The 72,089-nt window shown below is 38.1% G+C and overlaps 1 pseudogene; it reads left to right on the forward strand.

Moving 5' to 3' along the window:
* The first annotated feature begins 11,866 nt into the window (after positions 1 to 11,866).
* Positions 11,867 to 42,088, forward strand: LOC103665119 (annotated as a pseudogene).
* Positions 42,089 to 72,089: the final 30,001 nt, after the last annotated feature.

Below are 72,089 nucleotides of genomic sequence, written 5' to 3' on the forward strand. Positions count from 1 at the left end.
ATGGCTTCACCCTCTTGCTACTTTAGGCCTAAGGTTGGTCAAAGCTTGTTAACGGCCCTGGGATTCTGACAATTCCTGGGGTTCTAGTGGTTTTTCTATACCCTGACCTTTTAAACAAGTCCTTTATGATACTTTATTACCTCTTTGAGTGTGATGAATAAGGTGACGAAGTCTGCCGTTAATGTTTTACTCGTTTTTCCTAGCATGTTCTGCTGTAATGCTTAAGAGTGTTTGTATTATACTAATTGAAGTATAGATATTTATATTGGCTATATTTTTTTGTGAATTTTACTCTTTTGTAGTCAAAAGCGATTTTTCTATCTTTTTCAGGCTTTTTGGTCACAGTTTAAACCTGTTTGATATTAAGATCATGACCTTTTGTTTTCTTTAAGATTTCTTAGAGTTTTTCTAGAGGGTTTTTGTCAATTTTAAAATTTTCAATATTTTTGCGTTACTTTTATACGTGTGTGTAAGTGTGTGGTGGTGGCTTCTCTATATCATAGATTTAATGGGGTGGGATTTTGCTTTGTGATCATTTGATCACATCTGAAAGTCATTTTTTTTATGAGGTGAGTTTAACCAATTTAAATTTATTGAGACGATATACATTTATGGGCTTAATATTTATCTTTATATAACCCCTTATGTAGTTTTCTGTCCTACTGTCCTTTTTTAAAAGATTGATTGATTTATTTATTTTTATAGAGAAAGAGCCCAGGAGCAGGGGCAGAGGGAGAGGAGAGAGAGAAACTCAAGCAGAATCCCCGATGAGCAGGGAGCCCGACATGGGGCTCGATCCCATGACCATAAGACCATGACCTGAGCTGAAACTAAGGGCCCCAACATTCAACTGACTGTGTCACCCAGGTGCCCCTCTGTGCTATTTTAAAAAACGTGTTAATAATTCAGATATTTAAGAAAAATTGGATCTTCTTTTTTTTTTAATGATTTTTTATTATATTATGTTAGTCACCATACAGTATATCCCCAGTTTCTGATGTAAGGCTCGATGATTCATTAGTTGTGTATAACACCCAGTGCACCATGCAATACGTGCCCTCCTTACTACCCATCACTGGTCTATCCCATTCCCCCACCCCCATCCCCTCTGAGGCCCTCAGTTTGTTTCTCATAGTCCATAGTCTCTCATGTTTCATTCCCCCTTTTGATTACCCCCCTTTCTTTATCCCTTTCTTCCCCTACCGATCTTCCTAGTTTTTATGTTCCATAGATGAGAGAAATCATATGATAGTTGTCTTTCTCTGCTTGACTTATTTCACTTAGCATTATCTCCTCCAGTGCCGTCCATGTTGCAGCAAATGTTGAGAACTCGTTCTTTCTGAGAGCTGAGTAATATTCCATTGTATATATGGACCACAACTTCTTAATCCAGTCATCTGTTGAAGGGCATCTCGGCTCCTTCCACGATTTAGCTATTGTGGACAATGCTGCTATGAACATTGGGGTGCATATGGCCCTTCTCTTCACTACGTCTGTATCTTTGGGATCTTTCTTCTTTTTATCTTTATATTAGCCTCCAAGTATTAGTCTATTAAATGTTCACTATGGGCATTTCTCCACATCTGCAAATCTGTCTACTTTTATTTTCTTGATTAGTATCTATTTTTATATTTTAAACAAGCTTTTTACTTGGATAAGCTTTTTACTTTTGTCATTGATAAGATTCTGTCTCCCAACTACTTACCTTTTTCTTTTTTCAACTTGTGTTATTTGTGTAATTTCAATATTCTCACACACATAGCTTTGGTTTTTGCCCCCTCACCTCATTCTCAGATTTGTTTGAGTCATAGATCTGCAGTTAATGACAGACATTGGACATGGCCAATGCTTTTGCTGTAGTCCTAGTGTTACCTCAATTGACTCTGCTCTTGAAGTAGAATCCTTAAGTTCACAGTAGACAATCTTTCCTGAGTTCTTGTATGTTAAAAACCATTTGTTGGAGCCTGATTCTCCCTCTTCCCCCTGCTCATGCACTCTTTCACCATCTCTCTCTCTCTCTCTCAAATAAATAATAAAATAAAAAACAAAAAAATACCCATTTGTCTCTTGATGTTATAATTGATTGACATTTGATCTAGATATAAAATCTGTAGGTTATTTTTAATCTTTAAGGGATTTGTAGATGTGGCCCCACTGTCTTCTCGTATTGATAGTAGCTATGGAGAACTCGTGGCCCACCTTACTTGCTTCTTTGTTTCCCCCTTTTATAAGTCAATTGCTTATTTCTCATGATGCTGTAAGGATTTTTTTCCATAGTTTAAGTCTAGTGTCTTTACTATGATGTTTCTTGAACTTGATCATTCTGATGATTCCCTGAAACAGACTTTATTTTTTAATAAGTAGAAATAATTATTTTTTAATTAAATGACAGTTTTCTTGAATTACATATTTCAATATTTGATTTTTTACAATTTTTTTTTGTATCTTATTTTTCTTTTAAGGACTGTGAATTTGTGTAGGTTGAATCTCCAGGTACTGCCTTTTTTCCTTATAAGTTCTTTTTTTATTTCTATTTTATTTTGCTTATATCTTTCATCTCTGTGTCCTATGGATGTTATTCCATTTTGTGTTCCTTTCTATTTCACCTACATTTCTGTGATTTTTAAAACTCTATTTACTGAGCTATTTTGACTCCTGATATCCTATCCTCTACTATTGCCCCATGCTTTCCTTAACACATTATTATTATTTTATTATTTGTTTCAAAGCAGAGTTGGACATAGTATCTTTCTTCACTGATGGTGAAATGTTTGATTTACACTTTTATTTACATTTGGCCACTATTTTTTTGGTAGTTTTCTTTTTCCTATTTTCCTTATCATATCATTCTGTCTGTCTTGTGCTTGTTTCTCTTTATTACCTTTACTGAAGGAAGTGAATTTATTCCGTGTCAGATATTTTCAATGGGCTCTTGTGACAGTTGAGAGTTGAGAGCCTTTTTCTGGTAGAGTTGGAACTTTTCATAAGGCCTTGGTTTTTGTGTGTGAGTCTCTATGATAGACCGTTCGCCCAGCTAATAGAGACAGGCAACTGTGTTTTTTGTATTGTTAAGTGATCTCTTTTCTTCTGTACCAAATTAGTTTATAAGATCATGACTTGTTTGTGTGATTCTTGGTTTGGTATAATCACCTCTGTTTTCTGATTCTCCCACACCAGCCACCACAGAAAACAAGACTATATCCTTTATCTAACTAGCCTATTCCAAATCCTAGTTATTACCTAATATATATGTATATATATAACTACCTAATATATATAATAGTTATTACATATATATAATAATACTAGTTATTATCTATTAAATTAATAAATGGGTAAATTCACTTTCCTGAAAGAGTTTAAAACCAGTCTTGTGCTACATTGCATATAAAGAGGAGTAAATGAAACATATAAAAGATGAAATGGAACGATACCTGTAATAGGATGTTAGAGAAGTAAGGCTCTCTCTATTATCCCCCACTCAGAAGAGGAGAAATGAGACTACATTGAAGCCCTCGAATAAAGCAAAAAGAAAACAAACCACCAACCTGTCACTGTTTCTTAGTAAGTCATTCTCTGCTGCTTGTATAGTTATGCTATAAAACATCAATATCATATGACATTTTCAGGTTAATATTTTATAATTAGTGCTCATTTAGACTTAGCAATACATTTTATTGATTTCTTTGCTCACTGCTGTTGCTTAAATTCTATTTTTTCCCTCTAGGATTCATCTATTTTACTTGTTGGAATGTATGCTCTAATAATTCTCTCAGACTTGAATTATGGATACTAAAATTTCCATGTCCTAAAAAAAATCTGAAAATGTCTTTATTTTGCCCTAAAAAATTAATAATAGTGTTCGACATAATTTTCTCTAAGAATCTTGTGGAAAATGGATTTCATGCACCCAGTGTTATGATGAGACTCTGAGGTCAAGCTACATGGCTTTGTTTGAAATCCCATTTATATTCTTTCTTTCTCTTAAGACACCTTAGCATTCTGTTTATCTTTGGAGTTTTAGAATTCCACAATATTTTTATGTGCAGTCTTTTCTTGTTTTTGTTTTGGTCACACAACATTTGATGGACTCCTTCAATCTAGTAACTCAGTCTCTCTTCAGTCCTGCTAAATTTAAAAATTTTTTTCTTTGCCTATTTCCCCTCCATTTTCCTTTGATCTTTTTCTAGAACAGTATCGAACATATGTCCAAAAGTCTTTGCATGTACTTTCATGTGTTGATCCTTTATACTCCATCAGAGTAAGGAAAACTCAATTCCACCTTGCTGGGGGAAAAAAATGCTTTTTTGCATGTGAATAGTCCACCATTCAACTTTTATTTTCACATTTTTTTCTTCTTTTTCTTCAAGGATTAAATTTTGTGTCCAAGTTTTCAAATTGATTTAAAAAAATAATCATAATATCCTCTTGTGTTTCTCAGAGGATATGTATAATATCCCCTTTACTATCTTGTTTGTTTTATGCACTATTTCTGTGAAGATGTATTCTTCCATTTGCTGTGTTTTCTGCCTTTCTTTCATGATGTGGCTCTCCCCAGGCTATGTTCAGTTGTTTATTTATCTTGGTCTTAGGATCTGCTGTTACCTTCTTGGTAATGCTGTGTCTATTTGCATGGACTCTGTGAGCTATGGGCCAGGTCATGCCACTGCAGTTTATACTGATGTCTGGGTAGAGTTACAGTGCAGGAAAGAAGGGTAGTCTAGGTGTGGGGTTATCCTATTCACGTAGAACTTCAGTGGTTGTTCAACCACTACCTCACTTTCTGCCCTAGGAGCTCACATTTATTATGGTTGCCTGGGCCCAGGCACCACTGTTGTTCACTGCGTGGCCAAAGGTTTGAGGGTGAGGAGAGATGCAGAAGTTCTGAACTGTGCTACCCTACCAAATTCCTTTGTAATTGTTTTAGTCCCAATCTGATCCTGACACCACATTTTTAGAGCTACTTTGATTTTTTGGTAGCAGTCTGTAGTACGGCTCAGGTTGCTTTCCATATTTTAGATATTATTTGGGTTTTTCATCCAGTGGAGATGGCCCCCCAGTGGATTTGTTTTCTAATGACACTATTGAATTGGTGAAGGAAAGGGAGGCTGTGTTGTTGGTGCCATCTGCCCTCTTGAATTTGCAAGGTAGAGATTACATCTAACACTCTACATACTGATATGGAGACATCTCTAAAGCTTTCTTGTTGGTATCACCTGTTGATAGAATGACTCCTTCTAATTGTCAGTTGAGGACAACCATCAACCCCGAGAGGTTGATGTTTCAACCCTACAACCTAAAGTGGCTGCTTGGCTACAAATGTTGCTATTTATTGCTGAATTCACTTGGGAGACAATTGGAACATCCAGGAGGCATGCCCACCTAGAACAATAATCTTCCTTCTTATTTAAATCCTCAACTACTAATATAAATCTTTTTTTGAATGATCGTGTTACAAGTAATAAGTAAATAATATAAAATGTGCCTTAAAGCCCCTGTCCTTTAGAGCTCATCTCCTTCAATAAGCTTTCTCTAACCCATCAGCCAATTTTAACTCCTACAGTCTCCTGGAAGAGTTTCAAAGTCAAGTTTTCAAGTCAAGAGTTTCAAAGTTTGTAGGGGAATGAAAGGTCATCATGTTTTTGATTGAGACTTTCTAGCTGGCAAGCTACTTGGAAGTTTTGCTTCTTAAATATGACATTGGCACAGGAGAGTAAAGATTTTGTTAGGAATATTGGCAAAACAGCATTCAGTGGGGAAAATGTTTGCGTTTACTATCTCCAGAAACAGGAACACCAAACCCCACTTGTTGCATCCATTTGTCTGTCTTTACCCCATCAGTCCTGCTAATGTCTTACCTAACCTATTTCTTCACTATATGCCATGACTCTTGGGAACCTATTTCTCTGTTCTGTCATTCTTACTGCTATAAACTTTTCTTATTATCTGGTCCAAGCTGCTTCTTTCTTAGCTCCAGGCCCTTGCACCTACTCCTGCCATCATCTGAGACTGAATAATTTCAACCCTTCATTTATAATGCTACCTCGAAGGTATTTGCAGTCTGTGATCATGTCCCTCCTGAGCCTTCCGTTTCCACATCTCCAGCTTTCCCCAGACTCTCTTGCTAGTTTGTGGAGATTTGTTTTCATTCTTTGTATATTTCTCTAGGTTTCTTACTTCCTTCCAAAGAAAGTCAAATATTGCCGATGTTCCAGGTGCTGTGACATGCAGGAGGGGAGACATGCGACTATTATCCCTCCTCTCTGTGTGTGTCCTCTTTAGAGTAGAGCCTCAGAACTGATAATGGTGCCTCACATAAAAATAAGCATAATCCCAGTCAACTAACCCTGTTAATAAATCAGAGAAACCCGCCATTCACCGGCTGCTTCCACTGCTCCCAGGGTCTCCGAGATATAATAGGGCATAATTCACTCCTCACAAACACTTAATACCACATTTCCGCCATTTACAATCTGATAATATTCAAATACTATTGCTGTATTATGCAGCTCACAATTGCAGATGCGATTCCATAACAGCCTCACACTTTGGCATGCATTATGTAAGTTGGTATAAAATTGCCTGTCTTAAAACTCTTCTTCAATTGCAACCCAATATCATCGTTTCACACACAGAGCTTCGGGAACATTAAAAATTTAGCTTCTTCCCTATTTAGCAGGTTCTGCAAAAGGGAGTAAAACAGACAAACAGATGTTCCCTCTTCTGAGTCCCCAGGAGGTCTGAGGCAGAGTAGAGAGGCCCTGAAATGCACACAACAGCAATGACACTGAAGATACATTTATTCAGATTTTAAAAAAGAGAGAGAGTGGGAAATAGACAAACCTTTTACTGTCTCCTCTGGAAAAGTAGGAATACTCTACATTACAGTAGTGAATGCTGTTCAAATCTAGAGGGATCTTCCAGGTTATCGCCTTATGAGACTGAACTTGCCGATCTTACAATTAGGAACCAATTCCCCACATGGTTTCCTGAAAGGGGACGTGATGTGTGCATTTTGTTATTACTAATCGTAGATATCAGTAGCTCAGAGACTAGAGTGTCAAAAAACATGCCGCCTCTTCTCACAATCTGCCCTGATGCCAGACCCTTTAACAGGAACGGAATTTTTCCGTTCCAGAACTCAGACTGTGTGGCTGAATGTGAACACGCCCTCAGGGAAGGTGGTGTGGGGATTCTGAGTCATCTGAAGTGGCGACAGACAAATGGAAAATATTTTTTAATCGCAAGTTTTGATGGAGGAGGATAGAAACCAAGGCTCCCGCTCTAAAGTTAAGAAGGTGAGAAAGGCAGGTATAGAAGGCATAAAATAGCATGGAGTAAAGGGAAGATAATTTTTTAATAAGATACTGTCCTAGCAAGAAGGCTGTATAAGGAAGGAATCAGAACTTGAAATTGCTAGCCCTGGCTTGTTCTCCAAGGAGATACAGGATTCTGGCCCAGTCACCTAAACTGTTGGCCCTCAGATTTTTTTTACTGCTAAGCTAGGGTTTGGACTGCAGGCTTGCCTAGCCCTGACACGCTAGGATGAATTTGCTGATGAGCAGACCAGAATATATTACAAACTTTAATGTCTTCAGGCTTAGATCAATGAGAACTTAAAAAGGAAAATTGTGAAGGTAACATAGGGAGATAACACATATAGACAGATGGTTTGCCAATTAGTCATTAAGATTTTTTTTTCTTTTTTCTCCCCTCTTGCTTTGCTGTCCTCTGCCTTTGAAGATGACTGTGCTAATGCCGCCGACTCTCCATGTGTGGGTGTGGCTGAGAAGATGAAAGAGACGACAGGCCACATTTCCTTGCCTTCGTAGACTTGGTAAGGAGGATCTGTCTTCTCTGCTCCCACTTTGATTTATGCTTCTGGTTATTCGGAGACCAGTTAATCCTCAGTGACAGCAGCTGACCACTACCACAAAACTTCAGAGAAATAAGCCCAGCTACCATTTCTGGGAGGAGGGATTTCTCTGACAGTTGGGGAATGATTACCTTTGTGGGACTGCATCTGCAAGAGAGACAGGAGGAGAAGCCTGCTGCTGCATTCTGATGGCTTCTCTGAAGACCAAGTAAGGGCAGGGGAGTTGAACACTTTGAAGTGAAATCAAACCCAAAACACAACAGACCAAAAAAACCAAAAAAAAACCAACAAAACAAAACAAACTCGAGTGGGGTGATTTATTTTTTGAAAAGTTTGTCCGATTTCCCTGAAATTATTTAGTTGTACTGTCTACAATTTTTTTTTAAGCTCTGTGACCAACATGTGGCTTGAACTCATAACCCTGAGATCAAAAGTGAGCCAGCCAGGTGCCCCTATAAATATTTTTATAATTGGGTATTTTTTCCCATTTCTGGTCCTTGGTTTGTGTGTGTGTGTGTGTGTGTGTGTGTGTGTGTGTGTGTGTATACTTGATTTACTGCTTAGTGAGATTTGAATATCCAAAGTAAAGTGGTTCAAATCCTTCCACTTTAATCTGTGATTTAGTCACATAACAAATATGATAAATTACTGTCAGAATACTTGACTTAATATGCACGTGTTTTATAGTAGAAAGAGCCCTCGACGGCATGAGGAGCCCCGTATTCTAGCCTGGACTCTTCCCCTGACTAGTTGTGATCTACAAGAGAATCACATTGTCCTGGGGATCTTGGGTCTCTGATCTGTAAAATAAGGGGGGATGATATATTTGGCCCCTGAGAGTCTCCTCAGTATTAGGGTTTGGCTTTGTACCATTAACAGACAGGTTAGCTAAGTAAAAATGCCAGAGGAAAAGAGAAAGCAAAGAAATTTGACAAGATATGGATGAATGCACTAACTATGCCAGAGGTTATGTCTGTGGTGGGGTCCAGAGGTAAGCCTAATGCGATGGGGAACCAGATGCAAGGCTCTTGAGCACTGCCAGTGTTTCTTCTGCACAAATGTGCTGAGGGTCAGCATTCTCCAGAACCTTATTGTCCTAAGTCGGAAGCAATTAGAAACATGCTGTTTCATTATAAGTAGACATTAAAAACTAAACAAGCACACATATGGGGAAATCTTAAAACCTAAGATTTTTTCTTAGAGGCAATGACTGATGTTAGGTTTGGCCACTTAAACTGTCCTGGAAAGAGCACTTAAAAATGCACTGTAGGCAGTACTGAAATTAAGATGTATAAGACCTTAGGAGCTCAAAGCACTATTTCATTAAAAAAATGTTGACTTCAAGGATACCTGATTTAAAAACATGTAATACTCACTTTTTGTTGATTTTAAAAAATACGTGTTTTCTCCGACCTCTTCAGTACAGATAGAAATGAGGATACAGGGGCAATCTCAAACAGACTCGGACTGGATAGAAACCAAGAATATGCAGCCAAATCAATAGAGGTGGAGAAAGATAGAGTCGATAAGGTTCCTCACAGCTCCAAGGGCAGATTCAAATGAAGGGTTGAACAATCATTTGCTAAATCTAATAAAAATTAATGACAGTATTTCCATTCTCCATACATTTATCAATTCACTTAATAAATAAGTAGCTGTTAGGGAAATGCATTAGGTACTAAGGTTATATCAGTGAACAAGATAGATCCATGAGATTGACCCCTGTCCTCAAGAACCATATAATTTAACAGAGAACATAGTCAGTGAGCAAGTAATTTCAAGTATGATGAGAGTTATAAAAGGGCAAAGGGGGCAGACTAACTTAATCACAAAGACAGAGAAGCACCTTAAAGAATATCGTTAACCTGAAAACTTACAGATGAATGGGACTAAGGCAGGTATTGGTCATTAATCACTAGCTGCCTATGAGCACCTAAGGTTGGCTGTAGCTAGAGGGCGTGGCTAAGGTGAACCAGTAATAATGGTGATCATGGTGGGGGATGTTCCTGAAGAGGAAGTCCAGAAGGGAGAGCTTGAGACAGGAAACCAAACTGCACAGAATAAGCAATTGGAAAAAAAAAAGGTGTGTGTGTGTGTGTGTGTGTGTATCGATGTATATACATACATATGTGTGTATATACACACAAACACACACACACATATATCTAGAGGGAGAGAGATGTAGATATAGATATAATCAGAACATAAAAAGAGAAGAAGAATAAAAGTATTCCTCAGAGAGGTGGTAGAGCCCCCTGATTTTGCTGGGTGTTATAGGATAATTTAAGGGGCCTTCTCTGGCTGCTATATGGGAATTGGATTAGTGAGGAAGAGAGAGGTATCAGAGTGCAGAGTCCAAAGAATTGATGTGAGATGTAAGTACTTTATACACCTGAAAACAAAAATGTAATGAGAAAACCACAATCTTAAAAAAGGCACTCGCAATTGAGAATGTGGCTTCTCTAGGGTTTATTAAAAGTTAGCACAACTTACCTTCATACAATGTATACCTCCCACACTGTCTTCACCCCACCCAGGCTATGGAAGTGAGCTCTGTGATGAGTGGAGAGTCACTGTTTTTATGAGGAGTGTGTACATGGAGGCCCAAGGAAATCTCTAATGAAGAGATGAGAGATACTGGTGAGAAAGGGAGACTGGATCTCATTTCAATTTTGAATATCTTCACAGGTAGTCAAATTGCTACTCTATCTAGCCCAGTGGAAGCAAAGTAAACTGGAGAGAGGAGTCAGGTTGAGAGTGAATGTAGCAACCTTGACTCATACCAGTTGGCTTGGCAAAGATGATTTACCTCTCAGTCAAATGCACACTGTAGAACACTATGGAAGCAAGAGTTGAGGTGTCTGATTTGAAGCCCGCTCAACAGAGGTACCCTCTGAGTGAACACTCCCAAGTTGCAAGAAGCAAGTGGGAACCCAAGGCAGGCAGAGCATGCAGGCTGGCTAGTGTCCTGATTGATCTGGAGGCTGTACTAGGCCCTCGAATTGCACAGATGGGTCCCAGGAGTGGGAACATCATGGACACCTGCCACACACAGGCCATCATTGATGATGGGTCAAAGGCAGAAAAGCAGGGCACATCAGCAGAAAAGGATTAACATTATGCCCAGTAAGATAAAGGACATTTGCCCTTACCCCTTGTTTTGTCCTTGTTCCTCATTCTTGAGAAACAAACTGGTCCTTAAGAAAAGGACAATGACAAGAAAGTGAAAAGTGCCAGCCAGTCCTTGAGCCAACAGTAACAGAGGAAAGCATTTAGAATCAGGTAAGAGATAGAGCTTTTCATGTGGACTGACCAATTTTAATATACGAAACAGATGGAAAGTAATAGAATCTTCCCAAGATGTTGTTAAAAGGTAGGAAAGAGGAGGAGGGGATTCAGCTTAGCACGCTTTGAGGGAATGTTTAGAAGAAATAAAATCATCTCATCTTAGACTCAAGTGGAATGAGATTCCTTGGTAAACAGGTTGGATTGAGTTCAATGTGGCTGCTCTGGGTCCCCAGCCCAGCCCCCACCTCGCAACTTTGCGGCAATCTAGTGTCAACTTACTTTCAAGAGAGACAAATTTTTGAGGTCTTTCCTAAATGGCATCTGGGTCCAGAAAATGAACAAATTTCTCAAAGTAAAAAACAAATGTTCAGCAGTACAACTCAGCCCAGAATGAAGGCACTGTTTTATGATAAATACAGAACAAATTTTGTTTCATTCTTCATTTGAGAATATGATGTTTGTTTTACCTTAATGTAACCAAGAGTCTCCTTACCAACTCCAAGTCCCATGAATTACATTATCTTGAAAGGTGATGTCAAATCTTTACCTCTAGAGGATAAGAAAATAAAATTTAAAAAGTGAACAAGAGCAAAATAAAATAAAGCTGTATTTAGTGGTTAGTGATAACTTTGCCTCTCTACCCCATCTCCCTCATACCATGGGTGGGAGTGGTGATGGCCTGGCAGGGTGAGAGAGCTGAGCATGCGTAGAGATGAGGATGCTAAATTTGAGGTGAGGCTCTGGAGAAAGGGTCAAATATTTGTATTTAAAAAGAGGTCTTTCTCAGAAAAGGCCTCAATAGTTCTCAGTCTATTTGTGACGGCTGAAGCCACAGACATGGATGATGCTGCTTCAGAAGCAGGTGGGAAAGTTAAAAAAGGAGCCCAAAATTAGGTCTGAGTAGTTTTACATTAAATAGCAATTTTGTGCTTTTGCTAAAGACCTTCACTTCCTCATTTTATTTTCATTATTTTCATACTTGTAGGTGAAACAGCTATTATTATTCCCTCTTCATGTTAGGAAACGGAGGCACACATCTTTCAATCTTAAGTGGCAATTCCAGAAGGACAAATCAAACATCATGTTTTCTCATCTTCTGTCCTTTCCAGTATGGTGCCATTAATCTGTCATTTTTTTCCTCATGTGGAACAAGAATTTTAAGCTAACTTCTCTGGATAATAGTCCTAATTCTCTAGTTGAATGTTGAGGAATATCTCTAAGAAGTTGACTAATTGTCAAAAGAACTTTTAGAAATCTGTGAACTTGCGTTAATTGATGACCTCACATATGTTGTCCTTGTGTATTTAACCAACTTAAATACAGAATCATCTTTGATTTGATGCATACTTCAGGTGGTAATTTTAATAATATTTTAGGACACCTTTCCCATGCACGAAAGAATTCACAAGCATTCTAAATATCAACCTCCAACTACCCTCCTCAGGAAAGTGATATACTGCCTCTAATGAGCCTGAACTCTGCGATCCATTTAGAATATTTCGTTAAGCTCTATTTAGTACCAACAGATATGGCACACTCTGGGCGGCCAGTCCGGTCCCCATCCCCTCAACCCCAGTAGAGATGGGAATTTATACTTCGGTTCCTGGAAGAGCCCTGTGTTCATCTTAAGGTCCTTGCTTCTACTTGGAATTAAGAGTGAAATGCTTTTTTTCTCTATCAGCTGTCAGATTGTCAAAATGCACTGAGCTCGGTCGGATTTGGGGTATTGGAATGGTGGGGAGACCATCTGCTTTCTCTGACATGATGACTCCCCATCTTTTACAAGATGTAATTATTCAGTCCCTTGTACCCAGGCTTTCTCTGAGATGAGGCATTCAAAATGTCCAGCATTAAATGCTTTTCAAATAGAAAACAGGATTTTATGACCCTGCAACTGCAGGCTCAGTGGTTTTATGCTCCTTAGCCTTTGTGATAATGTGTGTCTGCTTCCCCCATGCAGGCTATGCTGTGGTTAGTGTTGATTCAGTAAAGAATTTTTTGTTTCGTTTCCACAGATATTGTGTCTGTGGAGGACAGATTGTATTTCCTGATAGAGCTTCCTGGTCTTAAAGCACACTTCACTAATCCCAGCTCTCATTTGTGGTTTTCAGTATAAAACAAGGAAACTGATTATAAAAGAATCGGCGAGAAACGAGGGAGGAGATAGAGGAGGCATATGTACAGAAAACAACTGAGAAATGGAAGCATTTAAAAAGCACTACATAGTATAAACTATATATATTGATTTAGTTAAAAGGATATATATGTCAGGAAAGCCTCTGATCTTACTCTCCTAGACAATAGATTGTGGTCTGGCTTATTGCATAGATTTTAATAGGACGTATGTTACTGAAGTTAACATTCTGGAAGATAGAAACTTGTAAATTTCTACTTATACAGAGTTTTACAGTTAGAAGAAGAATCATAACCTTTTTTGACCTTTAGAAATCTGTCAGCCTTGTGTGCTTCATTGTTTGTAATACTTTGTATAAAAAAAAATACCTTTAAAAGCAGGAGGTGTCTTCTGACACGTGTCCTCTGAATCTCTGTAACGCGGATCCTGGTTATAATGAGAACTCCTTGAAATTGCTCATCTGTGCCATTGTTGTGTTTGGCCCATTAAACCCTGAGCTCATGAAAGAAAGGAGTTACATCTAGTCACTACTAGGTCAGGGGCATATACTTCCCTAAGAAAAGTGCTGGCTAGAAAGAAGTGATTGATGGGGTGTTTTGAAGTGTTTATATAAACACGTGAACTGGGTACATAGATATATTGTGCCTGTGGCCTGAGGAGACAGTAATAGAAGTGGCCGTCTGACAGCCTGCATTCTGTCTCAAATTTGCTTTTTTGGAGGGGTGGTGATAGAGGGAGAGGTGACTTTTCCACAGAATGAAGTCTGCATGTACAAGATCATTTGTATTTAAGGCAAAGTAACCACAAGGGTAATTTGCAAAGTATTTACTATTTAGTGACCTGTTATTCCTTCACTTACCTAGTGATGTGGAAATAATGTTTCTAAACATTAAAGTGATTGGTCAATCACTTGATGATCTTAAAATAGACTTCCGAGTGAAACTGGAACCTTTGCAGTGTCCACCACGGGCAGGTGGAATACCACTGCTCCCAGAAGGATAGAATTTTGCAAAGTAGGTGATGAGGTGTGTTCCGTGAGAGGAACCAGTGTTCAGCTGAGGTGGAATTGAGGGATGATTCTCTCTGACAAATACAATTCTCCTTGTGGCTATGGTACAGCAGAGAATATCCGGCATGATAAAGAGCAGCCACACAAGGACTCTGAGGTTAAGGAGAAAAGCTGTACTTAGATAAACAAATTAAGGAGCCATTTTGAGGTGCATAATGCAGTCCTGTAACTAGTGAGAGGTGATAATGACCTTGAAGCAAGATGCTAGCTGCCCAAGGAAAACTCTCGTGGAACAGAAGCTGTGTAGGACACAGGAAGAATTAGGAGATCCTAGAAGACAACATATCCAAATTTACCCAGAGCTGATTCTCTTTTATTGCCATGTGGGCAAAGATTCTCTCTCAGCTCTTTAGTAAGAAAAACAAAATTATATCAGAAGCTTTGCACATATGTTGTATGTGTAAGTATAAATACAAAATAAATATGTAGTGAAGGTTAAGTGTTCTGTGAAAAAACGTGCTTTAAATGTATGTGATTTTAAATCCATTACTAAAATATTTCTCAGGCTAAGGTGGTGAAGACTTGTAACTGCAAATTTGAACATTTTTCAGGATAGAATTATTTGTGGCATGGTATTGGTGTAGAGCATGGGGTGCTGCTTACTCATGTCTGAGTGTATCGGGATGGACACAGGTGGACACTGTCGGAAGAACTTTGGCCTTGCTTCAAGTCCCCACTTGGTCCATCTGCATAGAAATAAAGATGTCATTTAGTCATTAAAAATATTTATTATGTAACTTTATTTTCTTAGAGACTATTACCTGCATTCTTCATTTCTTATTAGCTTACAGTACACCCTTATTCATAAATTTGGTAGTTTCAGATTTTATGTTTGCTTAGTACCTGTGAAGATGTATACATCTGATTCTCAACCCTGGTTCCCTCACGCATATTAGAATCGTCTGGGACGCCAAGCCCCCTTGCCCTGTACACACATGTATCTACTACATATACATGTAAACACACATATACACCCATGCTCACAGGGGTCCACATGAGCACACATACAAACGTGCGTGCACACACACACATGCACACACGCATATGCACCCCCACCCCCAAGGGCATAGTTTGAAAGAATCTGGCTTCATTCCACAGGTGGGGGGGGGGGGCTGAACATTGGTATTTAAAAGTACCTCCCTATGGAATTCTAATTTGCAGCCAGGGTTGAAACCCACTGGTCTACAGCATGTAGTAATCTGCAGTTTTGCTGAGGCACAAAATTGAATCGCTTGTGCTTGGAGTAAGTGATTCAGTTGGGGAAGGAGGCTGGTCTGCCACTCAGCCTCTGGACCTCTGGACAGCCTAGCTTTAGTCTACCTGGGCTAGCACACACACTGACTTTTAGAAAGCAAACAATGACATTTCTGAAAAAAGAGCAAACAAACAAAAGCAAACCAAAATAGCACTCTGCTTCCTCTTCTTTGTGGGGAATTGGCTGAACAGGAAGAAACAGTCACTCATGTCTCAGATGTAAGTGAAAAGATTGTGAAGGAGTCCTAACAAAGCCCAGTAGTTGAAGATGCATTAACTGTGCTCTAATTAAGCAATCTTATATTACCTATATCCTCCTTATCTATAGTGTGATCCTTTTAGAGTTCTAAATTAATGCCAAAAAAGCAAACGATTTATCTGACTAGCTAGATGTTAGATGTCATTGGCTCCATAATGACTAGGATACATCATAGGAATTAAAACTGGTTCCAGACTGGCTCAACAGTGAACATTCTGAACAAAGATGGAATTAGCTGGGATTTTATGCCATAAATTTGCATGCATATGTATGTATATATATGCACACAAGCAAAAAACGAGAAAACAAAGAAAATACTTCCTTCATATTGAAATCACTCCTTCCAGGGTATGCAGTGACTCACAACCGTGACAGCACTGATTTTCCCTTCATTCCAAATTAAAACCTGTTTTTCTCACAGATCTCTCTTTTATTTATTATTATTAATCCTTTGCACCTTGAGACACTCACTGCACACAGACTCTACAGAGTTGGAACTATACCATCTATCCTAGGAACGATATTATAAGATCTAGAGGAAGGGATGGGGTGTCTGGGTGGCTCAGTTGGCTGAGCATCTGCCTTCAGTTCAGGTCATGATTTTGGGGTCCTGGGATCGAGCCCCGAATTGGGCTCCCTTTCCTGCTCTCCCTGCTTGTGCTCTCACTGCCAAATGGATGAATAAAATGTTAAAAAATATCTAGAGGAAGAGGATTGACAAGTGTTGTTGAGAGAGATTTTCTTATTTTCTGTTTGTTTTTAATAAATTCAAATTATACTCTATCTACTAAAGAACCCTTTCTAAACACTGAATCCACACTTTTTGATGGGTTCCCATTCAGCTATGGCACCTCTTTTCTAATTACTAGCCATTCATTAAATGACTTCTTACTGGAACTGCTCATGACCTCTGTTCCATGGAAAGCCTAAACAAGTAAGGATAAACTGACCCATTGCTCATGTTTCCTTGATCCGTTTCTTATCTTGTAGACACTCCTTTATGCCATAAGATATGACCCCCTTAAAGTGCCACGTAAATAGATATCTGAAGCAAAATAAGCCTCTTCATAGATGTGCCTGCCTTTTTCTATTTTGAAAAAATCCTCTTCAACATGTTCATGAGTTCAAGGTTCAGCTATGGTTCTTACAGTTTTCAATATGATGGACAAAAGATACTGCAGTAGAGGTTTTGCTTTTACAAACCTTACTTGTTTAAATGGCATCCAGCATGTGCATAGCGAACTCTCTTCCACACACCCATCAAACATGTTGATTTTTTTTTTAAGATTTATTTATTTATTTTAGAGAGGAAGAAAGGGAGAGAGAGACTGAGAGAGAGAATGAGGAGGGGCAGAGGGAGAGGAGAGAGAAATCTCCAGCAGACTCCTTGCTGAGCATGGAGCCCAATGCCGGGCTTGATCCCAGGACCCTGAGATCATGACCTGAGCTAAAATCAACAGCCGGCCGCTTAACTGACTGAACCCCCTAGGCGCCCCTTGAGTTCTTCACCTGTGGGAACCAGGAATTGTACAAACAACAGTTCTGCTCACTGATGCCCAGCGATAAGGCCCTGGCAGTGCTTCCACTTAAGGAATGACTTCAAACTAGCACCCCTTGACATCCTCCTTATTTATTTGTCCAGAAGAGTGAGCAACAATCTCTGCGAAGTCTTGCACAGCCCCCTGCTAACAATGTAATTGCCTTCTGCCCATGTGCTGCTTGCATTGAGCCTACATGTCATGTTTGAGTAGTCCTTCTCACTAAGACCAATGAGACGCTGACACCTCATATTCTCGCCCCTACATATCATTGACTCTCCTGCTGCCACATCCAGGTAAGACCCACTGTAGACCCTGATTATAAAAATGGCCCATGGCATAAAACTTGTGTTTGTGGTAGGAACCTCAAGTCTGACTGCATCCATGAGCAGTTCCAAAAGTAAGTCTACACTCAGCATACCTACAAACGCTTCATTGCCCTGTATTGTGTCCAGTTTTATTTCCCAGTTGAATTTCTTTGGGTAAATAAATGGATTATGTCTTATCCCTATTTGTGGCTTCTCATAATGACTTGTACATGCTTTAGATATAAAATCCTTTATATTAATAAATAAATCCACAAAACCGAATCATACTTTATTAAATTCACAGTCCTTGACTGCAGTTTAAAACATTTCAGCCCCACCTCCACCCCCACCACACGCACTTTTGGTTTCCTGGATTAAGGTGAGTTGTGTCTCATTCAATGTTTCTGAAAAGTTTCTTGGGATTTTCTAATTTTAATTTCCTCCAAGCTAGGAAAGCAGGTAACTAAAATTTGTAGAATTTGCGTTAAGTTAAATGGGACACTCAGAGTCTGTGGAATTTATACCTCTAGAAATATATGTGTTTACCATATTGATCATAAAATTGAATGGGAAAAACAGTATCTTCACCCACCTGAAATAGAGTAAAGCACGGGAATTACATAGGAAAATAGGGTTTGAACACATCTAAACATCTGAATAGATTAATTCACTGTAAAGAAGACAAGTAAAAATTTCTGGTCTAATATATTTCTTAAATATAATACTAAATGTATTTGATATTGTCCCTAGTCCCTACTCCCTGATACAGGAATGAGTGAAGAGGATAAAATATCCTGTAAGTGATATTTAGTTAAGTTATTTTAATAGCAGTTTCATTACATCTAGCCATTGAAGAGGGTGGAAAGTGAACCCCAGGGAACTGTAATGACTTGACAAAGGTCATTTTAGCAGTAAATGACATAGAAGAGAGTGGTTTCCAGAGACCTGACCTCTAAACCCTGCCTCCCCATTCTGCTTTCCCCTGATACTGCCATAAATGAATATGCTATTTTGATGGTGACAAAGCAATAGAAATGCTTCTTATTTTATATGGAAAATGATGGGTTTTTTTACACAAATAAAGTGATATGGCAATACCTTAGAAACACAGGTACTCGTGAGATGTACCTGTCCTTACAGAAGTATGCATAAATGCCTATAAAGCTGTACTCTTTTTTTCCCTGTAATATAAGCTTTTTTTTTTAAATTATAGTTGACACACAATTTTACGTTAGTTTCAGGGGTGCAATACAGTGATTAGACAAATCTGTACATTATGCTATGCTTACCACAAATGTAGCTACCATCTATGACCATACAACACTATTACAATACCACTGACTACATTCCCTATGCTGTCCCTTTCATCCCCGTGAATTTTTTATTCCATAACTGGAAGTCTGTACCTCCCACACCCCTCAACCCATTTTTGCCCATTTCCCTCACCTTTTCCCACTCTGGCATCCACTAGTTTGTTCTCCGTATTTATGGGTCTGTTTCTGGGGTTTTTTGTTTGTTTTTTCATTTATTTTGTTTTTGAATTCCACATAAAAAGCTGTACTCTTGATGTGCCCTACTAAAACCAGTTTTTTGCTTCTTAACAAAGCTGTGAAGGTTCAAGTCAAAGTCCCATTAAAGGGGGGGGAGGAAGGGAGGGAGAGAGGAAGGAAGGAAAAGAAAGGAAAAGAAAGAGAAGGAAGGAAGGAAGGAAGGAAGGAAGGAAGGAAGGAAGGAAGGAAGGAAAAAAAGAAAAAGAAAGAAAGAAAAGAAGAAAGAAAGAAAGAAATGGGTGGGAATTTCTAATATTCCTCAATGTGAAGGGGATTCCATTCAGCTGCAAACAGGATTCGAAGGAAGAAAGAGGAAGAAAAAGAAGGAAAGAAAATGCTTATAATATTTCTTTTCTTCAGTTGAGACCATAGCTAAATGAGTCAATATACAATTTGTGTTGTCAAAAATGTTTTTAGCTCTCAACTGTTCTGACCATTCATTGCCAAACAGTAGAAATCAAGATAAAAAGCATTTTCAACTCTATCTTACTGTGTGGTGAATCTGTGAGGCCCTCAAAAGCATGTTCCATAAGGAGAATAAAAGGCCAGATCTTACCTAGACATACGAAAGATGATAGTCATGCAGTATGATGCAAGAGGGAAACACACGTAAAATCTGCCTATTTCTCTGTTTATCATTCTCATATTATAGTTTCATTTCTTTGAAGTCTTCAAGCCTCAATTTAACTATTTTTTTTTCTGAAAGATATCATACTTTAAACTTAAAAGTGTTACTTGTTTAAATAGCTATCACCTTAACTGGTAATTCATTGGCCAAATAAAAAACAGAATTTGGCATAACTTTAAGGAAAGATGCCTATCCAGCTGAGACTCAGCTCACAATCAGTTAGCTCATGTGAAGGAATGGAATGGGACTTGGGGGTAGGAAAAAAAAAACAACACATCTCAGTGAGAGAGCACTAGTAAGTGGAAGTTTTGGTACGCATGTCAGTAAGTGGAGGTGAAGAGTTCCTGCCAAGAGATTGGTGACATTTCTACCAGCCAAGCTGCCCTCTCTCTGAAGTGCTCCAGTTGTGATGACGTGGTAGCTTTCTTATTAGGACCTTCACCTGAATGGCTATTTTTGAGTCTATTTGGGAAGCACTCATTTAAAGACATTTCTCCATGCTGTGTTATAGCTAAAAACAAAACAAAACAGAATAATTTTAAAAATCCACTAGGCAGCATCTTCTTCAGAAAAACACTGTTCGTAGACAGTCATAAATTAGGGAAGGCCATCATCACCTTTTAACTTTTTCTTTAGGTAATTTTCTGGTGTATCCCCATAATGATATTGTTTCTGTTTTTAGAAATGCATCTGATTTTCTCATCTTTTCTTTAAGTAACTGCAATTGCAAAAATTCTAAATGTGAAGTAATAAGTGCAGAGAATGGGGAAAATACTAGGCTTATTATGTTGTATATCATGTTTCTTTATGATATCCTGAATTTCTGTTGATATTTCTTATAATGGCCATATATTAACAAATATCATTCAGCTCTAAGGCAGTAAGAATCATAAGACCAAATACAAAATAGAAAACTATCTCATCCCATCATTTAAAATATGCTTTTTGATTAATCAGCTTGACAAATAATATCCATCAATGCATCTACCAACTGTCCATACAGTTCAACAGTACTGTCCAGCGGTATAGAAACATGGGGAAATAAAAGATAGTCTCAAGAATCTGAGAGTACACTGGCCATGATGTAGTGACCATGTGTGTTGTTTGCTATGTTCTTTTTGCCCCCTACCCTTGGGCTTATGGTGGGATTGCTCCTCCTGACCTTTTGTTATTTGAGTAATGTGTCCAGTTCTTTCCAACAGGTTGTAAGATATTTGAGTGCAAATTCTAGACCCTCCAGATCTTTTATTTCCCCTTTTAGAGAGGGCTCCAGAGTGAGGATAAAGCACAGAAGAGTATCCTGTTCTCACACAATGGATACGTATCGTGAGCAGGGAATAACATTTTTTTTTCAAAACACTGAGATTTTTGTTACTGCAGTGTGACCTAACATCTGCTGACTAGACTAATAGATATAATCACCATCTGAACAACTATAAACAGAAAAAAGATATTTGTATTTGTAACAAATTTATTACATATATATATTTCTTGATAAATATATTTTCTAAGTTGATCAAAAGTTAGGCTTAAACTAAAACCTTGCCTATCCTAATTTCTGGACCAAGTATTTGATGGGCAAGAGGATATAATCTTCATTTATCAAAAACAAACATATCAACTGTATTAATTTCCTAGGGCTGCCAGCATTAATTATCACAAAGTGGGTGGCTTTAGACAACAGAAATTGATTCCCTCACAGGTCTGGAGTCTAGAACTCTAAAATTAATGCATCAGCAGGGCCATGCTCCCTTTGAAGCCTCTAGGGAAGAATCCCTTGCCTCTCCCTAACTTCTTTTGTCTCTTGACAGTCCTTGGTGTTGCCTAGCACGTAGCCATATCACTGCAAGGTCTGCCTACACCTTCACGTGGTCTTCCTTTATGTTTGCCTTATATGGTCTTTTTATCATGACAGCAGTCACTGGATCTAGGGTCAGCCACATTCTGAGGTTCTAGGTAACACATATGGTGGTGGGGGGAGAACATTTTCCACTCAATATGCCTGCACTGCCCTAAATATAGTTTGAGCTTCAAATATTATCTATATAATTATCGGGTCAACATCACAAATGAAAGACAATTATTCCATTGGATTTAGCATCTATTCTTTTTTTTTATTGCTGATACTCTACATAACTTAGAAAAGAAAATCGAGGAAAAAGACCAATTATTACTTGTCCTTGTCTTCTCCATAATTAATAGATACGAAATAAATATTTGCCAAATGAACAAATTGATGGGATACATAAAATTATTCTTGATCAAATGACAACTAGCTTTCTGAGACTGAATCCACAGAGTTACTGATTTTATAATTCTGCTGCCATCTGGATAATTAGAAGGTCTGTAATAAGCCTGCTTATTTCTGACTTAAGTTTTTACTTTGCCCTGTATGTTGTATAATTTTTTTCTTTATGTGGTAAGTAGGTCTGTAGTTCAGACATATCTGTAGTGCTGTATTTGAAAATTGTCAATATTGACTGCATTGGCATCATTTTAAAATATGAATTGAGTATCTACTCAGTGTTGATGATGACAAATAGAAAGGTGAGCTATTTGAATCCAGTTTTGAAAAATGAATGACCAGATTGCTTTAGGCCATTTAGAAGTACACTAGACACAGTTTTGAGGATGATAAATAGAGAGAATACAACTCTCTTAGAGTATCATCGGCCTGAAATTAATTTCAAGGATTAGGTTTACCAAAACAAGCTTCATTAAAGATAATTTGTACTAGGACCTGGGTTAAGGCATTATGTTGTCTGAGCAGAGTATGTCTTTAAGGAATTAATGCTTTAGCTCCTTTAGTTTATCTGACTAAATCTATTAGACCTTGAAGTAACGAGACTCAATGGTGAATGAATTTTGGTGAGAAGAAAGGTGGGAACTTAATGCACTTTTTGGTTATCAGAACTCTGCAATTTAGAACTATTAGTTTCTAGTAGATGATAGCTTAGAGACAAAAGGAGCTTAGTCAGGATACCTGAAAGGATGAGCCGTATGCCCCGGAAAAAAATTTCATTTTTATGGCAGTTTTGCTAAGGGCTGTCCTTAAAAGCTTCGTAAGTCTTGGTTTCCTTGGATCTTATTTATTGCCTAGAATAGTGCCATGTTGCACTCTCATTTAGCATGGAGTATATGATGAATTTTTTTTTCTGCTTTAAATCCCTGCAGAGCACAATGATAGAGACATAATGCATCTGCATACACATGCAAGGTAGTTTGAATTTAATGCATTTCATATCATTAAAGTTAACATTTCATGTATTATATTTCCTTTTAGAATACACTTGCATACATCCATATCCATATAGATATATGCACGCACACACACAAAATCCCATTATGTAGATCAATTTACATGATCACAATGTTCATATCCATAAAGCAGTGAACTTCCCAAATCAGATGCATGCATAAAAGCATTGATGCATAAAATTTCCATCTTGCAAGTACAGAGAAAGTTCTAGTAGGCATTTAGTGCCATGACAGGTCACTTAGGTTACAACTAGCTATATAGGACATGCTAATAAGATTTAACCTTCTTTGTCTGTTGCTGAAGAGGAGGGAAGAGGGGAGGGGTGAGACCTTCTTATCTTTGAAGATATCAAAGAAAATTAAAAACAACCACTTTTCCTCTGATCCCTGTGGCTGAATGTTTTTGAGCTGCATAAATGAGGTACACACAAAAAGAATATATATTTAAGGAACAATATGAGGTCTTAATCCATTCGCTACTGATCATAGCATAAGTGACATTGATAAAACAGAATTTGATGGAGTGTGTGTATAGAATTACTTCCATCTCCATACTTGATGTAACTTTTCATCTATAGTAAACTCCATTGAGATTAATATTTAAAATGGAGAACTAAAAACCCAAAGTGCCATGTGACAACACTTAAGTAAAAATTTATTAGACTTGTCATTTCTGTTAATTATTGTCATTTCAGCTAATTACTAGCCATTTCTGTTCGTTATTAGACGTGTCCTTTCCCCTTCCAAGCTGCCATCTAGCACCATGTCTGATTCCGGTCTCACTGCTCACGCTAAAGCAAGGGGTCAGCAGCCAGCCCAATGGATCTGAACTCCAGAAGAACAGTTCAGAATTGCTGCCAAAAGGCAGAATGATTAGTGAAGAAATCCTTAACCATTCGTATCCTTCCCACTTGCTAGGGTGAGAGCGAGGGAGGTGGCATCATTTTGTTATAAACAAAACAACAAAAGCAAAAGGGGTTGTCTATGAGCTAGAGATAATCCATGAAGAGTTTATCAATAGCTTAACCAAACTCCAGAAATCTCTTGAACTCAGCAACATTCACTTCCCCAGGGTCTTACAATCTATATTGGACAATAGACTGAGAGGTGTCGGCTGAAGGGTAGCTTAGGGAGAGCAGCCTGACACTGATTTCCAATAAAAAATCCTCCCTGTCTGAAATGCTATCAGTGGATGTTAGAGAACTCTGTGTATGTGTGTTTATGCAAGTGTTTATTTTCCCTCGGTTTTCATAAAGTATAATCTGGTGATAGTAATAGAGGGTTTAATCTAGGAATTGCATCAATGAAATGAAATTCAGGCTTCACAAGAAAGAAAACACAGAAATGCAAACGTTGTGTTTAAAAGAAATGTCAATGGACTTTAGCATCCCTAAACAATCAGTGTGGACACTCGATTTCAGTATCTTTAGGGTTTGATTGGGAATCATGGCATGGTCCTCATGAATAAGGCAGGTTGTGCTAATTATAAAGAATGTTCATGGCAGCTGTGTTGGATAGCTGGATAAATGCCCTCTCATTACATTTTGGTTTTATATGTAATCAAAATAAAATGGAAAACTGAAAGATTATTTTGGAATATACTCAGTAGAAGTAGCCAAATTCATCAAATTATTTTGTTGTGGAGGTTCTTCTCCAAAATAATCCAAATACACTTCAATTTGCCACTGTAGGCCCAGAAATCCACACTCCCCACGAAGGCTGCCTTTGAGTTCCTAACTCATTCATTTTCTAAGAGACCCATCTATGTTCATATTATATCATCAGTGTCCCCTCTACACATCGGGCTAAAGTAGCCATCCCTCATCCCTTTGAAATGTTTGTTCAGTGTTAGGTGAGGCGATAGCATTTTGGTCAAGACTACTGTTATTAATCAGAATTCAATGACATCTGCCAAACTTAGGGCAAAAGAGTGAAGGAAGGGTAAGGAGTGCCTAAGATTTGCCATAGTCTAAGAAGAACTTGGGTATTCTAAATACATGCACGGTATTCTCAGGCTTTATTAGATGCTTCATAGGGAGGCAGTGACACTAGAACAAAAAGGAGAGTCCAGCCATTCATTGGACTAAAACCAGATGTTTCAGAAAGTATCTTGTCCCACTAAAAAATCTTGTTCCCACAAAGGCTGGCAGTTGAAACGCCTTGCAGAAGACTGAGATAGGGAATAGCCCGTTGGTCATTAAACAGTTAAAGTTGGTCCACATTTTATATCCCTAGACTGTCAGAACTCAAGTATTGAGATTTGGACACACACCATCAGCTTGTGCATTCTGCAAGATTAGGAAGCAAAGAGCAGTCGCATCAGAACAGGATTCCTAGGGACAGGCAAAAATTAATCAAATGCTGATGAAATTTACAAAAGGTACAAGAGGTTTTGAAGGCAGGAGAGGAGTGTAATTGCTACAAGGCAAGGATACACAAATAACTTTAGGGAGCAAAAGATTACATGCAAGTAGAGGTAGAATTTTTTTTTTCTTGGGGAAGAAAACAGAGTAATGGGAATAATACTTTCAGGGTATATATTATAGAAGGTTGGATTTACTAAATGATGAAATCCGACGTTTGTACTTGGATTAAAGGCTAGTATGGTCAGTACCATGCACAAAATTTCTGCTCTGTTCAGTGTAGACAGAACAAAAGAAACAGAAAGGGTTGGGGAATGATAGAAGAATTCTCTCCTAAACATAATTGTTAGGTACTATTTAGGTTGACTTTCTAATCTGTCTCAGGGAACCGGAATAAACATCATGGCAAAAACATGAGAAATTTCTCTCTGTATGAAAACAGCCAGTAGGCACAATTGAGTTGTTTGTAACCTGTGCAAAAACTCCCCCTCAAGCTTGAGAACTTTGTTTCTATCTTCCTACCCCAAACAGGCAATTGGCTACAGGTATTTGCCTGGAGCAACTCCGGGACAAATTGGAAAGGGAATAGAAAAATAACTTGCTGCATGTGAGTGTGCGTGCGTGCTTCACCACAATCAATCACATTTTCTCTGACATTGCTTCATTTGTGGATTATTGCAAAAACACAGGAAGAATGTGAAAAGATAATGTTGTAAAGCCATCGGAATGAAATTGGTGGGAGGAACCCATTTCTCACTGTGTTCCCCAGCACCTCTGCACTCAGAATCCCAGCATTGTTTAAACCTCCATTCTATATAAGAAAGCTAATCAAATGACACTCAGGAAAATTGACTTGGGTTTTCAATCTAGTTTCAGATCTCTAGTGTACTTATTTCAAATGGCATTTGTTATTCTCTGCATATCCTTAGGAACATGCCCTGTCAAGAAATGCCATACAACTTCAAACCATGTTTTTTCCCACCTCTATAACTTTTTATGTATTCCCTTTTTACATTTTATTACAGCATAACATCTAAAAATGAAATAAAGATTATAGGCAATGCTTCAGGACCTAGAGTTCTATGCCTTGCCCTGAATATAAAACCGTGTTGATAGGAACCGCTGTTATACCTCTGTAAATTGCTCAAATCTCCCCACTGACCATCACTGTAATTATTTCTGCTTGGAAATGAAAGGTTTGATCGGCAGAGGGGTCTTTTTTTATGTCTATCTTTTCTTCCATTCATCCGAACTACACATTTCCCCTTGGTGGTGAATTACGGAGATTAAATCTATATTTATTTATAATACTTATCTCTGGGAGGGGGATAATCAAACAGAAATGAAGAGAAAAACAAGCAATCAATTTTTATAACTTTTTAAAGGTAACAGTATGAGAATTTGCTCTTCATTTTCATGATTTAATGAAATAAGAGTAATTGGTGTAATTGTTCTCTCTGAAATTGTGTATTTTGTACAATGGGGGAAAAGGAAGGGAGGGAAGAAAGGAGAGAGGGAGGGAGGGTGGGAGCGACGCATGGAGGGAGGGAGAGAGGTGTGGAGATTTCAAAGCAGAAATGGAATTTTCTAGAGACAGGGCAACTTCATCCAAAAATGTCTGCATTAATACAAAGGTTTCTGTAGTCAGCTAATTTTAAAGGCATGGAGTTTGTGATAAATTTATAGAAAAAGCCCTTTAGATTATTTCCCGTAGGTTTAAAATGTTTGTGTCAGATCTGTTCTCCATTCTTTTGCCTCTGCTCCAACTTTGTAACATGGCTCTCCTTTTTGGCCTCTGGCTCTATGCCAACATAGGGTTGATTGGTTTCTCCTTTCACCTGAATACCACTCTTTTTTGCCAAACATACCCGATGACTGGACTCTTGCTTACATTTTACAGGAAACAGCAAGCATTCAAAGATGGGAAGGTGGTGGGATAGGGAAGGTGATATGTGTGTGGACGGAGCAGATAGGAGTCCTGACTCTGCCAGTTACCAACTACTTCCATATTCTCATCTGTCCACCCTCAAGGATTACTTGAAGGATCAAAATGAGTGAAGATTCTCTCCCCTACCTAGTAAGAAGGTACTCAAGAGGTATTAGAGGAAATAACTTTAATTAATAATAAGACAAAAGCATAACTAATAGGAAATCAGGGAAAGGAGGAGAAATAGAGAAAGTTAGAGGGTGTCAAAAGTTGTTTTCTTCTATTCATAGGGCAAGGATAACTATGGCTGTAATGGTGGTTGTATACTGTTAACTCATCCACTTTCCCCAAAGTCCCAGAGAGCAGGAATTTTTTTTTCCCCTTTCTTCTTTTCCATCTTTCTTTCTACCATTTTCCTCATCTTCCTTTCCTTACCTTGTTCTTTCCCTTCTCTCTCTGTCTCTCCCTCTTGGTCTCTGTCTCTCTCTCTCTCCCCCTTTCTTTCCTTACCTTTCTCTCCCTTCCATCCTTCTTTTCTTCTTCTTTTTTTCCTTTCCTTTTTCTTTATCTAAACTGAATTTGATAAGCCCCATGAAAGGGCAGTGACCTCAGCATACATTTCCTGGAGAAAAAGACCCTTTTGAGTATGGAGGTCCTAGACTAATGAGACCCAGGCTGCAATGTGGTGAGATGCTTTCTCCAGCATTCAAATCTCAGGGGATGAATAAAAGTCTATCCAAACCTTTCTTGTTTTTTTTTTGTTTTGTTTTGTTTTGTTTTAAATAAGAATGGAAAGACTCTCAATATGATCCCAGAGGACGTGCATGTCCTGGAACTGAGACTATATAGATTTCTTCTATGAGCAGAGTTTCTGAGGAAATCCTATGCTCTGCACATGTATCTTACTTTGATGTGTAATCTCTGAGTCTTTTAGACTATGCACACAATGCTAAGTTAGTGGGGTTAAAAACAAAGCACGTGACTGCTTCTTAGAATCATTGAATTTAAATGCTATCTTGCTCCGTTTTACAGATGAGGAGACTAAGGCAACTTGCCCAATGCCACAGACTTAGTTGGATACAGAACTAACACTAGAGTCTTTCTGTCTGCATGTTAGGATGAGTAACACTCTAGCTATGTAAGTAGAACTGATCTCACTGGGTATACACAGATGAGTCCGCTAGTAGACATCTATGGAACACCATTAATTACCAGCGAGAGAGCCTAATTAGTGGAACAGAATGTACCAGCTTGATTTGACTGTGGTCATGCAAAGTCACCTTTGGTTTTTAGTAGACTAAGAATGCTTTAGCAATGACCAGAACCTTAAAAGCTTCCAAGATAAAAGCAAAAGTCCTTGCCTGAAAGAGGAAAGGGTGTTAAGGAAATTGTTAGTGTGATTCAGAAAGAATACCTGCCAGCACACTGATTTCCCCATGCTTTAGTTGACTTCAGGTTTAAGAATTGTTTTTGATATGCATATCACTGCCTCTTGTTCGAGTTAATTTGTTTAAACATTCATGAAGGGGAAGGTTTTTTAATAGAAATGTGCCAAATGGTTTTTTTTTTTTTTCAATTACAGACAAACTGGGGTGTTTGCTGATCCATGAACAATGTGAATATTCAGTTGTGGGGAGTTTTACTGCCTAGTAACAAAGTTGTTGTTGTTGGGTTTTTGGGTGTTTTTTTGTTTTTTGTTTTTAATTTTTGCCCTCTCTATTAAATGCCAAAATCTGTAAGGAAAATGATGGCAAACGATTTAGCATCAGTGTCCTCACAAATGGCTTGTTTTGAATAAGGCAGAGGTTGGACTGTGGCTTTATTAAGTTAAAGCAAAAAGAAAACAATTCTGTATGGGCGAGAGGCAGTGGAGGAAAGGATTTTGTGGGCTGACAAAATCAGTGAGGATGGAGGGAGATCAGCAACAGGGTTGGTGCTGTTAAGTTCATTTTATGATCCATTAGGTTTAGGACAGTGTTGTAGGAAATTGAGTCAGAGACTCCAGGGAAAGTTTGTTATCAGAGGCATGTTAGCTGACCTATCTTGGGGTTGGAGATCAAGGAATGGTCAGTGGATAGGTGAAGGTTCTGTGAGATCTGGCCAGTTTCTGCCCTGATCTTAACTTCTTCCTAGCCCCAACAGAGCATTTGGCAAATAGTGGAAGCTCAGTCGATATTTTTTTAATGAATCAGTGAATGACTACAGGAAATGAACAATAGAGGTTTGCCTAAGCAGACTAGCATTTGCAAATAGGAACATATTTTTAGTTGCAAATAACTTGGACCCCATTGGGAAGACTGAGGTTCACAAACAGGATGGCTCTGTAAAGAATTAGGCAAAGGTTTATGCTAGTGGAGCTAGGGTATAATATAACAATTTAGTTATAATTAGATGGCAAGAATTTAGTTTTTATGGGTAGAAGGATCATGAATAAGATGCACTTGGCTTTGAGCTGCTGAGCTTCTAAGCTAGTGACTAGGCTTCTTAAATTCCCTCACCCTGAAGACTGGATCGATTCCAGAGCCCAAGATTAAACAGAAGTGGGGAACTGACACCAATACAGAACTGTAGAAGAACCGAAAGCCAGGACACAATAACAAGTGATTTCGATCCCCTTTTATGGAACTTTGGGACACAAAGGAATATCGCTTGACGGATGTTTCTTCCAAATTACTAGCAGAAAAAGACAACTTTGGTTTTCAGAACCACAAGGGGTACTTCAATTAAAATTCCTTCCATCTTGGAATCTCTATGGATTTCATTGGCTAGAAAAGCTATTGTTCAGTTGAGCCTCATCATCGCAATCCATATCTTCTGCCATTTTCTGGATGCTGCTATCTCTGAGACAGATCACATAGAAGTCTGTGCCACTGAAGTCTCACAACCAGCAGAAGAAGGCGTGGCTATTGTTAACCATCTATCTTTAATGACAAGTCATTACTACTCCCCTTATCAAGAGATGATTGGCAGAATCTGCAAGAGATGACCTTTCCTTTCATCCTCAGGGAAAGAATGACTTTCTGTGGTATTTGCTCTGTTATAGAGTATTGGATAGGAACCCCTTCTCTCCTTCTTTAAATCTTTCAGGAAGCAGCCTCAGAATTATAGTCCTTCTCTGAAGAGTGGGTCAGAGGAGGGGTCGTTGGCATTTTTATTTTCTAATGTGTAGTATTCCAGGTTGGGACAATACTCTGGGTACACATAGGTGTGAGAAACTTACATGGAGGACAGGTCAAATTCCTGGGGAGATTTAGGACAAGTGAAGGTAGGATGATGCTAGTTGGTTGTTCATATTCAAGTCAGTCTTCTTGATGTCGAGCCTTGGAATTGAAACGTAGATTGGGTCATGTTTCAGAGGTTCCAGTAAAGTTGGGAAGGACAGTAAAGTGTTGAAGTCTAGTTGTATGATGTTGGGTTAACTGGTGGCACCAGAACTTCCAGAAAATACTGTGTGTCTCTTTGGGCATGAGTGTTCTCTTTCTGCAGAATACTTAACATTAACAGAAGTGGTAGAAGGCTTTGCTGAATGCACTTGAGCATATCAAACAACAGTTCTGCATTTGCATAATTCTTGAACCTTGAAAAAACAGGAGTTTTAGCAAAAGACAAAGAAATGGAGAGAAATGGAGATAAACTGTAGTGAATAATAGTCATAGATGATGAAATAAAACATGGAGTAGTGACCCCCAGTGGCTTTGAGTTATGAGAATATATAGGTAGGTGTTTAAGTCAGCAGTTTGTAAAGGAGAGCCTGAGAAACAGTAGAAAGTAGGCAATGTATTTGTTGTGTTTTTATGGGAGAGGGAGATGTTAAATTCCCACATTCTCTATCTTAGCCTCTCCTTTAGGTCTTTGGATCTAAAATATGTTCATTATTTTTGTGGTCATGTTTTGCAAACCTCAAACTGGAACCTATAGTCTGACACTGACAATCAGAATATTTAAACCAGGGCATACCTACCTGGAATCTTCATTTCTTTTTTTTTTTTTTAAGATTATATTTATTTATTTGACAGAGATAGAGACAGCCAGCAAGAGAGGGAACACAAGCAGGGGAAGTAGGAGAGGAAGAAGCAGGCTCATAGCAGAGGAGCCTGATGTGGGGCTCGATCCCATAATGCCGGGATCACGCCCTGAGCCGAAGGCAGATGCTTAACCGCTGTGCTACCCAGGTGCCCCCTGGAATCTTCATTTCTTGATACCTTGCTCTCAGCTGGCAATGGAACTGGTTGTTGCAAATAAAGTAGATCCAATGCAATATCTCTGCATTTTTAAATTGACCTAATATCTGAAAAATCTATTTTGACAAAATACAGATCACTCTTAACAGAAGATTCCTCCATTCTGATAAGTTTTATGCCATGGACAGTTTAACTTCCTTCATATTTTCATTTGAAATATTTAGTAAAATCCCCATTTTTTACTCATTTTAAAGGACATTTTCTTTTAAAGAATGAGGAAGAATGTACAGGCATAATCCAAGGTCAGTATAATGGTGAATAGTGGCTACCCTTGGCATCTGCCATTCCTAGGTTATCAATGATATTAAATGATGCAGTAGTATGTGGAACTCATGGAAGTGCCTGATTTATAACAGATAAGCAGTGACCCATTCTATTTATATGGCTGATCTTGTTTTAAAATATCTCAAATTGTCAATTTAAGGCCAAACCAAAGAATTTAAGTTTGTTCTTTGGTTTTCCTTGAAACTGTGTTCGCAGGAGCACTAGTATTCAAAGGAGATGCCTGGGGACTAATACAGAGGTAAAGAAGAGAAATATAACTGGTAATCAGGTGGGGTGGGACACATGGCCTCTGCCTTTATTCAAAGTAGTTTGACTTTCATTTGTTTTGGATAATAGCATTTTGCATGATATTTTCCTTTCTTAAAATATTGTTCTCTTGCCAATATGGAAGTTTTTCATTTAGGGAAGAGAGTGCAAAGGTTTATCTATGAGAGAGTTCTTAACAATCTTTATAAACACAGAAATGAACTTGGCGACTAATAAAGGTTTCTTCCAGTCTTCATCAATCTTTAGCTCAAGACCTTTAAGACTTACACAAGTCGGACTGAAAAGCCTTGATGGGTGAATGTACCTTCCCTTCAGAATAAAAAGACGCCAGTACTTAAGGCAACATGTTCTAGTCACAAATTTTCAGCAACTCTTCCCAGGAAATCCTCCAAACTAACCCAATCAGAGTTCATCTTTCCAATCCCTCTGCTCAAGCTAGGGAATGGTCTTTGAGAAATAACACTCCTGTAACTTTGGGTGCCACCAATAAGAAATGTTCTGTAACAAGAATTTTGGCTCTACTCTACCAATCCTTCTCATCAGCTTCTGTCATTTCTCTCAACAATTTCCGAAAAATCACTGGCCTGGCAGGTACCCTAACCACCAAGCCTGACCTCAAATCCTGTCTTCAAAAAACTTTATACACTAATAAGAAAACTCAAGTGATTATTGATAAAAACCCATCAACTTCCTTCCTCCACCGTTGTGAATAGAGCTCAGTAGCAATTCTTACCTGCTTTCTTTCAGTTCAGAAGATAAAATATCTCTCTGCTTCTTCAATGCCACTTCCTCACCTGTACTTAAATTTTCTCTAAGGCATCAATCAATCAAAAATTTACTTCTCTTCCATGCTCCTGAATTTTTTCCATCTATACATCTGTTCAAGAGTATCCCATCTTCATTCTGCCTTTGACTCCATGTTTCCTTCTAGCTACCAATAAGTTTACCTAAAGCAGCAATTAAAATTGTGTTTGTGTGTGTGTTATATTCTGTGGCAGGTGTTTGTATCAGAGTGTTCTTAAATGTGATAACAAAAATACAACTAGTATAAGAATGGAAACATAAAGGTTTTCTTATTACTTTACATGCCTAAAATTCTGGAAGTGTGGAAGTTGGAGGTTCCAGGGCTAATAACCAGATGTCAGCTTTCATATGTAGCCTTGTCCCTCTTGGTTACAAGATGACTGCTACAACTCCAGAAATCATAGCCTTAGGTGACTCCGTCCAAAGGCTAGAAGATGAAGAAAGGGCACGACCCTTTTTGTATCTCTCATTTAAAACTTTCACAGAAGGCTGTGGCATGTTTCTTCTCATATCTCCTTGGTCAGGATCACCACTGTGCAGGATTCATCCCTGGGGTGACTATGGGCCCAGAACCCCTAAAGTTTATGGCCACTTGATATCCAAACTAAATTAGAGTTCCTCAAGCAAGGACGAGGCAGGGGTGGAGGGTGGGTGCCAAAATGTTCCTTAAACTATGCCTTCAGTCAATCAGAATGTCAAGCCTGGGCATCACTGTTGGGTGCAGTTTTGCTGTGCTGCTCACACGGTCTGACTCCACTGGGGTCTCCAATAGGATATTTTGTTATTTTTTGTTAGTTGGTCTTTGGATTAAAGAGAAAATAAGTAGGTATTAGTATGTGTATGTTTGCAGATGGAAAAGAGAAATGAGGGGGCGCCTGGGTGGCACAGCGGTTAAGCGTCTGCCTTCGGCTCAGGGCGTGATCCTGGCGTTGTGGGATCGAGCCCCACATCAGGCTCCTCTGCTATGAGCCTGCTTCTTCCTCTCCCACTCCTCCTGCTTGTGTTCCCTGTCTCACTGGCTGTCTCTATCTCTGTCGAATAAATAAAAAAAAAAAAAAAAGAAAAGAGAAATGAGAAAAGTAGAGAAAATTCAGTAAAATTCATAAATGCATGACTATGTTTCTGAACTGAATTCTTAATTATTTATAACACTTGACTGCTTCATATGCATGTTGGGAAATCTACCATTTGAATAGCCATATGTCTATTGGTCCAGAAATAGAAGATATTAGGACAAAGGATCAGGTTGAAATTCAGGCTGGAATAAGCATTCAACATTACTCTAATTCATAATCCTTTCGAGTTATACACAGCTGTGACTATAAAGGAACACTTTCGACAACACACAGAGATGGATCTCTATTCATACCTGTGTTCCTCCAGGCTGAGGACCTATGCTGACTTTTCAATGATATTATGGACTGTTGGAAAATTTAAGAGGGATCTCACAGTGAATAGTAGTCTCTGCTGGAGGCAAATTTGAAGATAAGTCAAGTTTGATGCTTAACTATGTTTACATAGGTTTGCCAAATCAATATCATTTTTCTCTGTCTTTATTCTCGGTTCTTTTCTGGCATAACCTCATCTTCCCTCTCCCTTTTGGCGTCTCTACTCATTTCCTCTTGTCCTCCTCCTTTTCCTTATATCTGGAATTCCTTTTTCTCCTTCAATCTTTCCTTCTTGACTCTTATCTGGATTCCTTTGTTTTTTCTCTCCCCATTCCCTTCAACCTTAGGAGTCAACTAAGTGAATATTTGTTCCCATTGGACCAATTTACACGATTAGGGGTCCTCCCTGTTTAGTCTGCATTTCAGCTTCTGGGAACATCAAGGTAAACTGCAATAAGCAAAGTCCTTGTTTGGTCAGGTTTGACTATGTAGACAAACAATCTAGATAAATAATTCCCAACCTCGGCTCACAAAAACACCCTTTTTCTCCTTTGTAGTGTGTTTTCAGGCCTTAAATTTTTTATGTTCCTGCTTTAACACTTCACTTCACAATGCCTCCATAAAAAAGTAATGCCTTTTCTCTTTTGTTAAAAGAGGAATATCCTCCCAAGCAGCTATCTCTCAAGATGTGTTGAAATCCCAAGAGGAATTGTGTTTTACATTAAAAAAAAAAAAAGCCTTCCCATCTATTATCTTGTTAGATAATCCCCCAAATCATGTGAGGTAGGCAGTGAGGCATACCTGCTTGAGAGAAGTTGGGTAACAATATAATAGGCTAATTGAGTACAGAACCTAGATCTCTCTCAGCCTGTACAGTACTGATACTTATGAATTTACATTAGAATAATTGTATATGAAACAAGCACATATAAAGACAGTGAATATGGAATAAACACATATGATTTTCTTCTCTTTATTTTCAAGGAGAAGTAGCATTTGCAATTACTCACCCCATGGAAGCTGGAATTGCTTCCCCTGGGTGACAGACACACCCTTATCTCTACAGGTCCAGCTGCATTTCTCTGTCCTTTAGTTCATTTTATTCAGATGCTTGACGTGGCATCAGGACCAAGCCCCAAAGGAGCATTGGTTTATTCTCTCCTTCCTCTCTTGGTTCTTTCTTTCTTTTTTCTACTCTCTTTTTCTCTCCCTCTCTCCCTTCCTTCTTTCCTTTTCCCTCCCTCCCTTCTTTCCTTCCTCCCTTCCTCTCTTTATCCTTGTCTCTGTCTCTACTTTCCATTTCTTTGTTCCCACCCCCACTACTAAGAAGTGATGAGAAATCCTTGATTCCCTACATTCATGTTCTCTTTGCTTTTATTCTTTTTTTTTTCCCTTGGTCCAATAATGTAATGCCAATTATTAGGAAATATATTTCACTGTGTCTCACACTATTATTTATAATCGACTTGAGCATTTCCTTCACATTCTTAATATCCCCAGTGTCGGAGAGAATTACAGCTGGAAAGCTGACTGCAGGCCTTCGTGTAACGAGAGGAGAAAAGAATGTTGTTTTCACAGGCAGATTTTCTGTTGCATGGTGGGGTTTCATGATTTTCCTAGAGAAGTTGGACTTTTTGAATGCATTTACAATTATTTTTGCCAAAAAAGAGACTTGATGATTAAGTTTTTCTTTGCTTTCTTCAATAGGAATAAAAAGATTAAAATGTTTCAGTAGATTAGTTTAAAGGAGAGAAACTTTACAAAGAGACTTACAAAGATATCCAATAGATGGGGATTCCTGGGCAGTGTAGATCTGTAATATGGCTCATTCTGTACATCTAACTTTCTCTGGCTCCTGGGTTCTCTCCTCTCTCTCTCTCACCATCATTCTCTTTCCACACTTCTTTCTCACTTAGTCTCTACACACACACACACACACACACACACACACACACACACTACATTAAGGTGAACTCTTTGAAGATAAATAAAATCTATATCTTTCCTTCAAAATTCAGCAATCAGCTCCATCTCTGTTCTGGGAACTCTGTTTTTTAAATTTTTTTATTTTATTTTTTTGCCAAAGACAAGATTTATGAACTTACCAGGAGTTAAGACAGAGCTAGACAGAAAAGAGAAATAGAAAAAAAATTATTTTGGCAATAGATGGTGAATAGGAAAGGAAGTGAGAAGAGCACAGAAGATAAAGACAAGGTAGAGAGAAAAATTAGTCCCTCCTGGGCAAGCAACATGCCATCTGTGACCGAGACACGAGGGAATCCCAGTGAAATTTAATATCAAGACCTTGGGTCCTTTGTCAGGCCGGGACACACACACACACACACACACACACACACACACACACTTTTTCTTTCAGGGCCACCAGCCCCAGAGACTTTGTCTCTGTCCTATTTTTATATTGCAAGCATGCACACATCCTCTTGTACTACTTCTTATGTAACTCAGGGGTAGACAACAACCTCTCTAGGTACCTGCCCTCCTCTTGTCCTTGTCCTACTCTTCCTGGAAAAAGCAAACAGGTACTTATATTTGAGAATTTCTGTGCTAACCAGGATAGGAAAATAGATAATAACAATAATAAACTAGAAGCAGTTACAAACATTTTCAGATTTTATATATGATCAAACTGTCTAATGTGCATTTTATAAAATCCTCTATAATTTGTCCACCCATTCAAAGAAATGATACCCTTCCATACCATTTTTATAAAATAGGTCATGGTCCCAGTGGAATAATTTTGATTTAATTATAAATATTTTCTTAACATTGGGCTCCATAGTTTAGAATCTTATTTTTTTTTTTTGTTTAGTTGTCTTTTCTTTATTATTATAAGTAGGCACAATACATTTGTCCATATGAAATAGACTGAGTCGTATAAAATCAACCATTGACTCCATGAAACATACTTCCTTGGACTGTAGGCAAAGACAAATTCAGCAATATTACCAATGCTCAATGGTAACCAACTAAGATATGGTCTCTTAATTTCCTAGGGTTGCCATGACAAAACACCATGAACTGGATGGCTTAATTAAAACAAGAGAAGTTTATGCTCTCACATTTCTGGAGGCTAGACATTTGAAATCAAGGTGTCAGCATGGTTTGTTTCTTCTTGGGGGTGAAATGAATAATCTTTTCCATGACTCTCTTCCAGCCTCTTAGGTTTGCTGTTGGTTGTCAGCATTCTTTGGTTTATAGATGGGTCAGTCCAATCTCTGCCTTCACCTGCTGTTTTCTCCATGTGTCTGTGCCAAGTTTGCACAAGTGTCACATTAGTACACATTAGAACATGGTGTTTCCTCTATGCATGTTTGTCACATTAGTGAGAACACAAATCATATTGGATTTAGGACCCACTTTAATCCAGTATGACCTTGCCTTAACTAATTACATCTGCAAAGATCCTATTTCCAAATAAGGTCACATTCTGAGGTTTCAGACAGATATGAACACTATTCAACCCACAACAGATGGTAAACAAGAACCCTTCTACTTACCTGAAAGGCAAAATAAAACAAGATGGTATTCTTGAATATTTTATTCCATTATCCACTTAGTCTGTATTTTATTCTTCTGCAGAATAGTGAAGTTTACATGTACTTTTAGGGTGAAACAAGTCACATTGACAGCTACTTTACCATATCTAGATCATTCCTTGAAAATCAGTACAAATGTCAGAGTCACATGCCCAGTGCCTGGGGTTCTGACAATAAAATGTACTTTTTGTTTTGATTTAAAGTTGTGTATTTGTAATTCACATGACTAGACAGAAAAACTTCTTCTTAAAATTTTTTTCTTTTTTAAATTTAAATTCAATTAATTAACATATAGTGTATTATTAGTTTCAGAGGTAGAGTTCAGTAATTCATCAGTTGCATATAACACCCAGTGCTCATTCCATCATGTGCCTTCCTTAATGCCCATCACCTAGTTACCCCATCCCTCCTCCCCTCCCCTCCAGCACCCCTCAGTTTGTTTCCTATGCTTAAGAGTATCTTAAAAAAAAAAAAAGTATCTTATAGCTTGTCTCCCTCTCTGATTCTGTCTTGTTTTATTTTTCCCTCCCTTCTCCTATGACCCTCTGTTTTGTTTCTTAAATTGCACATATGAGTGAGATTATATAATGATTGTCTTTCTCTGATTGACTCATTTCGCTTAGAATAATATTCTCTAGTTCCATCCACGTGGTTGCAAATGGCATGATTTCATTCTTTTTGATGCCTGAGTAATATTCAATTATATATATACACACACACACACACACACACACACACACACACACACACACATATATCTTCTTTATCCATTGATCTGTTGATGGATATCCTGGCTCTTTCTGTAGTTTGCCTATGGTGGACATTACTGCTATAAACATTGAGGTGCAGGTGCCCTTTCGAATCACTATATTTGTATCCTTTGGATAAATACCTAGTAGCACAATTGCTGGGTCAGAGGGTAGCTCTATTTTCAACTTTTTGAGGAACCTCCATACTGTTTTCCAGAGTGGCTGCACCAGCTTACATTCCCACCAACAGTGTAAGAGGGTTCCCCTTTCTTTACATCCTTGCCAACATCTGTTGTTTCCTGACTTGTTAATTTTAGCCATTCTAGACAGAATAACTTCTAAAATGACTTTCAGAGAACTAAATATTTCCTAACTTGATCTACTCAGGAGAGCTTCTAGTAAAGACCAGGAGTTAAAAGGAAGGCATATCAATTGAAATTGGTGAAAAAAATCATTCTATGTGGTGGTAAACCATAAAAACATAAATATTAACCCCCCCCCAGGAAAATAGGGTCATCTCCACAGTTTGTATTATTTTTTTCAGAAGAAAATGTTTTATTTTCAAATTACAGTTTTATACCTGTTTATAAAACAAACACATTTGCTCTTTAGTCCCTCTCATCCCAGATTCTTGTCAGAGCAGATTTTCTGTCAATCTAGTTAAAATTTTGTATCAAACCTGTCCTTCCTCCCACCCCACCATGCTCTTGTAGTTTTATTTTGTTCCATAATAAAATAATTTGTGAATAGGGCTTAGAAGCGGCCTAGGGTAGCAATTAAGAACATTGATTCTGGAACTAGATGGATTGCATTCAAATCCAGTCCCCACCAGGTGTGAATTTGGGTCAGGTACTTGACCTCTTTGTGCCTTAGTTTCCTTATTTACAAGATGTGGATGGTGAAAAGAGTACGTTCTTTATAAGAATATTAGGAGGATTAAATGAGTTAATATCTCTAAAGCTCTTATGCATTATAGAGTATTTGTAAAATAACTAAACGTCTGCTAGAGCCGAGGCTTACTGATGATGGTTCTGTGTCTTGCATCTCTATTATTCTCTATGGCACCAAACAGTGTTCTGCACTTAATAGATATACAACCCAATATCTATTTGCATACTGTATAATTGAATTGAGGTGAATTATCTTCCCCTAGCAAAATTCTTGTCCCTACATATGGATTGATTTTATTTAGGGGGAAGAGGGATGTCTGTCCCTCTTGGAGGTTTACGGAGCTCTATGGAGTTAGGAACGAACTGATCAGTGTGCATCGAGCATAGCACTGAACATTTTGAAAAGGTCTTTTGCAAGTATCTTTTCTAACTTCTCTTGTCCGAGCTAAATAACCCAGCTCAAAACTTATCTGCTCTTAGAGTCTTTTACATTAACCTCAGAAATATAGCTCTTCCCCTGTATTCCTCAACATTATTTTTGTGTTCCATAAGAATATGATTTATAAAGTTACTATAGTTTGTAAAACTGGAAGGCATGGTAGAAGTTTCCAGGCCAGTGGTTATTGCCAATGGTGCAGATCACAATCCACGTGGAATTTCGATTTGTCTTTTAATACACATGACTGGGGCCCATCATCAGAAAATTTGGATTATATAAGACAGTAAGGTATTGGTTTCATGTTTAAGGTCTGAAGTCAGATAGGACTTGATACATAGTATGGCCCCTTTTGTTTGTCATCAAATGACTCAGACAGTGCTTGTCAAACTTTAATGTACACATGCATCACTGGGGAATAAAAGTGCAGATTCTGATTCAGCAGGTCTGCAAGAGGGCCCAGGATTTTGCATTACCAGCAGCCTTCAGCCAATGATGGTCCAGAGAACCATACCTTGAGTATTAAGGACCTAGAAGCTCATTGCTTAATATATCAAAATCTCAGTTTCCTCAATGTCAAATAGAGCCTCATATGTCAAATTAAAGATCTAATGTATAAGAAGTAGCTTTACCACATAGCCATGCATTAATAAATATTAGACATTTTATTAGCATCATTATTAAGGCCAGCTTCATGGGCTTGGCCCAGTATAGTTGCACAGAGCTCTGTCTTAAAGGGGCTCTGTATTTGGTTTAATGCTCTTGTCACCATCTTGAATTCTTTATAATTTTATCTTTGAACTTGTATTTTGTAAGTGAAGTTCAGTGGGGCAATGGGGCATCCATGTGAGCAGAGTAGATTCTTGAAATATGCATTATTACCAACATTACCTGCCAACCATTTACATTTAAAACTTACAAGTTACCAGCAGCACAGAATTCTGATGGACCCAAAATGAATCTGAGTTCAGTAAGACTCAAAAGTACAAGGTAAATGTGTTACCTCTATGACTAACTAAGGCCACGCTTTCCCCCCAAGAGACCATGCTTTCCATTTGAACAAGAACTTGCTCTGAATGAGGAATGAAGACAATTGCAGTCTAAGAATCACGAACATTCCAGGATCTCTATTATATCCTCTCCTACTCAAGTTACTTCTCTGTAGATTAGCTAACCACTTACACTGAAAATATGCCTTAGAAGGAAAGAAAAAAATAGGGCAACCCACAGTTCTTTCCTTTTCCATTATTTCTTATTTATCATTCAGCTGAAAGTGGAGAGTAGTGGTAGAACATATGTGTATCAGAAAGGGAGACAAGGAACCCCAAAGCAGGCGGGTTCCCACTGAAAGTCAGTCCCCAGCATCCTGGACCCTCAGGTCCAGTCCTACAGGCACCAAAGACCAAGCTCCCTTCAACTTCCTGTGTCCCAGATCCTACAAAGAAGGCAGAAGAAATCTTGAATGTCATCCTGCCCCCAAGGGAGTGGGAGGCAGACACGGAGCCATGGATCCAGCAGGCGTCCAGCACCGCCTGCGCTGGGATGGATGCGGTGCCTCCCTGCAGCAGCTGGGTCTGAATCTGCAATAGCAGCAGGCCCGGGAGGCCGCCATCTGCCCGGTGCGAGGAGAGCTGTGTTTTGACGAGCTGATGCAGGAGGTCACCATCACTGTGCGGAGAGGGTTCTGCCTTTGCTGCAGGTCCGGGACCCGATCCCTCTGACCATCACCACCTACCAGACCTCACATGAGAGCAGCGTGGTGTTCGACTCGAGGAAGGCACTGCAGCCTGAACAGAGAAGTCAGACATGGAGAGGAAAATTGCAGAATTAGAAACAGAAAAGAGAGGTTTGGAGAGGCAAATGAAGGAGCAGAAGACCACGTGTGAGGCCACGGAGAAGCGAGAGGGCGCGGGGAGACAGGTGGAGGAGAAGCGGCACGACAAGGAGACTCCGTTCCTCAAGCGGACAAGTCGACAGCTGAACGTCCAACTGGAAGGCGCTATTGCACCAAAGAGGTGATGATTACCCTATGGGTCTGCAAGCACTGCAAGCACTGTTACCTACCACAAGCCCCTTCTAATAAAAGAGCTAGTTTCCTGAAGAAAACAAAAGGAAAATGCATATAGTTGTTCGTTTTGTGTAAGGTCCACTGTTCTGGTAAGAGCAAAATATATATGGATATGTGAGCTCAGACTGTGAAGCGTGCAATTTTGGTGATTCCACACATAAGTACTTTTATATGTGCACTTTAAACTGGCATTGTGCAATATAAAGATGAACACTAAAAGTCATGCAAATAATTTAAATTGGATTTTTCACTAATTAGAATGACATTAAATAGCAAATAAAACACACCATGACAGGTTGAACAAGAGACCACGGAATAAAGGGGAAAGCTTTATATTTTAATATCTTTAATGGATACTTTATTGCTCTGCTTTTTGAACTGGAGTCCCTCTAGTTTCATTTTATACTGAGCGCCAGAGATTATATAGCTGGCCCTGCCAACATTATTATAATCACTATCAACAGGTCTGGGTGGGGCCTCAAGTTGAAAATCCCTGATAAAACTAGAAGTAATTTTGCAAAATTATACAGATCAGGAAACTTATCTACAATTGAACACAATTCTCACCCTATAATTTATTGGTAAAACTAACAATATTTTTTACTTTGCACAAATATTGTATTCTGAGCAAAGTCTGATTATTTTATGCTGTGTTCAGATTCTCCTTTGGGAAGAAAATATCAGCATGGTGCTTGTTCTGTCTCTCGTCATCTAGAATTGGACCCTATCTTTCCTGGATGCACGTCTTATTTCAGTTGGCCACACCTGTGACACAGACCATGCTCTCACTTGCGTTGGGATTACACATCGTACCTCAACCCCAACTATACTGAGCCTTGAAGGCCTTCCTTGTAGCACCCTTCACCTTGGATAGATTTCCACACAATATTGTCTTTTCCTGATGAGTGAATGAGTGAATAGGCTAAGTAATTGAACAGACTGTGAACCCATTTTAATAATTACCAAAGGAAGAGAGGTCAGATTCTGAAGTGCTATGTTAAATTCTAGTTTTGACCACATTTATGCTTTCACCAGACAGGAAGCAGCCATGTGTCAGTTATCATAGAGTGTTGTCTTCATCTTTCTGGAATGAGGCTCTTTGATTCCACTATTTCAATTTATTATTGTGAGATAAATAATAGTTCTTATAATTGAAAGTGAGCAGGAAGACATGGGACACAATTTTTAAAAGTAAGAACTGCCTAAATTGGTCCTCAACTGATGTAGCGTCTGCCCTGTGTAGACATCTTTAAATCCATATTCCATTCATATAGTCCCAGCCTGAGCAGCTAAGACTTCCACCCCATATATTGCACAATTGACTCTCTGCCTTGTGTGTGGCGGGGAGGGGAGGTGGGGGAGTTTGCTCTCCTCTGGTGCTTCATGTATCATCCGGTGCCAGAGGCTATGAGAATACAACATTGATGGACCAATGGGCTGATCCAATATGGCAAATCCTATATTCCTGCTTGCGTACAAATGAATAACCTCATATAGTTCTGCACACATTCAACAAAATGATGAAAGGGAGAAAAAAACAAATGGAATTTCCTGATCATTGCATTCCACTTTATTTCTCTGTCCTAACTTTGTAAGTGAATTCAATGTCTGTAGAAGGCAATTGATGGCTCTAAAAGAAAAGGAAAGAAAAATGTTAAAGCCCCAAACCACAATTTGAGCATTGTTAAGCTTGGTTTTCTTTTCCTGCTGGAATCCTCAGCTGGGCTGCTCATGTTGCCGCCTTCAAAGGTCATCTCAGCATTTCAGAGCTCAGGGATTGTAGATTCTGCAGGACAGGGCTGCAGCCCTAGGTCTGCTGCCTCTTATTAGTAGGAAGAGCAAGGAAATGAGGACAAAGAAGGGAAGAATTGAGTAGGCATGTAGGAAAGAAGAAAGTGCTTCAGTTTGTCTCCAAACCTCTCAAATATGTCTTCTAAGGGATTATGCTCCATGCCCATCATTTCACTTTCTCCGCAGCCTGCCCTATGCACACTTTCAACTTCTAACTTTCTAGAATGCCCTACAATTTAATTTTTCTGCCTATCTCATTCTTGTGCTATACATTCTGTGTCCAGCCTCCAGTATGAAGTCTTCCTTAATCAACCTAGACTGCAATATTCCTCTGTCACTGTGAGTTTGAAGGATTTATTATATATTTCTTATTTGTCATCATGTTGCTCTACACCTTAATTTTTATTTTGCACAAACACATGTTTCTTCCTATTCAGTAGGTTAATTAAGGGAAGGTTTTGTGCTTTTCCTCACCTACAGTTCTGGGTAGTGTCTTTTACATCATAAATTCCTAATTAATATTTATTAACAAAAATTACTGTGTTGTCCTTAAAATAAGTATATGTAGGCCATTTGTTTTTATATACATATATGTATATACACACATAAATACTTAGGCATATATATACATATATGGGTATATGTGTATGTGTGTGTGTAGTGATTTTTCTAAGTAAGTAATTTTCTCCATAGTCAGTTGATTTTCTTTATTTTGAAGCTCCTACACTGGTTGAAAATAGCTGAACAGAACCTTTATTTCCAAGGGCCAAGTGCCACCAAGCACTACCCTATTACCAGAACTGCCCACACCCCTCTCCTTACCCCCCTCCCCCCAGCATTGAGCATCAAGGACCAGGAAGTCTGATTCCAACTTGATTATATCTAGGTGGCGAAGGGACGAAGGAGGATAACCCATCCATCATACCCCAATCAGCCAATTTAAAAGATCAGGGCATATTAACCAGCCAAGAATGAGCAGGACAAATGTGCAAAAGGCCCAATGGGCATAAACAATATATGCAACGCAAGGAGCCAATACTGCAGAAAGAGCGCAAAAATAATTGAATGCGAACACTATACATAAATCCAGATGAGATTCAAGCTGTGACCTTGAGGTGAAAAGCCTCCTTAAAAGGCAACCAAAGCTTTCTATTCTAAAGGGATTAAATCTCTGAAAATCATTCTCTTTCTCTGCATTCATGTTTCACACTTTGTCGTGCTCACATAAAAAGGGCAGATACACCAGCAGTTCGGTGTTTACTTTCTTGTGTTTCTTTTCTTCCCAGATAGCTGGTATCGGCTTTACCACAGATCAGAGTGGGTGAGCCTTTTTCACCTTCTGATTATGGCTTGTAATTGTCAATACCAGGTTAGCAAGCTTTCTAATGGAAATTACCAGTGCACGGAAGAATGATAAAGCAATCTGCTCAGGTGGGAGAAATATAGGCTCCGGAGCTCAAGTCATCTTTTCTAGGGCTTACAATAATTATGAGAGCAAATTTAATAAACTTTTGCATGAAACTTGTAACAGAATATGCCTAGATTCTATTGTTGCCACTGCACTGCGAACTTGAGAATACCCGCAAAGAACTCACATGTTCAAACACAGGCTAGGCAAGGCTTTATCTTGACTGCTTTTCTATGGCCTCAGTGTAACATTCGAATCCAACTCCTAAGACAGGGTTGCCTGGAGCATTTACGAGTTTGATTTTTCCTTTCTCACCAGACAGGTGGCAATGATCACAGAGCTCAAACTTATTTAGAATGGCAGCTACCACAACAGACAGTGGTTTCTTAGTTCAGAGCTTGAAAGGATTAAAACTGGATTAGGAGGAGGAAGGATGTATTCCCAACGGGCAATATTTATAACAAGGAGAAGGCTTTTTTCCACCTCCTCTACAAGAATAACAAGGAGGAAAAATGAATCCCAGCAATGATTCTCAAAATGGCAAGATGTGGGCAGGACTTAAGAAATACACCTTTCTAATTCCCACGCAATTTATTGTGTGTATGCCTAAGTATCCAATTAGCAGGCACAGATGCCATTTTGCATTAAAAAAATATAGGGTTTTACAACTGCAAACCAGCTGTGCCCATAAATTTCACCAATCACTTTGCAGAGGTCTATCGAGAATTTAGACTTGAACCTCATGGAATTTATTTTCCTCTGTGTTAAAATAATCGAAGATTGATTGGCATTTTTTTGTCTAGTAAAATATTTTCCTCAAAGAAGAGTGAGGAATCACGATGCAGGTACAGTAATAAGCCTCATAAAAATCAACAGAAATAGATTATTCCTGACCCATGAAAAGCTTACATTCTAAACCAGCTCTGGCCAATGGAATTTTTTGCAATGATAGAAATGTTCTAAATTTCCACTGTCCACTATAGCAGCCCCTCAGCACATGCAGTGATTGAGCCCTTGAAAGGTGGCTAATGCAACGGTGGGACTGCATTCTTATTTTTACTTAATTTTAACTAGTTCAAATTTAAATAACCACATGAGTGGTTACCATATTGAACAGCACAATGCAAATCATTCATATTGTTAATATGTCAACAAATTAACAAATGATAGTCTGAATTCAAATAGACACCTGCTGCTTAATAGCCATGTGATAGCCATACAAGTTAAAATGGTTAACTTATTGTTTTTATCTGGTCAATGGCAATAATAATGGTTCTCCCAGTATTGTCAGGTGGTTAAATGCATGAGGTATAAATTATTTGACCTCCTGTTTGAAACAAAGTAGGCCTTTAATCAATGTTCTTATATCTTCCTTATTTTGTCTTTCCTTCTTTTCTTTTCTCCTTTCTCTCCTTCCTTTATTAGATAAGAAAGAATTAACAACAACAACAACAAAAACAAATGGACAATATCCTCAATAAGGAATATTGTTGCATCTGTCACTTCTTCAAGTGCCTTGTTCTACATGGGAATTTTACATGAAAGTTGCCAGTAAAGTACAACTAGCTTCTATTACAGAGCCCCTCTGCATTAAATGCACGTACTTACAGCGCCACATACTTTCCACTCAGCTCTCCATTTAGCTCTTGGGTTTGGTGGTTCTCAATCAATTTTTTATCATCTTTCCAAATTCCAGGTTAGAGAAATCTAAATGGATCGAGATGATCCTCTCTGTTATTATCAAGATCTTGGGGTTCAGCACAAACTCCTGAAGAGCATCTGTCCAGAACATGGCTGAGATCGACTTGCTCTTTTTCTGCTTTAACTTCCAACTCATTACCCATGGCTTATAGGGAAGAGTGGGCAACCGAACAGGAGGACATTGACTAAGAGCAAATATGGAAAGGTCAAGAAATAATCAAAATATCAAAATAAAATATTTTTACTGATAGTTCTTGATATTTGCATAATCATTTTTACCTATTCGTAGAATTTTGGCATTTCTTATTCTCCCAATTTCTTTTATCAGCTTTTAGAAGGAGATCCTGCAAACATTATTTTCCCTGATTGATAGGTGCGTAAAGTAATAACCAGAAAAATTAAATAGAGTGCTCAGAGTTTCTCATGAGGGTGGCAGAGAGGAGACTAGAATTCAGTTACATTTTTTTTTCTGGTGCATTTGCCCCCTGGGGCCTTATATTTGATTGTGCAGATAATGTAAAGAAACATAATTCCATTAGGCTCCAGATAGGTAGGGACCCTCTACTAGACTCGAATCAAAGCGTATTTGTATATTAGGATGCAGGCCCTTATTTTTAAAGTCTGCATATCTTTGTATTTTTCTTTTGAAAAGGTCGTTAAAGCAAACCACTGATCTCCTGTGTTCTGACTGTTGGGATCTTTCTAAGAAAGGCATTGTGGAGGACTACACTTCATGCACATAGGATGATGGCAGCTAGCAGTCAACTGTGCCTGCTGCTGTGCACTTCGCAACACGTTTTATGTGGCTGGGAACATTTACCTTAAGGTTAATTCCATTGTCAAAATGGAGAATCACAGCTGAGGGATGCTTAGCAAAGTGCGTTGGTGTTTGGCAGGGGAAATGGAACTGATAAACCTGCATGTGGCTGGTCTACCAGCTGGTGGGTGGTCCTAGCCATGTTGCTGGAACACTATTCAATTCAATCCAACAAATATTTATTGAATAACTAGATGGTACAAAGCACCAGGGAGAGTGCTGACGGGGTGGCAAGCCAGCACAAACTTAGAAGGGTCTCCAATAACAAAAGATCTGAATATCTAGCAATGACCGCATGATTACCATATGTTCTAAACGTTCTACATGTATTAACCACTGTAATGTTTATAGCAACTCTATGAAGATAGGTGCTCCGATTTCCCTATTGTATCAATGGGGAAACTTGATTGGATAGTATGGTGCTTTTGCTAGTTTTCATAATGTCCCCTTTTTTGAGCATATGACAGAGCTGCATTCACTACTGCCTTGGAGTTGGCCATGTGGCCATGTGTCTTGCTTTTGCCACAGAAATGTGAGCAGCAGGGATGTGTGTCACTACTTGGGAAAATGTTTAAAAGCTGCCACACAATTCCCCTGCTGCCATGGTACCCACTGACCTTCCAGAGGATGGAGATTCCATCAGTCTGGGTCTGTGAGCAAGGACAAACGAGAACAGGGACTTCACTGACATAAAATAGACATAAAGTAGGGTGTCATTTAAGCCTCTGAGATTTTAAAGTTGTTTATTATGGCAGCGTAATCTAGCACAGACTGGCTAATGAAACGTAAGAGTAAGAACAAGAGACATATGAAGTTAATTGACAAAAAAGATAGCACATGATTAAGTCCCAAGGAAAAATAGCAATAATAAAAGCAGCTACCATTTATTACATTCTTAGCAAGGTGCTAAGCTCATTACATACATTCTGTCTAGTTCATAAAACAAACCTACAACATTGTAATCCACATTTTACAGACAAGAAGCAGAAACTCAGGTTAACTGAACTACTTAAGATGACACAAGAGATACAGAACTATGAATAAAATCGGGTCTTTCTGTGTTCAAAGCTCACACTGCGTATAGACAGGCCCGAAAGGATCTCAGACAGCCTTATCCTTCAGTTCCTCCACTATAGAGTTGAAATGATTATAAGCATCTTTCCTTTCCCCCTCCTTCCTTCTTTTCTTCCCTGCACCCTTTTGTCCCTTCATCTCTTTCTCATCTCTTGTCCTTTAATTCTGTTCTCTCTCACCCTATTTCTCCTCTCCCACTTCCCACTTTCCCATTTTCCCCCAATATCTATTGTGCATTTTCTTCATACCATGTAGGGGAAATGGGAATTTCCTCAAGTTTGCCTCCTCATTGCTACAATTTCTTGTGGCTAGGAGGCCAGGGATGCTAGGAAGTATCTCAAAATGCACACCACCTCCCTGCAATAAGGAAATATCTAGCCCCAAATGTCAAGAGTGCCAAAGTGGAAGAATCCCGCTCTACATGATTAGAAAATGCATTACTAGCTCTTCTTCAAGTTTGAATCTGGGACGCCCTACGATACTTCAAGTCTTTTGGTTAATCAAAACTCCATTGCACCTCTTCCACAGGAAGAAGTAACACTTCATTTCTTTCTTCCCAACTCCTCAGTCTCAGGGGCTTCCTACTTATGTCTGTCTACTTTCTCTGGCTCTGGGTAGAAGATGGTGTGTGGGATCTCAAATTCCAGTTCAATCCTTCTAATAAGATCATATTATTCATTAGAATCCTAGGATTTCATTTATTTGTTTTTTAATTAATTAATTAATTTATTTATTTTAGAATCCTAGGATTTTAAATCTCATATTCCTCCATTTCCAAAAAATTAGATCCATGGGAAACTTAGGTGCATAAGATGTTCAAATTCAATGAAACCAGAAATTTCAAAATGTATGTTATGTTTGGAAAATGCTATGATGGAATTCAAAAGATTTCTTTACTATAGAGCTTTTCTGAGCTTTTAATATGCATTATGTCTTAAGAATCTACAAATTGGAAATGATGTATGAGTGTTTCTTCAATATATTTTACAACAGAACATTTTTTTCAAAGATCATCTTTTTGGACTCTTGCTCTGTAGCACATAGTTTGCAAATTGTGACTCCTCCAACTTGCTCATTTGACTAAGGTCCAGAAAGTGAAATGACTTATTCCAGTGTAGAGGGCTAAATCTTGACAGTGCTGGAATCTGAAGCTAAGAGTGCTGACCCTAATTCACTCTTCTTCTCAATACATGTCGGATAATAAAATCACATATCAATTCCAGTGCATCCCTACATTGCAAGCATTTCTATTTCATTCAATTATTTCTTTAAAATCAAAATATATACACATCGATATAAGAATAACTATGCTATTCTCTTCATGTATTTTCCTCATGTAATATTTAGGTTCACATCTTGTTTTGCACATGTTTGTTAGGACATTTATGCATGTCTAAAATATCTACAGTTTTGGTGAGATTTCCTACACATTATCATCTGAGGAAAAATTATACTTATCCTGATAGATTTACCTAGTTCTATGAACCCATAATATTTTATATTAATACAAGAATTCTTTGAGAATCTTTTATAGTGGAGTGTACCTTATTTCACTGAACATTCCACTCTCATACTTTTTTCTTTACGATGTTCCAGATCATTAAACACAGGTTATTATCTTATCTTGGGTCCATTGAAAGCAGATCTTAAGACAAAGAATAAAAGTGAAGAGAGGAAGGGAGGCAAGGAGAGATGGGAGCCATGTGATGGGATATGTTCTTACATGGCCACCACTGGATAATTAGCTGCCAACTAAACACTATCTTTTTTACTCATTTCTAGTTTCCTACATTAACCAACATGACTTGCTTTAATTTGGCAGATTTCTAATCTTCAGAAAGTCTCAAGATGTTCTGCTTTATTTCCAAATTCAAATACCAAGTTTTCAGATTTTCCCTGACTTGTCCATAACTGGCCTTTATTTGAATCTTTTTGGAAATTTCTGAGCAATATATATATTAAGCCATTCGTAATGTTCCATGCTTTATAAAACGATTCCCTTTAGACATGTCTGATGTTTCTAGTAGATTATAGAAACCCTATCTGGGCAAATTATGTTGCCTTTTAAAAATCTTTGTATCTCCCACAGGACCTTGCACGTTGCCTGTTCTCAGGGTAAATTTGCTAAATAATTGCTTGTTTAACTTTGTTTACATTTTCTTTCAATATACAAATGTACAGGCTTTTTCTTTTTCCAATCCTGACCTTTCTTTTTTTTTCTATTTTTCTCAGGAAATTCTTAACCCCTGTTGACATAAGGCAATTGAAGAAAATGCAAGTTAGAAAATTGTTTTCCTTACATAAAGCTTTAACAATTTTGCTGAAAGGAATAATATGAAGTAGTTACAAGTATAGCAGACCAACATTTCCAGTCCTTGCTCTGATGCTAATTAGCTAAGCAACCTTGAGAAAGTCATCTTACCTTTCTAAGCCTTCATTTTCTTATCTTTAAAATGAGCTATAGTGTTTTCTATATGAGCTACCACACAGGACTGTTTCAAAGAACAAACACTATCACATAAATACATTTTGGAGGTGCAGAGCACCATATAATTGCAAACACTATCATGAATAGAAAATAATAGTGTCTTTGAGTAGGGCAGTACTTTGAAAACATTTAGTCCTGTCCTCTTATGTTAGTGATGAGTAAACTGAATACTAGAAGGTTATAGAACTTGTTCAAAGTCACAGAACTGGTTGATGCCACAGCCAAAAACTGAACCAAAAGATTGAGTCATCCATTTGTATTTCTATTAAAATTCTACTTCCAGATCTCCAGCTCACCTGATCTCTCTAGACTATCAGATTTTTTCTATCTTCTGTCCCCAGTGCATTCACCTTCTGTGGTTCATGGTTATTTTCTTCTGATCCCTTGAAGAGGTCAGAATCACTATGTTTGGCATTTATATAGGCTCTGTTACCCTTCTGTAATTCAAGGCTTCTAAAATTTGACTTTAAACTGGAGTCCTGGCCAGGTCTCTGAGTGGCTATGTGCCCACATTGGCTGGCATCTTCTAGCCTGCCCATACTAAACCAGCCTGCTTTGAAGATCATAGACAGGCTCCTTGACTTTTCTGATTTGATAACTTGCCCTCTCACTTCCTGTGAGTTATTCTTTCCAGATAGAGTGTTTCTCCCACCTCTCTGTGCATTTGTACAACAAAGATAATTCTCTGGGATATTCTTTGGTAATTTGTCACTCAGGTATTCCCAGAGATGGAAGATTAGTTCCAAATTCTTTTAATTGCATGATATAGTCCATAGTATTTTAAGCAGTAAAATTAAGTACATTTTTTTCAACAAATTCTGGCCTTCTGACTCCTAGATGAGTTTTTTTTTAACATAATACTGTATTATTATTCTTATCATCAGTGCTACTATTATTTTCAAGAATATGAAAAATAGATCCATTTGTTAACTCAACTTGTATTTTTTCTCATTCTTGAAGAGGATGCTATATTAGTTGCTTTTGAATCTTATCAATCTATTATTTTCTTTGACAGTGAAAAAAAAAGTCAGAAAATCCAAGCATTTTCTGTTGGCAGTAGTCAGATGAAACTCATATATACGAAATGGAATGAAAAACTGTTCGATGAGCTAGACTTGAGGCAGGAGGACAGGCATCATATATCTCATTGTTTTATTTGCCTTCTTTGGTCCTCCAATAACTATTCCCAATTTTGTTTTGCATCATCTATTCTCCCAAAATATACTCCTTAGGCTCTTATATTTATAGGTCCTTCTTTCCTTCTCATTCCTTTGATGCTCTTTTTTTTTTTCCCTTTTTTCTTCCTTCCCCAATTATTCTATGGGGGTTTTTATTGACTTTAGCCTTTGATAGCTCTATGTATTTGAAAGAAGCCATTCACCACCTCCTCTGGAGAAGTACCAATAAAGTGCAAAACCATTATCACAAAACTGTTTCTCAAAGTTTTGTCACATCCCAGACAGTTTCATGAAGATATGCTGAAAGGATTTGTTTTGTTTGTTTCTGCTTTAGGGATTGCTAAGGGCAACAGGCAATCCAGGAAAGGGGTTGTAAATCATGGATTATTGTGACACATCTTATTTGTTTCTGGGGTGTTTTCTTTTCTTGAGGCCAAAAAATTCAAAGTTTTGTTCAAAAATATTTTCTGATATTCTGTGCCATATCAGAAAAATAGTGCATGCTTACTTACTTAAAATGTTGAAAATTCTCCAAATGATTATTGAATGATTTTCAATTCTAGGTCAGTAAGAACTACATTAAGTAGCAACAGATTTTAACTTTAAACAGTTCATAGAGTATTTTGTAAGAACAGTATTCAGAAGCCTCTTATGAAGTGCAGAGAAGGACATAGAATCAGCCTAGGTAGATAATAAAAATAAACTGACTCAAAAGAGGATACCCATTGTTAGTACCCATTGTTAGGTCTCCTTTTAGAAAACTGTGGTGTTGTAAGTCACTAGGAATCCTCTTCATATGACTTTAGTCTGATGTTCTGGTGAGAAGTATCAACAGTCCAGAGATTCTGTTATCAGGTTACCTGAAGTGATGGAGGATGTGTGGATGTATTTTGAATGAAAGATGAATTTTGAGTTTTGGAAATCTTGATTGAGAAACCTGATGATGTCCATGCTGAGCGTTGGTCCATGCATCAAGTCTGGAGCTCACGAAGGAGATCAAAATAAAAACATAGGCCTTCCCTACATTTTACTAAACTAACAACATCAAGCTGCTGAATGAGGACCCCCTGTGGTGGGCCCTAGAGGACCCATTAGTAAAAAACTAAAAACCAAAAAATAGTTCTTGACCTCAGGGAGTTTAGGTAGAGTAACACAGGTAAAAGAATTTTAAGCCATCCCTATGGAAGGAGCTAAAGGAGAAGGAGTCAGAGGAACAGAAAAAAAAGAAAACTGACATGGAATCCGTAGAAGGGAATTGATGAACATACAATTTTCAACTATATCCAACTCGGATAGGGTATCTTAGGAAGGTGAATATTAAGAGAAAGATATTGAAGTCAGTGAAGTTAGAAAGAAATACTTTGTTTTGTGGAAATACATTTTTTTTTTGTCTATACTAGAAGAACCTTATCGACAACAAAAATAGCTAAGAAATCACCATTTTCTAAAAGATATCTATACTATAGATTATTTTTCTGAATTTACAGATTTGTTTTTCTGAATTCCCTTGGTATTTATTCATGAATATAAATTTTATCCTATACTATCTTGCATGTTTATTATTCGTTTAATATTCAACAACTCTTTTTTTTTGATTGATTGATGAAAACAAAATGAATATCCATTTCTCCCCAGTTAGCACAGATATCTTCTGACAGTCTAAATTCAATAAAGATGTACCAAGGACTTCTTAACTATGTCCCATACACAAGACTTGATGCAAACACTGAGCAAATGGTACAGATGTGTTAATTAATATACATGAAAAGTAAATAACAATTTGAAGCAATGTAGTAGGCAGTTCAGTAGGGCTTTTATTAGATTCATTTGATCTCTCATGCATTAGACCAATTATTCATTCCATGTTTATCTATTGATATGACCTCTACATTTCCTTCTAAATCTAAGCATCTCTGATTATATAATTTGATGACTTCAAATCCATGCACTGGCTTAGGTTTGCCTTGATTTTTTTTTCTTTCTTTGTGATTTGTCTGATCCAAACTGCCTTAAGAGGTCTGAGGACATAATTTCTCTTTGCATATCCCCTAAAACTCCTGGCAGCATGTTACGAGAGCAAGTGATTTTCTCTCCATACCTACTCGCTAAATGAGAAAAGTATAAATATGTATATAAACACACACACACACAGATATACATAAGTATATATGTCCTCTAAATGAAGGGTCAGTATCTCACTAATATTTTGTATTTTGTTCTAGGTTCAGTTACTTATCCCAAGCAGTCTCTTGCTAAACTATGCAATCAAGTATCATCCAGGGCATTTTGATATACACCATTTAATATGGTGTCTAATGTGACCGTTTTTATTCAAGGGATTATTTGAAGAGCTTTCTTTCTTTTTTTTTTTTTTTAATTTGGCCCCATCAAAATGTAAATTCAACGTCCTCTGTATCTCTTTGTTTTTATTTACTAGAGAAGGTATGTAAATGAAGTCTCTGATTATCAATCCATTCTTGATCTTAGCTCCAACACAATTCCCATCCCTGAGGCAAGGTGAGCAAAGGAGCCTTACTTTTCTCATTGTACATTCATTTCTGTTGTATTTGTGTGTTTCCTGCCTTTTCAAAATTCTCCATATTTCAGTTCAAATTACAGAATAAGTTAGTCTGACTGGCCTATTTAGTTACTATTAACCTTATTGGATAGAGTCATTTATGACTGAATACACTATTGTTCATCATGCAGTATCTGCCCAGTTCCCTTTGACTCACAGGGGCGTCTGATCCTGATTCAATCAGCAGCATTTCTGCCTAGAGAACACTTCAGTACCTATTTCCCAAGCACTGGTCTGTGGATAGGGCAGGTTCCTAAAGAAAGAGATATTAGACATAGTTTGGCTGGCCACAGGTGCTAATTTGCCTGAGATAGCTCCAGCTTGCATTTGCTGTTCTGCTTTCCTAGCCATCTAGCTCACTGATTCTTTTTCTACAGCAGTAGTGTAGATATTCTATCCTTCATGCCATTGGCTGCCATCTTGCTACATATACAGTTTCAAGGATGCTCCTGTCTAACATGATCCATGAGAATAAACATAAACACAATCATCGCCTTCCAGCAGGGAGGCAATTCAAAGACATCTTGGTTTACTTTATCCATAGGGAATATCACAGGCTCCTTTAAACGCTGTTTGTGTTGGAATCCACAGTCTCCATATGTTGTATATTTCTCCTCTAATTCCATCATAATCCCACCCAGATGTTACCAGATCATCTGTAAGCTATGGACTACATAGTAAATCTAGCTACCAATACATCTTTTGTGTAGCAAAAAGAGAATAATTAGAACACATATGAACAATAGCAGTAATAATTAGATACGATGAAAGCAATATTTTTTATTTATAATGCATGTCAAAACACCTTAGCTGGTATTATTTTCCCCAGGGCATATTATAGTCTTTGATCTCAGTCCAGAACTCCAGTTGGCCAGAACTCTTAGTCCAATGGTGTGAAACGCTTGGTCATCAGGAATCCAAGGCATATGTGGTGTTGCCTTTGAATGTAGTAGTAGACTGCTATTAATTTTCACCATAGATCATGGTTATATAAGAACCTCCATAGGGGATTCAGTAAGTTCCAAATTTATCTGTACCCAAATCCATTTCTGCATTGCACTATAGCACTTTTTAAAAAACCTGTTTCTATGAAATTAAGGAGTTTTGAGATGACTAACATGAAGTTTCAACTTCCAACTTACTGAAATATTTGTCCTTTTCCTGGGTTAAATTATCTTTCTTTTGGCTTTTATCACTATAGAGAACCAGCAAACAAAGATCTTGAGTCATTCTTTAATCATGAGATTCAAGTGGACAGCTCCAAACCATGGTCTCAGGAGTCAAGTGTTGTTACAGAGGAATAAGCCAGAAGCAAATATTAGATGACGTTTTAGAGCTCAGATCACAACTTGGAAGACAAGTTCTTCTGGGAAGAAGTGCTCATCTTCTCAGTAAGGAATTCTCCAGTAGTTTTTGTTTTGTTTGTTTTGTTTGTTTTTAAATTTTATGTTTTATAATGACAGTACCTGTGTATGACAGGCTACGAGACTAGTGAATCCCATTTGGATCAAGCCGCTTCCCTTCTGGAGCACATACTTTTTGTTGCCAATCCCAATGCTTATTTTCCTCTCTTGCTTTCTCAAAAGAATTCCACTTTTATGCAACTAACTGCCCCTTGGGGAAGATAACCCTATTCCAAGTTCTTTAACTAAGCATGGTAATTTCATTACACTTGCCAGTGATTGGTTTAGGGGTGTGCATATGACCTAATAGGTAGCTCTGTTGAGAAGCTTCTAAGAAAACAAAACAAAACAAAACAAAACAAACATCTGTACTCTTAAAAAAAAGAGACAAGAAACAGATGAGGTTTTTTTCTGCTAGATGTTATTTTCTTGTCCTTAGATATATAACTTCAGCAGGCCTTTGAAATTTAAAGGAAGGTAGCTAGCTTCGAAGAAAATACTGAAGGTGAGTCAGCAGACCTATATGAAAAGTACACTGCCCTACTGGCGATGTGCCCAAAGTGTGGGCAAACACCGAAGAAGAAGTAACTAACTCTCCCTTGGGGAGTTGTAAAATGTTTAAGCAAAGGTGATTTTTAAAAATAAGAATTCATAGATAAATAGAAGTTCATCAAGGGCGTGTGTGGCAGAAAGAGGTGGTCCAGGTAGAAGGAATAGAGTATACAGAGGCACGAGACTTAAAAGAGCATGTCATATTAGAGGGAAACTTTCCAGGGATTATTTAGGGAGATAGTCAGGAAATGAAGCTAGAAAAAAATTGATCAAGGCCAGATACTGGGGGTCAGTTTCCAAGTTGCTTTAAGGAGTATGAAATTCAAATGCAACTGATAAGGAGCAGCTTAAAGTGCTTAAAGATTACACATTCAAACTCACTTTTAAAAAGGTTTTTGAGAGGATGGATAGAAAAGAGTAGATTTAGGTTTCAGGGAAAACCATCAGCAAGCAGTTAAAGTAGTAAAATAGGTGAGAGAAGTGAGAGAGCTAATCAAAGATACTGGTTTCTCTTAATTTACTGACCCTTTCCTTTCAGAGAACTTCAGATCCTACAGCTGACCCAATACAATGTGTATTTGAAACCTGGCTTCAGTCCGCCAATTTCCAAGACAAGTCCTTTCATCAAATGTTCACAAATATTTTATGTTTTCAACCTATCACCACTAACGACTCTAATTTTTGATGTCCTTTCCCCAGTCTTATAGGAAAGCATCAATTGTCTTTATGTTGTTTTCCCTCTTTCCTAAATTACATGGAAAACTTCTGCCAAAGGCATAAAATCATCATTAAAAAAATTTCAGTCAGCCCATCTGTTGCAGAAGTGCCACCTTCCCTGAAGACCATGAACACATTTTTCTCCCTCTCCAGCAGTCAATGTTGCTTCTAAATTCCCCCAATAGAGTCTTTGAGAGAATCTCAAATTCTTCCCCAACCTTTTGGGTCTCACTCTCTAAAACATGGATGAGATTTAGAGCTGATAGATGAAAAGGACACCTCATCACATCACATTCTTTCAAGCTGGTATGACTTAGTCTTTTAGTCTCTCAAAATAACCACCATATCTTCTTAATCCTGAACCTTGCATGAAATTTGCACTTGACATGGGCTGATCCCACAAGTGTTGATGAACAGTGCCACATTAGTCTCAGGCTAATGACCTTTCTGACGCTCCTCTCTCCTGTGCCTCCGCACAGTGGGAGGTACCCATGAAACTGTGCAGATGTGCTCACTTGGAGCCCTTATTCCTCTTCTAGACCATGCTCTATGTATCTTGGACTTCAGCATTCTTTGTCAAATCAGCCCCAAACTTCCTTATGAGGGCTGTGCAGGCCTCTTCCCAAGTCTTACCTCTGAACAAGTGGCCAGTGTACTCATTTCCAGGGTCAAGGGTTAGCCAAAAGGAAACTCTTTACAACAAGTGTAGATGGAGTTTGCTGTGCAGTCTCAAGTGATCACATGTGTGTATACCTGCATTGCTGGACAGGGCCAGTAATAGGAAGGGAAAGAGATAGTCAGCTTTTCCCACACTGCCGTGTTTCTTGTCCAGGACACTGAAGAGTCAAAGAATTCTAAATTCAAAGGTATCTTTCCAGGTTTTTATGAAAGTACGTATTTTAAAGTAGGAAGATCAAATATAATTTAATGGTTTGTTGGTTCGACTTATAAAAATTTAAATATTTAAACATATGTTATGTGGATCTCCAGTTGTACTCTTGCCCCAGGAACTGCACACACTGGAAAGATTAGATGATGAGGTATGAGTTGATGGATCCTAAATAGCTTTCTTGTTCAAAAATGTTCCTCTATAGCCAGTTGCTGTCTCTGAGATCACTATTCCTTGTTCAAATGCAAGCTCACCTGAGAGCATCATTTCTGTGGGATTGGCATTTCCAAATTCTCTCCAGATGGTAGGTTTGAAGAACAAATTTTAACAACTGGAACATGGAAATGCAATGGAAATAGGCCATAACCATGTGGGTCTGAGATATACTTGGGGAAAACATAGAGGAAGGGATTATCAAGGAAACACACGAGTGACCTTGCACAATTTAGTGAGCTTCCTAAGTGGCTCTTTTCCAGAGGCTTGACAAGTTCACCTCCATCAGATCACCATCCCCAATCACTGTACTTTGCCACATTCTTCTGAGGCTTGGTCCAGAGCTACTGCTTTTCTTGGGATTCATGGCATGGTGAAGCAGATGGGCCAAGGAGTGCTGCACCCAGTGCCATCTCTGACCCTGTCGTGGCCTTAGAAATAGATCTTTGCCTCCCATTTCCTCTTCTCCTATGATGGAGATAACTTTCCCTAACAAATGTCACTCATAATGTATTTTCTGATTGGTTTGACCAGTTCGTTTGTTTGTTTTCTTTTGCTTTTGTGAAACTTAGATGAGAATGAATTTAAAGAGTTCTATAAAAGAAAAAGTATTGTACACAAATGACTGTTAACATTCTTTTGTACCCAGTTTTGTCTTGCTTTCCTCATTACTGTAGAGTGTGTGTTTGTGTGTTTGTGTGTGTGTGTGTGTGAAGCAACCTTGGATTACTAATCATGGTAAAGGCAGGTGCAAGAAGAGCACTACAAACCAATGGGTTCAGGTAGCTGTAATTGCTGTGGTTTGACTCAAGAAGGGACAACCTGGGCCACCTACTTCCATCATTCCCAAGTGGATAGTTCACAGAAACAGATTTAAAAGAGTTCATCAAAAGCCAAGTCCCTAAGCCTACTTTCCTGATTAGCTGGAAGCTGGAAAGAGCCCTAAGGCAATGGATGGTTTCAGGGCCAGAGAAGATTTAAAGGGCGGGATGTCTCCTTGAGATGGTAGGAAGATAAGGGGTGTTACCCACTAAGTGCTTTTTAAGGCTGTGCTTTGTCTAATTAAAAATATTCTAAAATCAGATCATATTCCAAATAATGCTTATAATTAGTATCATGGTTGAATGCTTATTCCGTACATGATATTAGGCAAACATATTGAGGACTTAGCATGTGCCAGGCATGTCTTAAACAAAAACATTATCTCCTTTTGGCTTTATAACAATACCAAGCATTAGGTAAAATTTCTATTCTCATATATTAGTAAGGTTCAGGCAGGAAAACAGACCCCAGGAAAGAATGATTTTGATGTGGAAGGAGAAAATGCAGTTAGAAGTAATGCCTAAATGAGGAATAAGTAACTGGGGATGCTGTTTGGAAAGATGTCAGCAAAGCAAACTGCCAAAGCCAAAGTGTGCCATTTCAATTCTAACCAAGAATCATATTTCTAGTGAAAAAATTGCAGCAACAAAACAACAAAACATTGAACACCTAATATGTGCCAAGGCAAAGCCTAGAGTCTTTACGGGAGGTGAAAATATAAAATAAACACAATTTAAGCTTCCTATATGAAAGGCAGATGTTCAGACACATATTGAAAGAAGGTGTAGTAAGTGCCAAACAGTGGGATGTACAGAGAAGGGGCTGAGTAACTCAGCATATGGGGACTGGGGATGGCTTCATAGGGGAGGTGACAATGGGTCTGGATTTTGAGGGGTACATAGGATCATAGTCACACATCATAGAAATTATTGGTGACATAAGCTACATTTAAAAAGGGAAACTTTTATAATACCTAACCAAAACAGAAAAGAACACATATTAAAAAATGATTAGGGGCACCTGACTGGCTCAGTCGGTGGAGTATGCAACTCTTGATCTCAAGGTTGTGAGTTCGAGGCACATGTTGGGTGTAGAGATCACTTAAAAATAAAATCTTAAAAAAAGAAAACGATTAGACAAAAATTACACTGTTCTTACATGTCTTATTGGCAAAATAACTTTTTAATAGAGTAAGATGTTTATTCTTCCATCTATCAGCTATAGTATTTTATGAATCAAACTCTCTCAAAATTATTTAAAAAAACATATGAAGTAGAGGAAGGTTGATTTTGGTTTCCTCCAACTATTCCTTTAAATACCCTTTTCCTCATGCTTCACAACCCCCTTCCCTTGGAATATACAACCCCACATAAGGTGATGGCCATTCCCAGATAAATACATGCCCCCAAGCACTGAGTAATATTCACTATTTCTGCTTAGGTGAAATCTCTGACATCAGAACAAGTGGTGGGGAAAAAAGTTGGGGTGCTGCTTGTTGCCATTTGGATCTTAAGAATCAAGGAAGCTATATACACCCTGGAAGGATGAATGAGGTCAAAAGAGCATCTGAAAACAGGCAGAAGTTGAGACAGCCCATAATAGGAAGCTATAAAGTGCTACCCAAACAGATGAACAGAGAAATCAAGCAGAGAGAGAGAGGCAGAAATGCTGCTGATGACTTTGCTCTAATATAAATCATTCTGTTCGGGGCTTTGTTGGTATTGCAGTCTCTAGTGTGTGTGCTATGCTGGGGACCTCTGGTAGCATCTGATTAGAAAGGTGCAGTTGTCAGTGCATTTCTACTCTTTGGAAATGTGAAGTGATGAAATATCAAAGTCAATATTTTTGCCAATCTTCCCTGCCCTTTGCAATCTCGCATCTCTCCAGGGGCCTGAAATCTGCCGGCCCTGGAGCGGATCCATGTGTGACTGCCAACAAAGCCTCTCAGAGGAGAGGCTGTGTTTGATTCCACATTGGGCAGAAAAACATGCTCCCCTGTGCTCTCTCCAGTGAGTGGGGGAACCTCCAAAGGCAGGCACAGCGATGGAGCAAAAGGTTCTGTAGCAACGAAGCAAAAGGTTCTACTGTGATTTTATTTTCTTCCTTGATTTTGTTTTTCCTTCTCTACTTTTATTTTCCTTTATGAGAAAATTGAATGTAAAATGAACGTTTTGAAGAAAATGATGAAAAAATCAGTGCTTGAAGCAATGTTATAGAGGAAATTCTGCATATTCAGTGGGGTGAAATTTGCCCCTACTGACATCACTTTTAGTAGAATTTTGTTCCTTTCACTTGTATCTAAGTTTTACACTGAAGCCTGGTTATCCTATTGTGATCTTTGACCAAATACGATCTCAGGAAATATGGAATTCTCTCGTATTGGTTTATCTCTCTCCTTTGTTTTCCCACCGTTTTTGCTTTCCCCTCAACATCTACTTTTGTTCTCGATATTTGAAATATTAACCACGCCTAAAAGTGTTACGGTCCTTACTGTTTTCTGCACTCTGAGTTCCTTACATGAACTAGAAGGAGGTTGAATCTGTGATGTAGAGCTCTGATTGTCTGTAGACACCGGGGCTGATTTTGAGTTCAGATTTGACAATGATGAGTTAACTACATGTTACCACTCAGGAGGTGTGTTAAGTATACATGCTCTGAGGACAAATCCCTGGGGTCCTGGTCCTGTATGTGTATTTGGGTGCTTCAGAATCTGATTTTTAACATGTGCCCTAAATAATTCTGATATAGGTATTCTTGATATGTGAATGCTCGTCTAGAGTAGAATGCTTCATATTCCTTAGTAAGCCCTTCACAATTGGCTGTTGAATGCAAGGCTACTTCTCAAAATTTCAAACTGTACCAAAGAGGTTGAGAGCTATTTTCCCACCCTCTTCTTCTCCCCATGCCCTCTTTACTTTCCTCAACTTACTTTGTAATATCACATGTAATGGTGTTTGGAAGTTTTAGTATAGACAGTCTTTAGAATCAAAAGCTTTTCCTCTCTAGCTTCATGACTTCAGCTTCACAACCTTATGGAAGCCAGTTAACACTTTTATTCTGCAGTTTCGTCATTTGTAACATGGGGATACTTTAGGTCACCATATCAATTTAGGGCCAGCTTCATGGATCCAACCTCTGCAGTCACACATGACTTCATATTTAGAAGGGCCCATACCTTGTTTAATGTTCTACTTTTGTGACCTTGAGGTTCATAATGGTATTTGAACAAGTAGTCTTACATTTTAATTTTGCAGTGGACCTACACATAAGTGTATCCTGTTTATATTGAATGAAATAATTAGGTAATATTGAAATGTCATGGACACATATTTATAGTTGTTCTTGCCATTCTTGCATTTCTCCGTATTCTGACTTGGATCCTGTTAGGTGGGACCAGCCCTTATTTAAGAATGTTGCTCTATGGATCTTCAGAGAAGGAAGATGCTGAGCAATCAACAATACTCAAACCCAGAGCTCTCCAATATTGACCCAAGGCAGTTCTACCACCTCTAAAGAGACTAGATACATTTATCTATGGTTCAAGTTCTCTACGGTCCAGAGTCAATGTTGTTGACTAGTCTCTGTCTTCAGAATGGTATTCTTGTACTAATCATTGGACTGATAATTACTTATATCTGCTTTGTGATTTCCAGAAGTTTTTTGTTCCCTTGGACTCCTAAAGTCAAAATAACTGTAAACTCTCCAACTCAAATTAGCAAATATAGGATTATACAAATAACTGAATTGAGAGTCCAGAGGTAGGCCAAGCCATATATGATCAAATGATTTTTGACACAGTTGACAGAATAATTCAATAGGTAAATGAGAGTTTTATTCAACAAATGGTGATGGAACATTTGGGTTATCCATAAGGAAGAAACTAAACCTTGACCCCTGCCTTACATGACATTAGCAATTTAACTTAAAATGGATGCAAGATCTAAATGTTAAAGTTAAAAATTATAAAATTTCTAAAATAAAGCATAAGAGAAAATTATCACAATCTTTGGATATGCAAAGATTTCTTAGGATGCAAAAACCATGAACCATAAAAGAAAAAGTGAATAAATCAGACTTCTTACAAATTAAAGACTTCTGTTCTTTGAAAAACTCAATTATTAAAATGAAAGAAATAGCTACAAAATTGTGTCAGTTACACTTTTCCAATTCCCAAAAAAAGAAGACAAACCCTTAAAATATTGTGCAAAATATGTGGACAGACACTTCAGAAGAGATGGATGACTAGCCAACAAGCATTGAAATATCATCATTATTAGTCATCAGAGAAATACAAATTAAAACCATAATGAGATACCACTACACAACCACTAGAATTTCTAAAATTAAAACAATTGTCTATATGATGGTCAAGGTATGGAGCAAATGAACTTTTATATTTGTTGATGGGAATTTATTTTTTTTAAGATTTATTTATTTTAGAGAGAGAACATGCATGCAGGGGGTTGGGCAGAGGGAGAGGGAGAAAGAAACTCAAGCACACTCCATGCTGAGTGCAGAGCCCTACACAAGGCTCAGTCTCATGACCCTGAGATCTCAACCCTGAGATCATGACCTGAGCTGAAACCAACAGTCAGATGCTTAAGTGACTGCACCACCCAGGTGCCCCGGTTGGTGGGAATTCAAATGGTGCAACCACTAAGGAAAACTGGCAATTTCCCATAAAGTCAAATACACACTTAGCATATAACCCAGTAATTTCACTGTTAGGTATCTACCTAAGAGAAATAAAAACATCTCCAAACAAGGATTTCTTCTCAAATTTTCATAGTAGTTTTATTTATAATAAGTTTCCATCCTAAATTCCATCAACAAGTAAACACGTAAATAAAACATTGTGCCTTCACATAATGGAATATAGTAATAACACAGCAAACCACTGATACATAAAACAATGTGGTTCTCTCTTTAAAATATCATGCTGAGTTAAAGAAGCCAGGTATGAAAATGTATGTATATATGTTTACGTTTATATGAATTTCTAGAAAATGAAAATTGAGTGCAATTAGATCTGTATTTGCCTGGTGCAGGGTGTTCAGGGAGAAGGAGTGAGTGAATTTGAAGGTGCACAGGAATATTTTGGAGTTGAAGGAAATGTTCTATAAATTAATAGTGCTGGTAGTTAAATATATGTGTATAGGTTTCAAGAGTCTCCAAAATGTACACTTAACATGCATGAATTTTATTGTGTCTACATTTTACCTCAAATAAGTTAAATTGGATTTTCTGTGATAGAGAAGTAGTATTCAGATTAATTGAGTTAATTAACTGTAAGTCCAAGTCATTTTGTTTTGTTTTGTTTTTTATATAAAGCATACATTGTGTCAACTTAATATTCTACTCAGAGATGACTATATCATACTGACCTAAAGGAAAGTTTAAAGCTATTTATGAATTTAGTCAAGAGCAAAGGGTGTGATAAGACTTAAAGCTAGGGCAGAGTACAATAAATTTATCATTGAAATTCAGGGGTGTGTGTGTACACATGTCTGTGTGTGTGTGCATGTGTGTACATATACGTGTTTACCAGTCATATCAGAAACTGCGTAGTGGAAGGGGGTTAGGGGAATTACAGACTAGAAAAGGACTACTGCTAGAGCAAGAAAGTTGCCCAAAAATGCAAATGTGCTGCATCAATTGAAGATTAATTTGGATTAAAGAGGACAGTTAGAAGATACCAATTTTACCCATTCTGTAGCCATTCAGATTGTATTATCAATGCTCAGACTACCTAATGAAATCAAGGCCTGGATGTTATTTGACTAAGTAAATGAAAAGTCTGATTAGAGTGGCGGGTAATTTTATAACTGTAGTTTTTGGTGGAGAATGCAGATATGAATGGAATGGCACATGCTTTGAAACTCAGAATTTCTTGTTGACTGAAGGTAGAAAAATGTTATAAAGAGCAGTAAAAGAAACTAGATTATCAACTTGCTGGTGTTTAGTCTTGCCTATTAATAACTTCACATACATACTCACACGTTTCTATTTAATTGATCTCTTATTAATATTTCTCAAAATGTGCTCTGTATTGCACCTGCAGAGAATCACATTGTGGATTAAAATACTGTGATTCCAGAGAGTCCCTCAAGCATACTGCCCTGAAATCTTTGTGTGTTTTCTGTCTGGGAGTCAACAAGCCTGTTTTTGGTTTGTGGGTGCCCCAAAGTTTGAAAAACCCCGGGGATGATTGCATCATTTCAATACTGAGGGTATTTGGTAAAGTTCAGCAGCCCATGTTACAAAAGTGAAGTCCTGGTTTTGGTCATTTAATTCATACGATGTCCTGTGAAAGAAGTGTGAAAAAGAGATGAAGGAACCCCAGTGAGAATGCCTGAGGAGTCCACACCGTAAGAGAATGACATTATAATCGTTTAATCTTGAGGCATGAAATGACCTCAGGAAATGGGTGACTGAGAATATTATGGTTCCTGAAACTGAAACACACTATGAATGGGAAACTAGGAATATATATGTAACCAATATATAATATATATACATGTGTATATTTTAAATACAGTATATGTATGTTCATTAAAAATAAAAAAAAATAACACCCAACAATTTCTTCATGAGCAGCCCTATTAGTTAATTCATTCCTTGTTTCCGCCATTCCTCATTATATATTTACTGCCTAGTCTAAGGCACTAGTGACGCTCTAAGATTAGTATTGTGAGAAATTTTTAAAAAGATGCCATAAGCAGAGGGGATTATACTGCATTCGATGAGACCAGACTAGTGTACATCTCTTAGAAAGCAACAAAAGTTATATGCAGAAGTATACTCTAAATAAATATCATACAATTAGAGAAGAGATGAGTAGAGGTCAAAATACTTGAGGAGAAATTTTCATAGAGAAGATAAGAAATGACCTGTTCTTCAAGGTTGGGTAGGATTCAAACCAAGGTATGTGGGATAACTATTTCTTAGGAAGGGACAGTATAAGCAAGAAATAAAGTGCAGGATATAATACTTCTGTGGTGGGTTTAGAGAGGCGAAGGGGGCATACATACACCAAAGGGGCAGCATAATGGAATTAAAATAGGACATGAAACCAAACTGCCAAAAGTATTATTTTAGGGGGACACAAGTCTTATACATCACCAACACTGGTAAAGAGTCAGTGATCATTTGCAGACGGAAGGGTGCATCTTAGGGAGGAAATCCTCATGTTATCACATCTGTAGCTAAGCTTAGAAAGATGAGAAATCCATATGAGTAGGAAAAAGAAACCACCACCTCCAACAACAGCAACAACAAAAGGAAGGAGGGGAACCAAATCGGCACTGAAAGAGACGAAATCTGGGGATGTGGGCAGGGCCTGTACTGTAAAGTGTCCCAGGAGTAGCAGGGAGGTTTCACTTATCTGATAAGTCAGAAGAGGCCTTGAAGGCTTTTCATCAGAAACTTAACACTGTAGATTGGTATTATGTGAAGACCAGAATTGCCACAGCATGGAAGGGAAAATAGAAAGGCCCAAGTGGAGGTGGCAGGGCCAGTTAGAAAAACAATGTGGCACCCTAATTCCTATCAGAACCGGCAATGATTTCTCTAGGGGGAGTGAACAGAAAGGAGAAGGTGTGGGAATGGAGGGGAGTAATGGGAAACAGCAGCAGAAATGAGTAGGGTTTGCTGTCATCCGCCTCCACACCACCCAGGAGGCTCTCGCACAATCCTCATTCCTCCCTCTTTTGAGAGCAGAGTATGCATCTATAAATAAGTAGATATTTTCCTTTGTTTCTTAATCAATTCTCTAGTGCCCGTGGGTATGCGTGTGTGTGTGTGTGTGTGTGAGAGAGAGAGAGAGAGAGACAGAGACAGAGACAGAGACAGAGAGACAGGCAGAGAGAGACAGGCAGAGAGAGACAGGGAGAGAAAAAGAGACATGAAATGGGGGTGCGAATGCCTGCTCCAAACACAGGGGCATTTATCTTGGACTGATGTAACATCTTGTTGGCTCAACAGAGATGCCTGTCATCCTTCATTAATAAAAATTAACTGCAAATCTCCTTGCTTCCCACAGGAGGGCCTTTTAAACATTCCATCAGGGGCTTGCCGAGGATGTCTGGTGGCGAGTCAATCAAAAGGCAGCATGAACTGGTAGCAGAATCAACGAGAATTTTTAAAATATACATTTATATATACATTGATATACTCTTTTTGTCGCCCTGCCAGTCCTGGGCAACCCTTGTCTGAATTTGTTTCTATGGCCTCTCCACAGACAGTCTCTCTTGCCACCCTCCCATCACTACCCCCTGTTCTTCCCTCACCACCCCTACACCCCCACCCCCCGCTGTCCTCCTAGTGCTGGAGACCTGTGCAATATCATTTTCCGCATAATGAAATCTGGAGTGACATTAATATAAGTGTAATTTTATAGAAGGGAATGGGCCTGGCTGATAGTTTCTACCTGCTGTGTTTTGATGATAGACATCGGGATGTCACCATCTGTGTAATGAAATTTCACCTCCGTAATGGTTCAGATTATCAAACGTTCTTCCAAGCTGGCTCTGGGAATCTACTTATTTATTTATTTACGTATTTATTTATCTACGAATGGCGCTGTAGGCCTGTTTATCATAGAAGGTATGGGTGAAGAGAGTTTTAAGTGCATTAAGCAAAGTAAAGGCGAAGTGAATCTAAACATATGCTATTGCCCCATAGATACATTGATCATAAGGTGAAGTTACTATTTCCAGTCCTGGACAGAAGTTTCTCTTCTACATAAACTCCCAGAGCTCTCTGAGTGGAACATATCACATTGACGGGTTAATATCATGTGACTTCAAAATTAAGGTAAGAAAAATGCATTGTTTATTACATAGATGTTTATACATTATATCATTTAATTTTCAAACAGTGTTGTCAGGATACAATGAATTAGCAGGTCTAAAGCTCCAGTAGGCAAATATAAGACAAAATGTCAAATATTCACCAAAAGGTAGATGCTATTACTGTTTTAAGCAAAAAATGAGGCTCAGAGAGGATAATTAACTTTTCAAGATGACTTAGGGATGAAATATGTTTTAATTCAGATGTGTCTGCCTCACAAATGCATGCCTTTTTCATTACTCCAAGTTGCTTCCCAGGCACTGAGGCCAAATTGGGGCAGGTGAGCTGGATTCAGTAGAGAGAATCAGCTATGTCCAACTGCCCCAATATGGCTCAATATATTCAAGTTGTGATATCAACTACCTGCGTCTTGAGTTACCAGCATTGACCTAGAATTCACTTGTTTTCTATTTCCCTAATGTCTAGCTGAGACAATGTCATCGAGAAGATAAAAAGGAGAGGAGAGAAAATAAGTATTGATATGTAAACCCATCAGATAGATTGCAAACTGCTTATTCCATTATATTATAAATCCATTTTTATAGGAATACTTAAAACTACATTTCAGATTATATCCAGAAGCCTAGTACACATTTTTGATAATCAATTGCTGAATATTTATGGCTGATTATATCTTCTACCTTCTTTTTTTAAATAAAAAATAGTAGTAATATTATTTCATGATTATTTAGTGTTTTACCCTTTTTTATTTCTAACCTAAAAAACCTCAAAGATTCAAAACTCTCAAGTTTTTCAACTGGTGTGGATTCTTTGACTTTGAGTTGAGCTACAAGTCATATTAAGAATAGTTAAATCCTCAAAATATTCAATAATTTGCCTCTTGCAAATATGTTATAATTTTTACACACTTGCAATTCTCATATGAATTCTTGAGTAGGAAAGAAAGGGATAGAGCTCATATTGTTTTCCGGTAAAACCAAAGCTTCTTTACTTACGTCATAGCCTGTAGCAGTGTGGAACCTACATGAAAGTTACATATCAAGTCCTGGCAAAAGCCTGATAATAGTGGACCTACTCTATTAAGGACAGCTGGCTTTTGAGTCCCTCCTCAATAATGTCAGGTTTTTTTCATCCCCTCTCTCTCATCCTTTCTGCATAGTTTCTCTTTTTGTGAGGACTTGGTTTATATCCCATCCCGTGCACTTGTCTGACACCCCCAGTTTTCTTGAATACCCTCTGAAGTAAGGACTTTTACCCATCTTTAAGTGTACTGTGACATCTAGCACAGTGCACTGAACAATCAGGGGCTCTTTTTACACATGTGTTCAATCATCCTCTTTTAACCAGTATTAAAGCTAAAAGAAGTACCTTAGTTTACATATGTTGGAGCATAATCCTGCTAGAACTCAGATTTTCTGCCTCTAGTTCAGTCTACCTCCTAAGTGGTCATATGTTATTGCTTTATGTCACCCCTGGTCTTCAGATTCTCCTGCATAGACCTTGAGCCTATCTTCATTACCTCAGTTAGGAGTCTCTGTGGATAGAGATCGCAAGATATCATACTTGATAACCATTTTATGGGAAGAATCAAAATACTTAATACCTGGACAGATGGCCTTAGAGTCACTGGAGTGTGAAACCAGCTATGTTTTGTTGGTGGTGAGCACATGCTTATCCACTTTGGAATAAACAAACTCAGTGGTATAGGTTTGTTTATCAATAGGGGGTAAAGATAGAGGAGGGGGACAAGTTTATTTTGTTGACACCTTCCATCTGGGTCTTGGACAAAAACCCCTGCTAACTGAAGGTTGGAATATTTCCCTTAAAACCATGCTTTTCATGGCCCTGAAATCCTTGCATGGACAGAGACCAGAACTTAGGGTACTGACAATGAGTTAACAAGAGCCCTCTAATGACTTTTGTCTATATCTGGGTACAACTATAGTCTCCCAAATCCCAAATTATACTTTACACTATTCCATTTGATCTCCTCTCCAAGTCAAATCTAACTCCATCTAGTTTCATGTAACCATTAAATGAGGATAACATTTGATTGTGATTTATATCAAAAGAGATGGGATTATCGTAGCCAAGACTTGCTGGCAGAAGCCTGAATTTTGCCTACCATTCTTTGTTTTGTTTTGTTTTGTTTTGTTTTTCACCTACCATTCTTTGTCTTAGTTTCCATCCCTTGTCTTAGGTTCTTCAGAACCCTCTCATTTCCCTTTTGGTAAGATATTTTCCAGAGTTCATCAAGAGAAACGATTCACCAATAATTTCCCATAAATTTTGACTGTTATATCCACTGAGCTTTCAATCCTGAAAATTCAAGTTCAAATACTCATATGTACATACACACACATGCACATACTACCATGCACACACACTATACAATACATACTACACATGCCCATGGAGTCTATTCTTCATTTTTCTGGTTACTTTTTGTTGAGTCATCATTCATTATTGGAACTTCTCCAGTTGTATTGACATTTGCTCACTCTTTACATGGTAGAAGTGGAAAGATGAACAGTTCAGATGCAGTCTACTTCCCTCATATCACATCAGCAAGAAAATTCCAAGTAAGGGATGAGCTTCAATAAATTGGGGCTCTGGGTTTATAAACTCAGACTAGAAAATTTTCTATTGCTAGAGGTTATGAACAGGCATGAGCAAAGAGTGAAGGTAACTCAGGAAAAGAGGAGAAACAGGAAGAGCCAGTTACCATTAACTATGCGAGCAGATGGGCTTCTAAGGAGCAAGAGGCTCTTGTGTTTCCGAATAACCAAGAGGACAGTAATCAAGGTCCTATCCTATGATAATGAAAGGGAGGTAAAGGGATCAGAGCAGGGTACCTTATTAACCTGCTGTGAAGTTAGAAATAAGGGATGATTGTAACATGCCTCAAATCACTGGAAGTTTCTGAGTTCATGCAAAGTATTTTAGCTTTAAGAATAATCTAATCAATTTTCCTACTCCTCTGAATCTACAAGTCAGACAGAAGAATGCAGTTAGGCTCAATAAACTAAGAACAGGGAAGAACTTCCTTAACTTGATAAAGAATATCTTTAAAAGATCTACATCTAACATTATACTAAATTGTAAGAAACTCAAAGCTTTCCCACTAAGATTAAGAACAAGATAAGGATGTCCCCCCTTTTCACCACTCCTTTTCATACTGTAAGTATTAGCTAATGCACTAAGACAAGAAAAGGAAATGACATGTATATAGATTGAGAGGGAAGAAATAAAACTATCTTTGTTCACAGATAACATGACCATTTATGTAGAAAATCTGAAAGAATCAGCAGCAGCAACAACAACAACTCCTGGAACTAATAAGCAATTATAACAAGGCTGTAGGCTACAAGGTGTATATACAACAGTTTTCTTTTTTTATTATATTATGTTAGTCACCATTCAGTACATCCCTGGTTTCCGATGTAAGGCTCGATGATTCATTAGTTGTGTAAAACACCCAGTGCACCATGCAATACGTGCCCTCCTTAC

The sequence above is a fragment of the Ursus maritimus genome, unplaced genomic scaffold (genome assembly GCF_017311325.1).
Source record: "Ursus maritimus isolate PB19 unplaced genomic scaffold, ASM1731132v1 scaffold_18, whole genome shotgun sequence".
Classification (NCBI taxonomy): Eukaryota; Metazoa; Chordata; class Mammalia; order Carnivora; family Ursidae; genus Ursus; species Ursus maritimus.